Raw genomic sequence first — 60,948 nt, forward strand, 5'->3', positions numbered from 1 at the left:
GAGCACGGAGAGAGACGCCGTTCCGAACCATTCTCACATGTTGAGGGTCAGTTGGACACCTGAGGAAATCTCAGACTGAGTCAATAGGACCACTGCATATCAATAATTTTACTTTATCATTTCAGTCCGCATGTCTTTTAAGAACAATCATTTCAACTGGGTAACAGCCATACCGGGAAAGAATGAGGATGTCTTGCACTACATCATCAGGGTTTGAAGAGTGAGTGGTGTAGCATCTTTCCAGAAGCACTGCAAAGTTATAATCTCTCTCATCTGAAGACACTTCCACATGTAGAGCAGAGCCCATTGGTAGGATGACCCAGCCTGGTGAGTACCTTCTGTAAAATCTGGCATCTCTGTATAGATAGATGTAGGCTGTGGGTTTGGTACCTAACCCTGAAAGACCACTTTCACTGTAAAGAAAGAATGACAGTTTGATTATCCACTGATTGTAAAATTAACATGGTGTTGTAGTCAAGGATGACAGCAGAGGACTCACTTCTGTTGAGGTCTGATTACAGAGTTCAGGCTGGCATTTGTTTCCAAGGGGTAAGCACAGGAGAAATGAATAATCTCAGGTATATCTGAGGAATAATTGCTTGCAGCAAAGAAAAACAAGGAGTTGGAGTAGATGGCGTGGGTCCTGTTGGTCTGAAAGAAAAGGATGAATTTATGATTGATAATCCAGTTATGTGCATGAGACTTTCTCATCCTTCCAGTTTTCTAACCAAGACAGCAGCTATTCACTCTACTGGAAACTCTACTCAGGTTTTACAAGCATGTCCATCAAATACCCTTTGCTTTTAGTATTATTCCTGCACTTCTTATGTATTGGTCTAACTTCTATTAGCAGCCATACTGGGTATGTCAGATCAACACATTCAAGTCTGTAATTGCTGTTTGTCTCAGGCACATCAGACTTATTTTCTAAAATGATCTTAATGATCTTTGCCTATGCTCACTTAAGACACTTTGTGGTGCTTTGGTTACACAACACTTGGATGCAGAAAAAAAAAGGTTCAGGGCTTCACATGGCTGATACTTTTCATGATGGTTTCATAGTATTCCTGATCAAAGCCACCGTCATCATTACATGCCGCTGACAATGGTTTTACTTCATTCTTAGCTGGATTTCCATTTAACATGGCCTACTGTGACAGTGCTGGAGACTAAGGTGAAACAGTTTTCACAGAGTTATCAGTTTGAAACTCCTAATAACTGCATTAATAACTGTGAAATATTTTAAAAACAAACACAAATAATGAACACACTAATGCTGTTACATTTAATTGTGTGTCCTTTCCAGTTAACATTACAATAATTGAAGAGCCAACAAAGTGAGAGATTAAAAGAGGACACAAGTATTAAAAAATTACATGAATTTAAAAGTAATCAGTTTTCACCGTGAGTACTGTTCCGCAGTAGTCTGCCCGACGCGACACTTCGTACCACACCAAACCTTCACGCACTCTGTATCTGGAACAGTAAGATGTATCGATGCGACCAGAGAGTGGATCCAAACCAGATGACACAAGGCTGTTTATCTGGACACCAACTTGGAGACTATTGCGGGAGCAAACAAGTTGAGAGGTCTGGAGGATTGCATCACCTTAAGTAGTGGAAAGTTACAAACAAAAAACGACACAAGAAAAAAGAAAGAATGTGAAATCGCTGAGACGAAAGAAACTGCAAATAAAGGACAAAGCCTCAAAATCTGATCAGTGAGCTTTGCTGTATGATGTGAAAACAATTCAGATTTGTAATAAGACTTTACGTAGCATGCCATCAACTTAGATGTTTAGTGGAACATTTCAAGTTTGGATAAACATTTACTGTCACAAATTACACCATCATTCTGTTCATAATGACAGCCATGGAGCCTAAATATTTGATCTGTACATGTCTATAATGATAATTAATTTCCTGCAGTAAAAACAATGACATCATTACCTTTACAGACAACACTTGCATCTTTAAAATGATGACAGTTGTGAGAACCAACCCCTCGATGTGCACAGTCAGTTATTGACGACTCATTTCCTGAGCACTGAACTTCATCCAACCAGATTGGTCCACTGCCCTCCCCAAAATGGGCCCTTTGTGGTGCCGACATAGCCCTGCCACAACCCAGCTGTCGACAGACCACCTCAGCATGAGCGAGTTCCCAGATGTTATCACACACCGTCCCCCACTGACCATGATGGAAGATCTCCACTCTGCCAGAGCAACGACTGGTAGAATTGACCAGTCTCACTGGAACTACTGGCTCACCTTAAGGTTAAAATTACATAAATATCAGCACAAATCAATTTGAAAACAATACAAGAGTACCTTAAATAAAACAATGCATTTACCTTCACAAATGACACCAGCATCCTCTTGGTGATGACAGTAATAGGAATCAAACCTTCGATGTGAACAGTCAGTTATTGATGACTCATTTCCTGAACAGCGAATGTAGTCCAACCAGATTGGTCCACTGCCATGTCCAAAAACGGCATTACCTAGTGCATGCATAGCCCTGCCACAACCCAGCTGTCGACAGACTACATGAGCTTCAGTCAATCCCCAGTAGCGATCACACACCGTCCCCCACAGGCCATTATGGAAGATCTCCACTCTGCCAGAGCATTGACTTGTAGAGCCGGTGAGTCTCACTGCAGAACTTGGTGGTGCTGGACTGGATGTGATGTTGCCAAGTTCTCCTTAATGTCAAACAAAAATGTCCGTGAAGCTAAAGGCCACTTAAAAGATGACTTAAAAATTGTGTAAGTTTATATTAAATATGCCTACAAATGCCTTTAAGACTCATAAGGTTACAGCTTGTATCTTGTATGTTGATGTTGTACACTAATGAAAACATTAGCTACCAGTTTATGGGTGTTTAGCCAGCAACTGTTTCTTTAAAAATATGGATAAAACTGGACGGATACCTTCACAGATGACACTAGCATCCTCATCATGATCACAGTCGTGGGATCCGAACCCTTCATGTGCACATTCTGTTATGGACGACTCATTTCCTGAACATTGAACGTCATCCAACCAGATTGGTCCACTGCCATGTCCAAAATAGGCCCATCTTAGTGCCCACATAGCCCTGCCACAACCTAGCTGTTGACAGACCACCTGAGCATTGTTGAGTGACCAGATATCATCACACACCGTCCCCCACTGGCCGTTATGGAAGATTTCCACTCTGCCAGAGCAACGACTGGGAGAGTTGACCAGTCTCACTGTAGAACTTGGTGGTGTTGGACTGGTTGTAATGTTCCCAGGTTCTCCTTAATGTCAAACAAAAAATCTCTGTCAGTCTAGATTCCAGTTGAAAGGTGATAATATTTTTGTTTATATTAAATATGCCTATAAACATCTCTAAAACTAATTAAGTTACACCTTGTATCTTGTATGTTGATGTTGTACACTAATGAAAACATCAGGAACCAATTTATGGGTGTTTAGACTGTAACTGTTATTTTAACATATGGTTGAAACTGAGTGGATACCTTCACAGCAACGACTTGTAGAGTTGACCAGTCTCGCTGTAGAACTTGATGATGTTGGACCAAGTGTGGTTTCAGAAGCTACGGCCCCAATTTCTGGTTAAAATGACATAAAAATCAACATGAATTCATCTGGAAACAATATGAGTGTACCTAGAAAAGAAAATGTATTTACCTTGACAGACGACACCAGCATCCTCCCCATGATGACAGTCGTGGGATCCGAACCCTTCATGTGCACAGTCTGTTATGGATGACTCATTTCCGGAGCACTGAACGTCATCCATCCAGATTGGTCCACTGCCATGCCCAAAATAGGCCTGACTTGGTGCCCTCAAAGCCCCACCACATCCCAGCTGTCGACAGATCACCTCAGCATTGTTTGGCCCCCAGATGTCATCACACACTGTCCCCCACAGGCCGTTATAAAAGATCTCCACTCTGCCAGAGCAACGACTGGTGGAGTTGATCAGTCTCACTGTAGAACTTGGTGATGTTGGACTAGATGTGATGTCGCCAAGTTCTCCTTAATGCCAAACAAAAAATCTCTGTCACCCTAGATTCTACTTGAAAGATGATTTTAATAGTGTTTCTGTTTATATTAAATATGCCTATGAATGCCTCTAAAACTCAGTAAGTTGCACCTTGTCCTGTATGTTGATGTTGTACACTAATGAAAACACCAGGAACCAATTCATGGGTGTTTAGACAGCAATTGTTATTTAAAAATATGGATGAAACAGAACGGATACCTTCACAGACGACACCAGCATCCTCCCCATGATGACAGTCGTGGGATCCGAGCAATCCATGTGTGCAATCTGTGATGAACGACTCATTTCCTGAGCACTGAACTTCATCCAACCAGATTGGTCCACTGCCCTCCCCAAAATAGGCCTCGATTGGTGCCCACACAGCCCCACCACAACCCAGCTGTTGACAAACGACCTCAGCATTATCGAGTCCCCATATATCATCACACACTGTCCCCCACTGGCGGTTATAAAAGATCTCCACTCTGCCAGAGCAACGACTGGTGGAGTTGACCAGTCTCACTGTAGAACTTGGTGATGTTGATGTGATGTTGCCAAGTTCTCCTTAATGTCAAACAAAAAATCTCTGTCAGTCTAGATGCCAACTGAAAGAAAGTACGGCCCCAATTTCTGATCAGAACGATATAACAATCAACATGAAATCATTTGGAAGCAATCTTACCACATTTAAAGTAGAAAAAGACATTTACCTTCACACATGACACCAGCATCTTCTCCGTGACCACAGTCATGAGATCCAAGCCCTCCATGAGCACAGTCTGTTATTGAGAACTCATTTCCTGAACATCGAACATTGTCCAACCAGATTGGTCCACTGCCCTGTCCATAATAGGCCTCGATTGGTGCCCAAGTAGCCTCACCACAACCCAGCTGTTGACAAACCACCTGAGCATTGTCGAGTCCCCACATGTCGTCACACACCGTACCCCACTGGCCATTATGGAAGATCTCCACCCTGCCAGAGCAACGACTTGTAGAGTTGACCAGTCTCACTGTAGAATTTGGTGATGTTGGACCGTGTCCAGTTCGTGAAACTCCAACCCAAATTTCTAGTTAAAGTGACATAAAAATCAACATGAATTCATTTGGAAACAATATGAGTGTACCTAGAATAGAAAAATGCATTTACCTTGACAGATGACACCAGCATCCTCATCATGATGACAGTTGTGGGATCCAAACCCTCCATGAACACAGTCAGTTATTGATGACTCATTTCCTGAACATTGAACTTCATCCAACCAGATTGGTCCACTGCCATGCCCAAAATAGGCCTCGATTGGTGCCCACACAGCCCCACCACATCCCAGCTGTCGACAAACCACCTGAGCATTGTCAGGTCCCCACAGATCATCACACACTGTCCCCCACTGGCCGTTATAAAAGATCTCCACTCTGCCAGAGCAACGACTTGTAGAGTTGACCAGTCTCACTGTAGAACTTGATGATGCTGGACCAGATGTGGTTTCAGAAACCATGGCCTCAATTTCTGATCAGAATGACATAATATTTAACATGAATCCATTTGGCAGCAATCTTACCACACCTAAAATACAAAAGACATTTACCTTCACATATAACACCAGCATCTTCTCTATGACCACAGTCATGAGATCCAAACCCTCCATGAGCACAGTCTGTTACTGAAAACTCATTTCCTGAACATCGAACATTGTCCAACCAGATTGGTCCACTGCCATGTCCAAAATAGGCCTCAGTTGGTGCCCAAGTAGCCTCACCACAACCCAGCTGTTGACAAACCACCTGAGCATTGTCGAGTCCCCACATATCATCACACACCGTCCCCCACTGGCCACGATGGAAGATCTCCACCCTGCCAGAGCAAGGACTTGTAGAGTTGACCAGTCTCACTGCAGAACTTGATGATGTTGGACCAGGTGTGGTTTCAGAAACTACCGCCCCAATTTCTGATTAAAATGACATAAAAATCAACATGAATTCGTCTGGAAACAATATGATTGTACCTAGAATAGAAAAATGCATTTACCTTCACACATGACACCAGCATCCTCCCCATGATAACAGTTGTGGGCTCCAAACCCTCCATGAACACAATCGGTTATTGATGACTCATTTCCTGCACATTGAACATTGTCCAACCAGATTGGTCCACTGCCCTGTCCAAAATAGGCCCATCTTAGTGCCCGCATAGCCCTGCCACAACCCAGCTGTTGACAAACCACCTGAGCATTGTTGAGTGACCAGAGGTCATCACACACCGTCCCCCACTGGCCATTATGGAAGATTTCCACTCTGCCAGAGCAACGACTTGTAGAGCCGACAAGTCTCACTGTAGAACTTGAGGATGTTGGAGCAAGTATGGTTTGGGAAACTGTGGAAATGATTAAAATGAACATTACATGTAAAAGTCATAAATAATTAGAAGAGATGCAGTCAGAGACATTATTTTGCCTTTATATATAGGATTAAGAATAAGATTTGATCTCAGCTCCCACATTAACAGTATCCAGAGATCAATAATCCCATATCTTATAGGACATCCAACATCATTTCCCAAACAGTGAATCACTAGCACAACTGGAGCTTCTCTTCCTTTAAGGCTCTGTTGGAAATGGCAGAGGATACAAGACCCTAACTCATGACTCCTCTGCCATGGCGCTGAATCTGAGAAGTTGAATCATGATCCATGGTTCCTCTGGTTTGTCCTACTTGTTTTTCACCTTGTCAGATGTAACTGTCAGCACTATTACCAACACTGTACACTGTTGATTCAAAGTACAGTACAGATTGTTTATCATAGAATAAGAGCTGTCCTACACACGGTCAACACATTTTAGTCATAGATTTCATTTCAAGTTCATTAATGTGTTGTTCCTGGTAGCTGCATCAAACTAAATGTTAATCACTAAACATGGCCAAGCAATATATTAAATAAATGGAATTATAGACAGATGTATTCCTGCCTTAAAGATAATGTGATACTGTGATACTGATAAGGCTAATAACTTACATGTTCACACAGTTGCAATATTATCGGCCAGCTTTCTTTTCTGGCCTTTGTTTCAGAAGCTGCTTTGCTTTAGCCTGTATTATCTATATATAATTCCTCCGAGCTCAAAGGAACATATGATTCCTGTATAATCTGCAAAGGTAACCATCCAACTATTCCACACACATTTCTGATATTGAAAAAAAAAAAATCAATGCTTATCTGCAGTTTAGAGCATCTGTGCCCTCTACTAAAGCTGCATTTACTTGCAACTCTTGCACATGGTTACTGCTGGTATGAAAATCAAAAACAAAAACATGAGTGGTTAAAAATCTATTTTAAAATAAGTGAATGGACAAACAAAATGAAAAGGTTCCTACTAAAAATTTGGGTTTTTTACAGTAAGAAAACCAGTGTTGTATCTGCATCAATTCTGTATTTAATTTTAAGTGTCACATTTAAATCTTGCAACAGATCACAAATATAAAAAGACAAATATGTTAAATATGTTAAAGCTGCAATAGGCAGAACTGTAAAATTGAACTAGCTCAACACTCAACTGGGTTGGTCCTCTATGCAGTGACAGATAAACTCTATGGCCCGATTTCCCATTCAGGGCTTAAATAAAACCAGGACTAAACTAATCTGGTTTAAATTAATCCACACTAATCCAGTCACTTTCTGAAATTTTACTGAACTTCAGATGAACTAGTTCCAGACTACAGAGTCTCAGACCAAGTTAATCAAGGACAACTCAGATCATGTCTTGAAAGCCGAATCAGATTAACAATGTGCATGTTGCAAAGGTGAGGGTGCTGTGGTGAAATAACCTGTGGTGGAATATTCCAATATAAGTTCTAGCAGTGTTTGTGTGTGTGTGTGTGTGTGTGTGTGTGTGTGTGTGTGTGTGTGTGTGTGTGTGTGTGTGTGTGTGTGTGTGTGTGTGTGTGTGTGTGTGTGTGTGTGTGTGTGTGTGTGTGTGTGTGTGTGTGTGTGTGTGTGTGTGTGTGTGTGTGTGTGTAACTGAACCAACAGGATAATCCAACAACTTCGGGTAAGATTAATTTATATTATCTATGGTGGCCTGATTGCACTATTCACTCACTTTGAAATGTGTGTCTTCTCATGTGACACATGCACACACGCACGCACACATTCCTATATTGCCTCTTAAAGGTCCTGTGTAAAAACATTAAAATACATTTGTAGAAAACATAGACCAGATGACCTAGGAGACATGTTAATTGGGATGATTGAAAGCCAGCAACCGAATTAGATGTTAGAGGAGCCTGGGCAGAGTCAAGAAAATCAGCCCTCTACACCTGTAGCAGCAGCAGAAAGTATTTCCAACCCAGGCAGCAGGCCAAGTGGGAACAGGGTGACTATTCATGAGAAACCTGCTATGGAGTTCCATGAGCATTACAATATTTAAAAGAAGAACATGAACTCAAGATGAAAATCCATCATGTTGAGTTGTCTATCAAAGAGATGGAGAGAGACATGAAGCTGCAGCAGCAATATGTCAATGTTCTTTGTAACAATGCCTCTGTTAACTTTGGTATAATACACTTATTGTTAGTCGCTTGGGACAAAAGTGTCTTGCAAATACAAACACAGTGCCGTTTGCAGTGGAGTTTTCACTTGCGATAGTAAAACATTAAGCACCTGGGAATATTAGTAGTAGTTCCTGGGAGAGATTGTATCTGCACTGTCATTCTCAGCAGAAGTTCAGAATGAACTAGAGTGAGCTTTAATAATAAAACAGGTTTGAACAGACACATACTGTGACATACTGACATAGCTGCGTGGTGGTGCTCTAGCTTTTGGAAAAACAGTTTCTGAGAAGCTTCAAAAGTAGAATTGATTCAGAACCTGTAGCTGCACCAGCCCAAAACTAGTACCCAGTTCATACCGGTGGAGAGGGGGTATCTGTCTTTATAGTTTGGCCTCATAAAGGATTGGGTGTCTTAAACCTGCACTCTCTCTGTTTTACTCCCAACTTGACAGGTCACTCCCATGAGGTAATTTGGAAAAGACTGGTGCCTGAACCCCATAACTTGACAAAAGGAGCTCAGCAATGCAATGTCCTGGGCTGTCTCCTTTTGGTGGTGTCATAGACTTTATCCTGTGATTGCTTGGCTAATGACATCCAGCTATACTTTCATTCATCCGATCCAGGTGGAGGTACACGCTACTGATTGTCTTGGACAGGATGTCAAGGCATTACTTAAAGCTCAACCTGGACAAGACTAATCTTAAATGATGCCACAATCAAACAGCAAAGAATCAGGGAGTGACCTTGGGTGACAAACTCTGCTAACACCTAACCTGAACCCTAACCCTTTGACAATACAGTGTTCCTACTGAGTCCTTCTTTACATCTGGAGGATTTCGGTGTACTCATCAGGGACACAGTCTCTGTGTTCACTGATTATGGCTCCACAGTGGCGGAAAGAGCATCCACTGAAGTTGAGCAACAAGAGTCACTGAAAACCCCAACTTTTCAAACTGCATCTTAAGAACTCCAGTTAGAATTTATTAATTTCTTGGAACTAGAGACCAACTTTAAGGACAACTTTAAGACAGCTGTAACCAATTGTTTTACAGGGATACACTCCCTCTTTTTGAAGGTATCCAGCTAACTCCCACACCTTTGTGGTATGAATACACTTATTGTTTGTTGCTTGGGACAAAAGTGTCTCCTAAATTGAATGCAATGTGTACAATACAATATTCCCCTAAGGAAGTCAAGGTTTGAAAAATGCAGCAAATAAAGACGGTTCTATTCAGCCCAACCCATCAGCTGCTGATATTTGATGCTAAAGTGGTTCAGACTCACTTTCAGTGGGATCTGATGCAAGATTAGAAGAAACACATCCATCCAACAACTGATGTATTTGCCCCATATTAATATAATGGCACATTTCATAACTGGAACTGGACACACATTTGAGAATCTATTTAAAATTATCCCCACATCCTAACAGCGACTTGCCAAATGGACTCACTATTGCTCTCAACCCCTATGGTGTTTGTAAAATACTTCAAATTTATATAGTACCGCCACTTTAGACAATCTTGGAATGAAGAGGACAGAAGACGTTGTACAGGACGTCACAGTGGGAAAGAGCACAAAGACAGGTTTATTCAATATTATACATTGCTGGATTTTTTCCACAATATCACAAATCTCTCAAAGTTGAAATTCACCAAATTGTTCTCTTCAGCCGACCTGACCTATGATTGATATGCATGCATGATTTGCACTTATCGGCCATTACTACATGAATATATTTATATCAGTATCTGAATATCTGACACAGTCCGGACTGAAGTGGTGTTCCATTTTCACATGTTGGTATGTCCAAACACCAATGCAGCTAGTTCCTCGTGTAATGCTCTTATATTTTGCTCTTAATAATAGACTGATTTGACTGAAATAGAAGCAGAAAGACACACAAACCTACTTAGCCCAAAATGTTGACATGTCACTTTACCTGCATATCTTGTAACGGTCTGCAAAACCAGGAGTAGCAGAATACCTCGAGTCATCCTGATCATGTGCCACAACCAGGAAATACGACTGAAAAGGACAAAAGCAATGTTATGATGATTACAACCTATGTTTATTCATGTGATCTCATTAAAAAATGGAGGCATATTGTGCAAGACAGTTATGAATAAAGCAGAAGAAATGATAACAGTAGACAACAAATTATAGGTAGTCACAGAGGTTCACACAAACAAATTAGAAATATATGCTTTTTTAGTACATTTTTTTCCTTCATGTTTTGGGTTAGGGCTGCATCGGGGCTCAGTGGTTAGCACTGTTGCCTTGCAGCTAGAAGATCTCTGGTTCACGTGTGGACCTGGGATCTTTCTGCATGGAGTTTGCATTTTCTCCCTGTGCATGTGTGGATTTTCTCTGGCTTCCTCCCACAGTTCAAAAACATACTGAGGTTAAATGGTCACTCTAAATTGTGTGTAGGTGTGAATGTGAGTGTGATAGTTTGTCTCTATATGTAGCCCTGCAATAGACTGGTGACCTGTCCAGGCTGTCCCCTGTCTTTGTCCTTAGTCAGCTCCAGGCTCCAGCCCCCTCCTTATTAGTTAACAGTAACTGTTCAACACCTTCAGATGCCTTAGAAAGACGATATTTTGAGAAAACTGCACAAAATTAGCGCACTACTGTACCAAATCTCAAATTCCAGGTGACAATGTCAACACAAATCCACAAAATTATGCTAAAGTACACATTATACACACTGATGAGTGTGTAAATTTCACAGCATTTAACAAATTGCATTAATTATTGCCTCCATCATCTTGTTCATCATCAATTTCTTACCTTTTCTACATGTGCTGCAGGTAGAAGTGCATGGAGGAAGACTGGCAGTGCTGTGACAGAGTTAGACTTTTAAACCGTTGCATGTTAAGGATCTGTGCTGCAAATCTCAGGGGTTTTTAACAGGACCTGTGCTGAAGATAATAGCTTGTTTTCATATCAAAGCCAGAGTCATTCTTTGTGAAAGTGATACTGTTTCTCATAAAGAATCAGTTATCATCCCGTTGATTGTCACGAGCTATGTGACCTAAAACGATCTGAGATATTGTATTTATGAGGTATTCTGTTGCAGCTTTTCAACAAAGTTTGGATGCATTGTTAGAGCAATTGTTACGAAAACATAACATGATATTCACGCTTTAATATGCAAAACAGCAACCTTCTGACATTGCATTTATTGTGTGTGATTGCATAAAGTTTCAGCCACACCAGTGCTTTTGCAGTATGTCTAGGTATATCTGTACAGAAAGTGTTACATGGGAGGTCAGAGAACCCAGGTGCAGGCACAGAAAATGGCAGACAGATGGTAATAGAAAAAGGGCTTATTACGAATCACAGCAAATATAAACTCCAATGCTGTAACACAGGGAAGTGGAGCCACAAAGGAAACTGACGTGCTGCTATAGAGCGGCAGCAGAAACTATACATCAAAGACAACTATGAAGGAACTAACCCAAACCTAGTATTACCAGGGCAGGAAAGCTAAGCAGGAGATAAAACAATCCCTACCAAGGCAGGAAAACTAAACACAAAACTCAGTACTGGCTTTGGCGATTTGGCAGAGGACTAACTGTTGGGGGAATAGTGGGGGTAAGGAGAGGTGACGAGGTAGGCAGAGGTGGTGTGCAGCTGGTGTGATGGCAGAGACAAGGCCGTGATGAAGTGTAAACTAAGTTACAAATCAAGGCCAGAGTCTATGACTTGACCGTGTTCAAACGTCTAAAAAGTTTCCTTAAGGATCTTCAAAAAATCACCAGGAGAAGTCAGCATTCGGAGGGCAGCAGGATTTATTTGTTGACAAAAATCTAGGAGTAATTCTTAGCAGTGATAACACACCAAGAAGAACTGAAGATACTGAGCTGTGCACCGCCTTTTATGCTGTGAGCGTTGGTCATTTTTCCACGCCTGTAGGGCGTATAATAGGAGTGACAGTTTTGACACCATTATACTTTTCTCAAACTACTGGTCAGATCGTAACGCCAGGTTATCATATTTCACCCTAGATCTCACTTTACACAAGACATGCACATTAAGGTATCATTAGTTCATCTTTTACAGAGAACATGCCCAGACATGTTCCGATTATTTTGCTCCACATCTTACCCTTATTATTTTGTGATAGATTTCATGTATATTATTTTAATATATGTTAAAAGTTATAATACCTTAAGTTTACAACCATTATGTTTTCAGTACATATGTTTTGCTTCTGGTCTTCAGTCTAATAGCATTTGCCATAGTTATATCATCCCTTATTTTTAGCACATCATACCCAAAAAATATTACACTACAGCAGGTGCTGTGGCTGGAGGGAGTGAAGCGAGTGTTTCCAGAAACACTGGACCTTGCTATTTTTCATGTATGTAGCTAGCTAACGTTAGCGAACAGCCACAGAAGTATGGTGGCGGGAGCGTTTGTGGAAGTTTTTTCTTATATTAATTAGAACCTGTGGTTCTGAAAACAGACTGTAAGTCAAATGATGTCACACATTCACTCAGACTTTACATGACATTAAAGTGTAACCAAACCCCCAGTCTCACACAGGTTTCCATGCACTGTTTGAAAACGACATCCTGCTTATTTAATGCTGTTTTTTTAATACATAAATTTGGTGTCAACGTCGTAGTAACACCAACATTGATGTGTTTCATAATAATATAGTCATGTCATTTAGTTTACAGCTGAAAAAACGTTTACATGTTAAGTTTTAAACTGTACACATAAGATTGTATCATAATTAATAATGAAGACTATCAAAGGAAAAAAACAGTTCAGTCAGTGTGGTTCTTGTAGGAGACAGTAAAGAATGAAGAGGAAGGGAACCACCAGCAGCTTTTCCCAGCTTAAAAGAAGAGAGGAGGAAGAGCATCCCAGAGAGGAGATGGAGGAGGAAGAGTTCAGAGAGAGAGAAAGAAATGAAGGCATGGAGAGCTCAGACAGCGAAAGGTAAATCAGACTATCTCTGGTCCAGCTGGTCCACATGCTATGAATATTGCTTTAGTATAATATATCTGAGTAAGAGGTACACCTGTCACAATAATTACCTTTTTGGACAAATTATTATCTGATGAAGTTAGTCTTTTAATTTTAAGGTCATAAGTAGACCCTTAATTCTTAAGAATATCCAAATATTGGTATTATAGTGTGGAAATAAAATGTATAAAACTACAAACCAAAAGCGATAAATACAATTATCTGGACTCTGACACTGTTCAGGATGAATTGATAATGTAATCATTATGGCAGGTCTAACATAAGCAGAGATCACACAAATGCAGATTTCCCAAAACAGTGCATAAGAGAGACATTGTCTAGTTTTAATCTAATTTGTTGCTAAATTTAAGAAATATTTTTAACATATCTAGCATTTGGTTTCTTCAAAGTGTGCATGATGAACTTTTATTTTAGTTCAAATATTTTTCCCCTTTCTGCTAGACATATCAGATCACACATTGTGATTAACAGCTAATAAGAACAACTCATGTTTAGAACTGCTAGACAAATACAAATGATATTTACTTATTTAGCATATTTATGTCAGGAGTATTTGCATCAGTTTGATAATTCCTGCTGGTTGGGAACACCTAAAAATGTCTGAAGATGTTTTTTTTTTTTTTTTTTTTATTAATTAACTGTTTTTATTGTGTCACAACAATGTTGTTTTTAAGCTAAAATACAATGAATGATCAAATAAATGTTTATGTTTTTTATATTTTTATATATATATATATATATATATATATATATATATATATATATATATATATATATATATATATATATATATATATATATATATATATATATATATATATATAAAAATAAATAAAAATATAAATATACACACACACGCTACCCTCTAAAACGTATATGCCGTCCCTTTGCCACCCCATTACCGTCAATATTTCTCTTGATCTGCCCTCTTTGAGTGAAATGTATCTGAAGATACTGGATGGATCTGCCAATCATATAAAATTACAAGGATTCATTAGCCGTGGATATGCATAAATTAGATATTCTTACACACCTATTGTTCATCATTTAAGTGATTACATTTTGGTGGTCAGAAGTCAAAGAACAACTTTATTGTCACTTCACCAAGCACTTTCTTTAGCCAAAACACACTAGCTTTTAGGGTATTTCTAAAATATCATGAAAATGTCTAATACAGCTTGTGCCCAGCAGGTCAATAATCAACTTCCCCATGACATAATGAGCTATAAAAACTCTTTTCCACCCATTTTCCTACAGCATAACTCAAGAACTGATGGTAAGATTGTGACCATATTTCACATCTGGTCGGTTTGTGAATTGGTGGCACTAATCTTATGTGCCTAACAATGAGCCGGAACAAACATGGACATTCACTGCCATGTCACTGGTTGGTAGTGCCAAAAAAATCACTTAGCAGTAATTCTAGATACAATGATGCATCTGAACAATGGAAAAAATCTGTAACTTGAGGATACTGTGTTATAGTGAGGCTCCATTCTAATTAGGTCCTGTGGTTCAGGTTGAAAGCCTATCTTAAACACTAAGGGTCGATTTTCCACCACACCCACCATTTATTAAAGGGGGCATTTAGGCAAGTATTTTGCCCTAATTTTGTTTGGCACACATCTGAAAACGGAAGCATCACTGCAGTGGCACGGTGCTGATAGTCAACCAAAGTACACCAAAGTTGCGGTATTTCTCCATTACTCAGATGAATTATTATATGGTAAGTTTTGAGAACAGTTGACTAGAGTTATGTTTGAACAAAACAAACTGCCCAAATCCAACATGTTGACAGTAGATGGAAGAGCTCAGACTGAGCTTCTGAGGAATGAATCCATCACCTTCTTTTCAATAAACAAGAGAAGAAAAATCCTTGTAAAAAATTGTATTTATGTGTACAAGGCATGAAGTAAAAAACTATATATTAAGCTATTGTGTCATAAAAGCATTCATAATGTGAGGGGATGTCTATAGTAGTTACATTCAGCTTGCATCAATGACATATTAAAGAAGAAGTAGATACTGCCTTAAAAGATGGTGCCCCACTCATTCCCATTAAAGTTGATCACTGGGCATATGCACTGGTAAAGCCTTTTAAACAGCTTCCTTTCGTTTTTGTCCCACATAGCATGCACTTCCAAGAATTGAAAGAATATAACAAAAAGGATGCAAAGACATATTGACAAGAAAGCAATATCTTGGCTTTGAAAATTCAACACAGACTTTTAACTAACTTTGACAATACAAAACAGCAGGCTTTTATGTGACAATCGTGTAGGATAATTCTAAATTTGGTCCCTCCCTTTGTAAAATCCAAACATAATTTTTCACAGCTTAGATGTTGTTATATGATGCTTCTGATGCACAAATCTGAACAAATATACTGTACAGAAGGGTTAATTTGCAGTGTTGACAACTTAAGTAGCCTTGTAACACTGGAAGAGCTGCAGGATAACAACAGGGTTAAAGATGTTGTCGCACAGGAGGAGTTACAGGGTGAAAGGCAGTGTAAAACAACATTCAATTCTATAATTTCTACAATTTCAAATGCTTTTATCCAAAGCGAAGTACATCTTATAGTAGATACAACACAACCAAGGATCTTGTCAGGAGAAAACAACCTGGATAAGTGCCATAAAGTAAGTTCCAGTGTGATAATAGGACCTTGGTGCCTACAGGGAATACAGGAGGTCATAGGAATTATTTGATCAACCTTGGTGTAGACCTGAATGAGAGAGTTCAGGTAGGAAGGAGCTGTTTTCATTGTAGTTTCAAATGTAAGTGTCAGAGTTTTGAATCTTATATGGGCATCAACAGGAAGCTTGTGACTCTGAACAGCAGGGGTGATGTGCTGTTTTTGGCTAGTTGAAAACCAGATCCGCTGCTGCTTTCTGGATCATCTGCAGAGGTTTGACCATGCCTGCCAGTAAGGAGTTACAGTAGTCTATGCGTGATGTTGCGAGAGACTGTACCAGGTGTTGTGATGCGATCTGGTCTTCCTGATCTTGTACATTCAGTTGCACTGGAAGAGCTATAAAATAAAACAGTGTTAAAAGACATAGTTGCATTGGTAAAAACTATGTTGAAAATGTTTTGCTGGAAGAGTTGATTTTTGTCATTTTGCAATTGTAGAATACATTTGCTGGAAACTAGGAAAGTGAGTGTTCAGTTATGAAAAATGAGACAAGATTTCACTTTGAATTGTCACTTGCAGAAATTCTCAGATGACATGACCATAGTAGATTGTGTGGCGAAAGGAAGGAAGGATGAATGCTGGAACCCGGTGGGTCAATTTGTACGATGGTGCATCGAGAACCACCTGCAGCTGAATGTGATGAAGACCAAAGAGATGGTGGTGGACTTCAGTCCGACGAGTCCCCACCCTCTCCTGTCTGCATCAATGGGATTGATGTGGAGATTGTCCAAACTCATAAGGACCTGGGAGTGAGTCTGGGCAACAAGCTGAAGTGGTCTACAAACACTAAGGCTGTGTGCAAGAATGGCCTGAACCGTCTCTACTTCCTTAGGAGGCTCAGGTCCTTCAATGTATGTAACTACATGCTCCTGATGTTATATCAGTCTATGGTGGCAAGCGCCATCTTCTTTGCTGTGGTGTGCTGGGGTGCAGGCATCAAGGTGACGGGTACCAACAGACTGAACATACAGATTAGGAAAGCCCAGTCTGTTGTTGGCTGTCAGTTGGTCACCCTGGAGGAGGTGGTGGAGCACAGATGCTGACCAAACTGCTGGCCATCATGGACAACACCTCCCACCCCCTCCATAAAACTGTGGACAATCTAAGGAGCAGGTTCAGCAACAGACTGATACAACCTCAATGCTCCAAGGAACGGTACAGGAGGTCATTCCTCCCTACAGCAATAACACTCTTCCAATGCATCTGCGTCTGGTCAGATCACAAAAGGACTGTATCACTTTACCTGCTGATTAAACCACTTTACTTACTGGACACTTTACTTTCTAAATGTCATTCATTATATCTGTAGACTCATTTGCATCTTCTTATGCCATTCGCACATTTCTGTATATACTGTCACTCTTGTATATTCTGTATTTCTCTTTATTTTATCTTCACTTTTTACCCTAATATTCTGTGCTGTCCTATTGCTTACTCCTTTATTGAATATCCATGCTACTATAGCAACTTAATTTCCCTCCGGGGATTAATAAAGTCATCCAAGTCTAAGAATTTATGTATTTCCTCCCACCAGTGGGTGGAACATTTGATAGCAATCCGCTATTAAACAACACGGAAGAAGCTACTAAACAAACATGGCGGGTGGAGAAGTTGGTGATAGCCGCAGCACCAGCGGTTTAACTCCTAACTCTGGACATGTAGGGGTCACTGAGCCTCAAAAATCACTTGAAGATGAAAACCTGAAGACTCTCGCATCTCAGGACACCCAAGACCTCAAAAGCGTCCTCGTCACCAGCGTTTTAAACCTGGAGAAGCTCGACGTTGACTTGTACAGGTAACCGGCTGAAGTGTGACACCGTGTTACGAATTCTCTAGTGTGTCGGACTAACTGGTGACACTAACGTCCACTAACCAGGAAGTAAACGTGGTCTGCTGTCTGGATAAGATAAGTTTATTTATGTAGCCCAGTTTGAAGAGTTTACAAAGTGCGTTACAGACAGGGAATAAAAGTATAGAAAGATATTCAGGAAGGAAATTGACCAACCGAGAGCCGGTGTTAAAGATTAACTGGTGTTCCGATTAACTGGTGATAGCGGCGTTTCTGAGACAGACGTTTCGTAGGCGTGGCTTTTCAGGACCCCTTACCTACTGACCAGGAAATAAACAATGGGACAACTTCGTCTATAAAATGAGATTTGTGCTGTTCTATCCATTTCTGTCTTGACAAAATATCTGGAAATAAGAGGCGTTCTCATTTTAAAGGTCATGCGCTGTCGGGCTACATGAAAGAAAAACTACCTCAACGCGATTGGGACCAGTGGAGCTGCGATCACTGATTCCTGTTATTACCTGTTCAAGCAGCAGACAGGAGACCAGGACACGGTGTGAACGTTATTTAACAAGAAGTTCACCAAACCGTGTGAAAACAGAATGCTGAAGTGTTGCAGTATAACATCAATATATTGAAACAGATTTGGCAGGTTTAGATCACATTATAGCGACACTGTCTTATTTAAATACACAGACGTCAAAATTTTACCAAAACAGTCCAGCAGTAGTTAACGTATTGAATTTGAAATGCAGCAATTTAGCAAAATTCAAGGGACATTCATGTTGAAACCAGCAGCAGAACTTTGTTGTGTCGTACTACTCTAAACTGACATGTCATTGAGGAAAGACAGCAATTCCTTTTGGTAAAACTCATGTACTGGGGCTGTCTAATAACTCAGCTGGCTGAACAGGTGATCTATTAACAGGAAGGTGAACCCAATGCAGCGGCCTGGGTTCAACTCCAGCGCAGGGCTTTTTGCTGCAAGTTTTCTCCCTACATTTCTGTCTGTCTCTCTACTAACCTGTCAAATAAAGCCAAAAAAAGGCCAAAAAACCCCCAAAAATGAACATTTATTCACAGCTATTGGTAGTCATATAAGTGTAAAGGTGCTCAGTGTAGAGGTGGTTTTTAGTCTGAGAGGGAATCTGCAGATGGAACTTAGCATGGAACAGTTCAGCAAGATGATCTTATTTGGTCTGTTTTTATTCATTCTTATTTTATTGTTTCACATGTCTTGAGTTGTGAGATCTTGTTTGAAACAGCAGCTAGCTATATAGTTCAGGAGTGTGCTCATTAAGGTTTTGTAGCATAAATATCCTCGTTCTATTATTGTTCTATGTCTTTAGAAATAAAAATACCTTTAATTTTGTATTCTATAAAATCAATGCACTGAATTTATAATGCATTGATTCCCTGGAATACAATGTTGATTAACTTGCAATGTCCCAGTAAAATAAATAAATCCTGAATAACGGGGGGGGAAATAGATGAAGCATATCGACGTCCTGAAGGCAGGAATGTGAAATCTCTCGTTAGAATGTGGTCAGATGGTTTAATATAATGGCATTGTTTTACTTAAAATGTGTTTAAAAGTAGAACAACTCAGGTACAACTGGTTTATCGCAGTAATCTTTAAAAACGGTAGTAGTACTTCTCTTGCTGTTTCTGTCTGACCGTCGGACTGAAGCCACAGACTGTCACCAGTTAATCTGGTGCAGATCGTCACATTCCACTGCAGCGAAGCGATGTTTTCACTCAGTTAGGTGGAAGTCCTCATTAAACCGAGTATTTTACTGGTAGACTGAACAGCCGTGAGTCCAAACAGAGCAGTAACGACAAGGTTAAAGCTGACAAGAACATTTCGGAACAGTTTATTGACGTCTGTGTGTTTTGAACAGGCATCGGTACAGTCACCTATGCTATGGATTGCCGTTGCAACAGCTGCCTCGCTCACTGAATATCACCAGTTGATCGGAACACCAGTTAATCTTGAACACCGGTCAATCAGTAAAAGATTCTCAACATAAATTAGTACAACTACACCAGATATAATAATAAAATGCCACATCCAAGTAAGGGAAGGAAAAAGTGGAATAATGTAATGAAAATAGTAAAAGAAAATTGGAGGTATAAACACACAGGCTACAAATAATAACAATAGTGAATAAGTAAATAAACAAAGCGTAGAAGAGAATACAATGACAGTTGGACAGTAAATTTACTAAGAATATAAAAATAGAAACAAACCATTATAGAATTATGGTATCATTGTACTGACATAGAATACTGGCAGCTTTGGAGCACATTGTACCTGTAATGAGTGGCTGTAGCTGCATCATTTAAACCCTCCAAAACAGAATAAATAACAGAATACATTGTTTAAGTTTAAATGCACCAGTGTAGCAAGATTGCAATGCAGCTTTATGTCATGTTATGGTAGCCACTAAACTATGACGTGTTGCTAAGGAAAGACAATTGTAAAAACATTCAGTGACAAATTTAATGAATCCAATGGAATTTCATGGCTGTGTTCTGTTTGGATAATCAGTGCTAATTAACCTGTTCTGGTAACGTGGTCATCCAACATTTTACTAAAGCACTTCATGGTGGTTTTTCCTTAAATTTGTCAGCAGTCTGCAACATGTAATGCACCGAAGGTGTTCGACTGTGGAGGAATAATGAACACAAACTGTTTGTAATCAACATGTGCAGTTGGTGCACTTAACAATAAATATTTAACTTCTCAGTATGTTCAAAATTGTTCACCGACCTGTTCTGTCTGTAATGTAAGACATACTGACAACATCTTCTATTACCAGTTCACTCATTTATATCAATAAACGTAGGCTGAATCTCTGAAACTGCACATATTATCTATCGTAACAGTAGTAATTGTGGCTGTATTTGACTGTTTTACCCTTAGTGAGGTGTACCTATTAAAACAGCAGCTGACTGTTCGTTTGAGTGGTTTCTCTAACTTTCCCCAGAGGGACGCACCACTGGGTGCCTCGTACTCAGCGTTTGTTTGGAGGTCAAATAATCGGCCAGGCCCTTGTGGCTGCTGCCAAATCTGTCAGTGACAATTTCTATGCCCACTCACTCCACTGCTACTTTGTACGAGCAGGTAAGACGAACCGATCGCACGAGTGAAGAAACATATTACTCTCATAATCACTTAAATTAATGCATTTACATGGAGACTTCTTTTAGTAGGAGAAGAACATGTGTGACTAATGATGTTAACAGCATCTTTGTTCCATGTGCTGTAGGCGCAACAGTAAACAGCCAGAGAGGCAGCATTTCAAACAGTTTTCTTGATCAGATTTTAATTTAACACATAATAAGTCACCTCCAAATGCCCATTCTGAGCCAGAAAAAAACCTAAATTTATTGATGCTTGTTTTTATTGTACAGTAGGCTATTCATGAAATCCATTATTACTGTTTCTGTGATTCCTACCGTCTTCTATAAATTGCAAGTTACTGTTTTGGGTGTTTTTCAGGGGATCCTAAGGTCCCGGTGCTGTACCAGGTTGACCGCACCAGAGACGGTCGTAGCTTCACAGTGCGCTCTGTGAAGGCCGTCCAGCACGGACAGCCTATACTGATCTGCCAAGCATCCTTCCAAAAGCTGCAGCCCAGCCCCCTGGAGCACCAGTTCACCATGCCGTCAGTCCCTCCGCCTGAAGACCTCCTCACTGTAGAGGAGCTTATTCGCCTTCATCTCAGGTAGAATGACATTTAATTTAGATAGTGACATGTTCGTGTTATTTGTCAGGACATTAGACTAACACAAAAACACAGAGCAGTCGCACGGTACATGCTTTCCGAATTACCTGTTATGGTAGAAAAACAGTAGAAGAAATTTTAGTTTTTTTCTATAGAGCATGCAAAGTTTCTTACATTTCTGTTATCAACCCATTAAAATGGAAGAGAATTCAGTTTCATTTATGGTGCTCAAACCAATGACAGCAGTGGTTTAGCTTTCTACAAACAGTGCCCCAGTTAAGTATACTGTTCACATTTTCTTTGGAATTGTGTTTTTTTGACAGTAGTTCACTCAAAAATTAAAAGACCGAAGTGAAGAGTCAAAGGTCCTAACTCTTTGTATGAGACGACATGAAGAATGTAAATCCTGTCTGTGCTTCAGTGCTATTTTGTGGCTTTGACTTGAGTGTAGTTTCAGTTAAACTGACTCCAGTTATAATCCAAGTGTGTAGTCAGAGTAGGTCTACAAATGAACACAAAACAAAGACCATACTGTACATATCCTGAAAAAAATATAAACACAGCATGTAGCATTCCATCCACTGTTTTTAACATATGGCAACATATGGCTGAATAATAGAAATTACGTTTTTCACTTTTTGTCCAAGTCAGAAAAGAAAACCATTTGCATGCTGCCTTTATATTTTTGCTCTGCGTACATCTGCTGTCTGGAGGAGTTCCATTAACATCAAACATGGTTATTTATGCTATATTGTACAGTTATATTTGCAGTAAGTGTCCCTTAAGTACCTTGCAGAATAGGGTCCTCAACAAGCCAGATATAATCAATGGTGGTCTTTATAAATATGTGTTGTATTGCAGTAAACCAGACCTGGCAGAGGACGCGAAGAAAGGCCTCAACAAACTGTTGGCGAATGAGGTTCCCATTGAGATAAAACCAGTCAGCCCAGCACACTTTTACAGATTTACGCCTTCAGAACCGAGGAGGCTGTTCTGGGGCCGAGCTCGAGGATATATAGGTGAGAAGCACTTATCCTAACAAATGCACATGCAGCATGCAGAATAGCAGTGATATAATACAATGTGTGATTAAGGAGCTTGAATTATAAACTAAGCTCGCTATTGGCTGCTTTCTTGAGATTAAATAATGGTTAGAAGATATTGAAAGACTCTGCTTTTGGCAAATCCTGAAGATGAGTTATGTAAGCAAAACATTACATTTCTTGATGCATTTTATTTGTGTGTTTTTGTAGGTGAAGGCAACATGAAGCTGCACTGCTGCGTTGCTGCTTACGTGTCAGACTTTGCGCTGCTGGGCACAGCGATGCAGCCTTATCCCAACTACAGGGCCCAGTTTGCTGCCTCCCTGGACCACGCCATGTGGTTTCACAGCACGTTTTGCAGTGACGAGTGGATGCTGTACGAGTGTGAGAGCTCATGGGCAGGTCAGTATGTTGCTCACGTCTCGTGTGCTGTACTCGGTTTATTCACAAATCTGAATCAGAAATGCTTTATTGATCCCCGAGGAGAAATTGCTTGCGTTACAGCTGCTCCATTTAAAATCTTAGAAATAGAAATGGTACAAAATATTTAAAAAGCAGTGGAAACGTGTCCTGAAAATATAAACATAAGTGGAGACAGTATAAGCATATAAAATTTAAGCATACATTTGTAATTAATAGTGTGGTATTGCACAGAGATATGCAGGTATTATACTGAGTACTGCTTGCACAATTAGGCTTGCTTCCACTGCATGACCTTTCCATAACCTGAATCTTGAAGCTTTGTGTTCCACTGTATTACAAAACTGCATGTTTCCCAGAGTCTGTATATTTTAGCTGAACACCACATAGCAACACTGGACTTGGCGTTTCTTTTCTTTGATGCGCTACTTTATTACTGAATGCGACAAGGCAAATTGTGGGGCAGACAACAGGGAAAAAAGTGAAGAAGTGGCACTCTTGTTGATTTTCTTTTCCATTTACACGACTTCACTGTCAGCTGTCTACAAGGACTTCCAGGCCACAGCCAGTTGTGCTCTGTCTTTTCTCTGTACTGCAAATTAAACCTCCCATTGATTAATTTTCAGATAACTGAGAAGTGATGGTGAAGATACTAAGGGGAGGACAATTTTTCACATTTATTTTTTTCCAAGGAAAGTATCGCACTGCAGCATTTGGTCGCACTTCCTCACTACTGAGTGGAAAGACTGGTTCACAACTCCAAATGTGGAACACTGCAGCCAACCATAAATGTTGGGTATTTTGTAGTCTTGGAGAGCCATAACTGCCTGGACCCCATTATCATCCTTTTATAGGAGAAGAATGTTCTGGCGTGTTTGTATTTTTTCAAACCAATCATTTCTCTATTGGTCGGCGATAAGCCCGGGATGCAGCAACAGTGTCCCCTCAAAATACTGGTGGTAAAATTGTTTTGGCGGCACATTAGCAAGCAGGGAAGGAAGAAAGCACTGTCATTAAAGTGGCTAAATCACAGAAAAAAACTTGCAGGCCAGCCTTACTGCATGATCTGTGGCAAGACTTGAAAATTGTATTCTCAGAGTTTGTTGTCATGGCAGTCTACAGTCCTTGTGTCAGACTAAGTATTTTGAATCAAACTCTGGCTCGTATTTTAAATGAAGAGCCAGACAGTGATTATAAGGGTGACCAGGATGAGACCATTACTTGCATTCGAATGGCTCAACATTTGGTTAATTTTTTTTTTTGATTTTTATTTTTAGCAAATCGCCGTCATTAGGATGACCCTTTAGAAATACTTGAGAAATCTCATAAAGCATAATTAGCTTTTTTTATGTAGCACCCTGTTGAGGAAAAAATCTAGAACGGTTGCTGACATGTTTTTTAATGTAGATAAACTTCACAAGATAAACACGATTTCCAGTTTCACAGGATAACGTGATACACTTGTGTGTCTTCCAGGCTTTAGTTTCTTTCGGCTGCAGTTTCTGGGTCAGTGTTTCATTGTTCAGCAGTTTGTTATTCAGAGCAGGTTTCATCTCTACAGACTTCAAGAGTCAGCAAATAGCCAGTTACTGTGTAGTTACAATGAGCATGTGCATTAGTTGTGTGGGGTGGCCAGTCTTTACATTCTGTGCAGTGAAGGCAATATCAGACCTTATGACAAAATGGCTACAATCAGTATTTGCCTATGATGAACATACATGTGCTACATACGTGAAAAAAGAAAAAGAAATTATATATGTAATTACACAGTGCCATGGTTGCTGATGTACGTGTATATAGATGCTTTGACAGAGGCTTGCTTTTCATTTTAATGCAGTTACTTTGCAAATATTGTTTATAAAGTAACTTTTCTGTTTCTGCTTTTGTGCATGTATCTATCAAGAAATATTGCCATTTTTTCTTTGTATTTTTACCGATTTACAAGTTTACCAACTGAGTTTTATCTGAGTGATAGTGTTTGCATTTATTACTTTTTTGAAAGCTGCACTTACCGTAAGTTTCCTGTCAAAAGCAGGACTGAGATGAAACCTTTTATGCATTTCCACTTTAAGCCTGACATGTCGTGTGTGTTTTGTCCGACAGGGAGCAGCAGAGGGCTGGTACAAGGCCGAATATGGAGGAGAGATGGAGTTCTGGCTGCCTCATGTTCCCAGGAAGGTCTCCTGAGAGTGAAACCAGTCCCAGAGTCCAGCAAACTGTAGCAACATTGTATTAGCCACTCACAGAACCAATAGAAATGATCTACTAGAGCCACCTTCAAGATGACTTCACGGTTCACCGCACTGTAATCTAATTACATTAAACACGAAACTGCTAATTTAATGAGTTCATAGTATTTTTGTTAAGAAAAATACGAAACTGATTTTAATTTTAGTCAATAAAGATTAAATTGTTCATGATGAATGCAACCTTGTCATTTGTTGAGGAGATGTGGTTAAAATAGTGTCACACATGAAACTGAATCCATTACTTTGCTTATTTATTCATACCTTGCCCACGAAGCTCTGTATTGTTCAAACCTTGAAAGAAATATACAGTCAATGCTGATATTAATGGTGGGAAAACTCCTGGCTACTAAGCTTAATTGTAAAAATAGGTGACAAAAACAAAACAGAAAACACTGGATAATGACATTTTACATTAAAGTTCCACAAAGTAGATACTTAAATGGCTGTCATGCAACTATCAGTGGCTGGTTTTCAAATGGAAAGTTACGATCTGCCTGTTGAAGACACTTAAGTAGGTGAAATTAATGAAATATTGATTAAATGATGCACTCACTTTGAAAAACATATAAAAATACAATACTTTACAGATACATTCAGTGAAATAATCCTTATTCTTTGTGAAATTTAAACACAAAGACAATACAAAAGCAACTTTTAATCTTGCACATGTAACTGGACTCCTATGCACAGCAGCTTTCAGAGTCCAACGCCTGAGTCCACATTTTCATTCTGACGTGAATATAGCAATAAACTAGAACTTTTGCTTGCCATATTTGCAACACATCAAATTCTACTGATATTAGAGGCCTCAAAAGATGGTAAAATGTTGACAAAAGACTATTCTCAATAGTATTCATGGGTGCAACCCTATATATAGCTGTACACGCCCACATGAGCTTTCTGGGGCCCCAATATCACCCTTGTTTGAAAATCCCCAACATTTATTTATTCATTTAGTTTTCCATTTTCAAAGACTAGTGTTTTAAAAAAGGAGCCATTCAATCATTTGGATCTGCTGGGATTAAAGCTCTCACCAAATTTCATGAGATATAGGACCCTTAACATGCTTTTCAAACATTTATTTATTTTGAGGGTGTAATTACAAAAAAAAAAAAAAAAAAAAAAAAAAAAAAAAAAATCCAGGTCTGAAAACATATGCAATTATGCAATTCTGAAAAATTCAGCCAAAATATTTTACAGAATTTCATTTTGGTTCCCAATTATATAAGTCAACTCTGAACAAAGTTTGAAAAGAATTGGACTGACTTGCACATAACGAGTTTGGCACAGTTGTATATTATGGCTGAATTTGAGGGCCTGCGGTCTTCTCTTAAACTTCAACAAATTAAATAATAGTCTGAGGACATCTTAAAGGAGAATTATCGCTGCATGCACAGTACAGAATACCGTGTGAGGTTTTAATAGCGGTGTTTTTGGTCACTTTTGTTGTGAATAATTCTGCCGGAAGTGTGCAGCCTTCGGTGTCTCAGGCCTTCAGTGCCTCACACCAAGTTGTGCCCCAACTTTTAGTAAAGTCCCGTTAAATACCTGCCGTGATGCCTCGGGTGTATGTCGGCAAGCTTAGCTATCACGTTCGAGAGAAAGACATTCAGAGATTTTTTAGCGGTTATGGCAAATTGTTAGAGATAGACCTGAAAAATGGGTAAGATCGTCTCATCTTTCGTAGCAGCATGCTAACTAGCTTCGTGCTAACCTAACGTTAGTCCTGAGCCGGGCCCTAGAGACGCCCTGCCTTTGCCTTTTATTGTGTATACAGTTTACAAACGGTTATTTTTTTTACTATATCCTATCATTATTGTCCAGTAAAGGCGCTGGCAGACGTAACGTTTGGCTAATTTTCAACATATTCTTCGCTCGCATTAGCATAGCTGTTCAGGTTGTGCCAGGGTTAAAAAACAAACAAACAGTGTTAGCAGCCAGCGAAGCACTCGGCATGCAAGGCTAAGTTATAACTTGCTACGATAAAATTAGTTAGATAAACCTTAATGTAGTCACACAGATCCATAACTTGCGGCATGTCAACACTAACTTTTGTCAATCACTTCATCAGTGGCGTCTCCAGACGTGTGGCCAGATGACCACAAAATCTTGGGGTGGCACCCAAAAACCAAAACAGAAACTTCGTTTCAAGAGTTTTATCATGCTGTTGTAGTACAGAGTCCAGCTGAAAACCATGGTTTCATGCACAAAATAGCAGAAATCACATTCCTATATACACTGTGATTTATTATTTTACAATAAATGTTAGAATTAACTGATGTAGATTAAAACTTCCATTATGAATTCAACTTGAAAATGTCCATTCTGGTTGTTTTTTGAGAATACACAGATACGCATATTAACTGCTGCAAATATGTTGTGAAACCGCCAAGTCTCCCTACTAAATAGTAAATATATCAGACCATTGTGGTGAAATGATATCCAGCTGTGTTCAAGCTTAGACTCATAGTGTAACTAATGATTTAACTGCAATGTCTAACAGTGATTCTGTGTGACAGCTCCCCTGTCTGAGGTGCCAAACAGTGTAAAATACCCACAGTGTTAGATCCTGATCAATCTTGTATCCATGTGAGGGATTATTTGTAATTTTTCACAATTAATGAAGTCACATAGAGCTGCTATGTTCATCTAATGCTGCTTTAACTTGCACATAGGCAATGTTGGTGCATTCAGTGAACCTTTGATATTGAATTTTCACTGAAGGAAACATTAGATCTGGGGTGGTCATTGAGATGTTATGATCACAAAACTTGAGAATAAGAAAAAAATCTTGTAAATATTTTCAATAAAATGGGTAACGATCTTCCAAAAAAATCCTAAAAATATCTAAAGTGATTGCGTATATATCAGTAAAACTTCTATTTTCTTTAAGAACATTCACAAAAAAAAATTTGTGAATGTTCTTAAGAAACATTTTTAACATTTCTTTTTTTCCAATAAAAATGTTCAAAGATTTCCCAAAATGTTAAAATGTGGACATCAGAAGTTTCATTGTGAAAATACATTTTTTTTCTCCACATTTTCAAACTTTAAACTGGGTCAATTTTGACCCGCAGGACAACAACAGGGTTAAGGGATGATTAAAGTATTCTATCTGTTTAGGATGCTCATTATAAATGAGGCCTCCATACCTTAGTGTTTAAATTAAGGTTGAATGAATGAATATGGTAAGGTTGGAGACAGCTGGTCTTCAAAGCAGGAAAGGATGTAAGAAATAGCATTTGCCACAGTTTCAGACACTTTCATTATAAAGCTGCTTACAAAAAAGATCTTAATGCATAATGAAAGGAATTGCCATTTCCTTCTTTGGCTCCTGCACGTGTTTTCCTTGTAGGTATGGCTTTGTGGAGTTTGAGGACATGCGGGATGCTGATGATGCTGTGTATGAACTGAATGGAAAGGAGCTGTGTGGGGAGCGCGTCGTCATTGAGCATGCCCGTGGACCGAGGAGGGATGGATACGGCTATGGAGGGCGGAGTAAGTTCAGCACATCTAATTGCAAAACATTGTTTAAATACGGGGTTCTGATCAGTCTCTGTTAACTAACATGATGATATTTACTTTCACTGTCTCTTGATACAATCAGTACTTGTTCCAATAAAGCTGGCAGTACTCGTGTGACTTGTCACACCACAAAATGCTTATTTGACACGTGTTCCCATTAGCGCTCAAGTCCATTCTGCCTGATGGCAGGTAGACACAAAGCTTTCAACAGTAAAAGAGATGTTTGTAAAATACCATGAGTAACATTGATTAAAGCCAAGGTAAGACTTGTGAAGCTTCGATGTATACAATTTGAAGTCAACATTAACAAAGTGCTTGATGTTTCAATTTGAAAGAGTCCACTGCGGGCTGAGTCCGAGTCCAATGAGGGTAAAGATGACTGCCTGACCCGTTTGGCCTGGGCTTTCCCCTTACAATGTGTGTGTGACCTTTGCCCTTTGACCATTGGTTGACATAACCGGAAGCCATGATGACAGCATCCTTTTCCAATAGACCAGGGTGATGGTGAGGAATCCTGTTGGTTTTACTGTTGCAAGACATTTTGCAGAAGACCAACCCAACCCATGTTTCAGCCCTTGCTTTGGCTCCCAGTACTCTTTAGTACAATAAAGAGCTTTTGGTAGGTGTCATCTTTGTCTTAAGTTACAAATGGATAGAGTAAAAACTGAAGAGTATTGTTTTGCTAGTCAGACTACAAAGCAGGAAGTGAGGAAAAACCTACATGTAGTTCAGGTTACAGTAATTAACATGACTTAGTGTAAAGCAAAGTTTGATGTAAAGAATTTTGGAACTACTGCTATGTTTAACAACAAAAACAGCACATTTTCATGCATATTGAGACATAGAATCACCTATAAGATAGTAACAATTTCTCCACCAACATTGAAAATAGCCCATTTAATCATCAAGTGTTAGATTTTGTACAGTGAATGTCATAACCATACATCATGTCTCTGGTTGCTTGCTACTTTTAGCAAAATGACTTCTTTGTAAGTTTTAGTCTAGCTGTGGTCAAAGGAAAAGGCAGTTGTTGCTGTACTTGAAAGAAATCACAAATAAACACAGGTAAATGACAGGAACTGCTGTCTCATCCTTAATTAAGCGGTTTTTAATCCTGGTCCATAGCGTGAAGAGTGCCGCAGGTTTCCTAATTGTTGTCTTTTTACAGGCTAAATTTAAGTGATCCCTAAGTGCACAGCAATATTAAAACTCAGCAGGACCCTGGGCCCACAGGATCAGGATTAAACACCACTGGCATCTTTAATTCCTTGTATTCCCTTTGAGAACTGGCAAAGCTTGATAGTTGTTAGTGTATTATAGGTAAAGGTAGAGGCTTAGGCACAATAAAAAAAACACAGAGATGTCCAGTGTCAGTGATTTTGTAGATCATTTATTCCAGTTCGGAGTCCTCACCTTTTGTTAAAATAATGTGGCTAAAAGTTAAATGGTAATTTCCTTGTCTTTTTTGAAGGTAGCAGCTACAGCAGCTGGAATCGCTCCGGCAGAGATAAGTACGGGCCACCTGTACGCACTGAGCACCGCCTCATTGTGGAGAACCTGTCCAGCAGGTGCAGCTGGCAGGACCTTAAGGTGGGACGTGATCTCTGATAGTTCAGTTTACTGGGTTAGCAGGTATGTTGAGCCTAAGATCAGAGCTTTCAGCATCAAGAAGGTGCCTATCTTTAAACCTGGCTAGATCACCATGATAACTTATGCTGCGGTGCTAGCCTGAGCAGGAATTCCCTTTAGCTGCTTGATGATTCTCTATGAGCGGTACGATTCTCAGCTGAAGGAATATGTTTTATTTGCACACCTGTTGATCTCTACGTTACCAATCCCACAGAATTAAGCCGTGCAGTTCCAGTCTGGCACACTGTATTTGCTGCTCTGCAATGGAAATCCTACATGTATTCAGCTGGTGATGCAGAAATCGCATAAATACATTAGAATGTTTGGTCCTGATTTGCTGCCAAGTCCTGTTGACACTGTAGCTGATGGATCGCATATTATAAAATGGATAATTCTTTTATTTTTATTGCAGCAAATATTCAATCAAAAATATTAATTTCACTTTGATTTGGCCAAAAATTTAAGTCATATCCCGCATTGTGGCACAGCGTCAGACCTAAATGCACTCTAATACAATAATATGTTTAAAAATATGAAGTTTGACAGCTCTAATGTGCAGCTGTCAGTTAGGAATAATCAGCTGCATTGATCGATAAAATAAATATATTCACAGGCAATTAACAGTTTTTGACCAGCATTCCTCTCTTGCATCATTTGCAGTAGCAACGTTTTTACTGTCTTAAATATTTACATTCCTCGTGACACGCACAGAGTCTGAAGCAGAAAGCCTGACTTAGCAAAGAAAGTTGATAACCGCCTTTGTGATGCCTGATATCTCCGACTGGAGCTTTGTCATTTCTGTAGTTTTACATAGTAAAGTCCTCAGTCCATCACTGAGCATCAATTCAAGTGTAGTTGGAGGTTCTACAGTGTTTATATAGTGTGTGTATTCTTTAACTTCATAATAACTATTTTTAGAATAGAATAGAATATTTTTATTGTCAATTTCTCTATGTATCCAGGACATACAGAGGAACCGAAAAGTTCGTTTCTCTCTCGCCATATATTTAAAAAAACTATCCAGATACAGTATAAATAAAATAAATAATATATCTAAAAATCAACCTATGTACCCTGGCAGTAGTGCAAGATAATGACAGCTTATTGAGGTGATAGTAGTGCAATATGGAAGCAGCTTGTTGAGATGTACAGTCGTGGAAATGATTCAGTACATGAACTGATATTATTTCAAATCCAATAGTAGATGTTATTTTAATAGTGACTTGCATTTTGGCAAATAGACTAATGTTGCAGAACTCAAACAGGACCTATTTGATATTGTTGTCAGAATCAGAATGAGTTTTTTTGCCAAGTAGATTTTTACATACAAGGAATTTGATGGGGTGTTTTGGTGTATTTGGTGAAACAATGATGAGAAAAAAATAATTTCAGAAGAAAAAGAAACTTTTTTAAAAGTGTTCAAGTCAATAGACAGTAATTGTTAAAAGACATGAACAGGAAGTGTAGCACATTGGAGGGATGGTAAGAAGAGTAAAAAAGTAAGGTTAAGTATTTAAAGTGTGCAGGAATGTGCAAATTTTTGGCCTGAAAATGTAGAAAATTACATACAGTGTTAACAGCTTGTGATGTGATTCGAAGGAAAATAATAATCCTATTTACAAAACTGTGTGTTTTGTGACTCATTGAGTCCACGTCTATGGTGGAGGCTGTAGGGAGAAATGTTTTTGGTGGCACATTTGTGTCTTTACAGGACTTTATGCGGCAAGCAGGTGAAGTAACCTACGCTGATGCTCATAAAGGACGAGCCAACGAGGGCGTCATCGAATTTCGATCCCGTTCAGACATGAAACGAGCTTTGGAAAAACTAGACGGCACTGATATTAATGGAAGGAAGATCCGTCTGGTGGAAGACAAACCTCGACACCGGCGCTCATATTCTGGCAGCAGATCCAGGTAAGCAAGCATTCAGATGTAACCATGTGTTTAACCCTCCTGTTGTCCTCATTTACGGGCACCAAAAAATACTGTTTCTTTGTCTGAAAAAAAATCCAAAAATTCAGCAAAAAAATTCCCCAAATTTCTGAAAATTTGCAAAACCTTCAGGAAGAAAATTCCAAGAATTCCTTAAAGGTTTTATTTTGAAAAATCCCCCAAATTTGGCAAGAAAATTCTTGTAAATATTTTCAAAAAATGAATAAAAATCTTCAAAAATGTCGTAAAAATGATCTAAAGTGATTACATATATCTCAGTAAAACTTCTAATATTTAAGAACATTCACAAAAAAATCTACCAAAATCCAGCGAAATTCGCTTAATTTTGGTTGATTTTTATGTGAATATTCTTAAACATTTTTAACATTTCTTTTTTCCACCAAAAAATGTGTAAAAATTTCCCAAAAATGTTTCAAATGTGGACATCAGAAGTTTCACTGTGAAAATATATTTTTTCCCCACATTTTCAAACTTTAAAACGGGTCAATTTGACCCGCAGGACAACATGAGGGTTAATGTGTGTTTATTTTCTTTACTCAGTAAGTACTCTTCTTTTTGAACCTACAGGTCTCGGAGCAGACGGCGCTCTCACAGCCGAAGAAGTAGAAGCTCTCACAGTCGGTCCAGATCTCACTCACAGTCAGTGCTGCTTACACTTTAAGTCATAATTCAGCTGCTTTAAGTTGTAACACTCAAAGTGACATTTAAACTAGCATCATCCCCTAATCTTCAAATGACAGCATGCTTTCATCAGGTGTATTTTAAACACATTTATCTCATGTCTCCTCAGCTCACATTTTAGTTCCATGTCTTTTTTATTTTGACTGCTACTTGCACTGCTTTAGATTAGATTTTTTAGCAGCAGGCACGTGTAAATCTTCAGAAAATATTATGCATAGCCTTGCCATTTGGCTGCTATCTTGGTAACACCCTGAGGCAGTTATTTCAGGATAACAATACCAGGTCTCTATCTAAAAGAAATGGGAGAGAGTAATAACTACAATCTCAATGATCACTGAGATGTGAAAACTGCAGCTTTAGAATCACCAGTCAAATGTGATTAATGTTTAAAAATTTGTTAATTTTTGACAAAGATAAGGTTTAAAAATCAAATTTCCTCACAAGTTAGTATTTTTCTGTACACATGTGCAGTTTTATGACAGCACTTGCATTAGTTTAACAACACGATTGACTGGATGTTTACCGCTTTTACTGTTACAAAGCAGTCGGTTGGGTTTTTGGGTGGACAGAGTGGGACATGTGTCCTACGACTGTCATTTTTGGTATTACAAAATTTCCCCCAAAGATTTCTATTCAAGAATTTATACGTACCAGATGGGTCTCTTATAAACATCTGAGGGCTTGAGGTCCAATTTGTGCATCATGATGTCGTCGTCTTCAGGTCGGCTGGTTGGTCAAAATGCTCTCATCCAACCAAATTCTCACTGTTCTCACACAAGGGAAAAGTACTACATCAGTAGCATTTCTGAAATAGCCCATTACTTTTTGCAGTGTGAACACTCGTGCATTTTCTAAAGTTTGAACTCACCTAGGTTAATGGGAACTGCTAGGTCTCACTTGTATAATGTTAAGATTACTCTTACTGAATGTTCTCTGGGAACCAGCTTCAAATTAAATGACACCACATGAAAGCGGTCCTTAGTGTGGCCACATTTTGTTCAAATGGATGGCCAAAAATTCAGTTATGAACTTTGCAGATAGTTGTTTTTGTATATCACAGTCCGAATTATTTCATATGCTGCAAATACAAGCTATTTATGATTATTTTTTAATTTATTTTTGCTAACAAGATGAGCACATTTATGTAATATGGTAACATACAGGCTTTTTTCTCCCCACTTAAACAGTCGATTGCTTAAAGAGTAGGTACGTTTTCTGTTGACCAAGACCTGTTTTCGGTTGACCACAGCCTTAGTGTGATTTTTCAGTTTTTAATGAAGATGCTTTCATGCAAATTTTGTGTTGATGAAGCACCCAGCTGCTATTAATTTAAATTTTACTAAAGTCTCAAATCAGATCCAAGGAATAAAGATTAGACACCCGAAGTTTGTGATGATCAGAAATGCACTAACTCATATGATTAATAGGTTAAATGTGTAATTCTTGTTTTTCTTTTCTTGCAGTTCTCGATCTCGCAGCAAGCACCGCTCTCACTCCAGATCGAAAAGAAAGTCCCACTCCAAATCTCCAGAGAAGTCCCGGTCACACACTTGCAAATCTCAAAGTCCCTCCAAGAGCAAAAAGTCTCGCTCTCACTCAGACACTCGCAAGTCACGCTCAAAGAGCAGATCCAAAGTCAAAGCCGAACGTAAATCCCAGAGTCGTTCCAAGGAGAAATCTTCCATTAAGAAGTCTAGAAGCCACTCGCGCTCCCGTTCAAAGAGTAGAAATGAGAAACATGCCTCAAAATCACCTCTTGGCGAGAACTCCAAGTCCCCAGCGAAGCGCTCGGCCTCCCGCTCCAAGTCTCGCTCTCGATCCAGATCAGCCTCTCAAGACTGACTGGTTGCTTCACTATGTACTCAAGAAAAATGACAAGTTACATCCCAGAGCCGTTTGTTTGAGATGTTTACAGATGGTTTGGTATCTTTTGGCACAAATTTGGAGCTCATGAAATCTATATTTTCTTGGCAATCTTTTTTTGTTGATCTTTTCTGTAAAATGATTCTGAAACAACTACTAGGGGAGATCGCTGAAGCTGTTTTTGAGCTGTCTTCGAGTGATTTTCCTTGTTTTGTCGAAGTGTGTGATTTGAATTCAGCAGCTGACACGATGCAAAAGTGGCTTCATACTTTGATTACCTTTATGTGATAAGTTCAGACAGAAAGATGTAAAGGTCCAAACTAATATTAATATTTCCAACTAATAGATTCACATTTTGCATGTTCTGTGAAATAAAGTTTTTACCTGTTTGCCTTTTCAGAATCTCCAATCTTCCTCCAGTGGGAATGACAATTTGAAACGATCTGCAGCATTTGTTTGTAATGTCACATTGGAATAAAATAACAGACATTTTAAGTAGAGTCTACATTTATTCATGAATATTATTTCTGAAAGGGCACATAGAACTATCTTTTGTTTCACTTGTCTGATGAAATGAGGGGAGCATTGCTGTTGAATCCACTGATTGACTCAATAAAAACATTTTGGTACAAGACCTCAAAATTTGCATTTAACTGCACATACTAAATGAGGATATGACAAAAACTCTTATATATTGCATTACAGCACAATGTGATATACTGTATGTACTGTAAACCAGATATATTTCTGGGATTATGTGTAATTTGGTCAAAAAAACATTGATCAGTCTGTTATGTTGTGCTTCCTGTATGGAAGAAGAAATATCTGGGTCATGCAATTCTGAGGGAATTGGTCGACAATATTAAAAATATTTGAAATCGCAGCTAACTTAAAGGACAAACATAACAGATATGATTCCAATTGCATAAAATACTGAATAAAGAAATGTTAGCAAGCACCTACTTGTCTGCAAACTGCGCTTAATACTAGTTGTAATTTTTCTATTTATCAATCAAATGGTTAAACTATGAAAGTATTAATTATTTACTCTTCCACACTATTTGCACTACATATAAAACACTAACATTTGTACATTCTTTACATGGGACATTTGCATTTTATATTTTTTCTCATTGTTCACTTATTTACCTATATTTATGGTGGTGGGAACTGCACTCTTTTCTGCTGTTGCAACCAAATTCCCCCTAGGTGATTAATAAAGTTTTTCTATTCTATTCTATTCTATTCTATTCTATTCTAAAGCCTTTATTGTCATTGCACTATTCTATTCTATTCGTTTTGTTTCTTTGGAATTTCTCATTTTACTCAGAGATACTGTAAAACGCGGTGAAAAGAAGTGATCAAACTCTATTGTACTCTATTTTGACAGTATGCTTTGTTGCTAGGTGGTTAGCGCCCATAGTTACCACTCTCCCCCAGCATGCACTGCTTCCAAGGGATCTTTGCGGTAAGTTGTTAACATTTATTAACATTAACTTGTAAGGTAGCATACATATGGGACTGAGTATCAGTGCTGAATAGTTACTATAGCTTTGTCTTTGATATAAAGTACTGAAAACAGCAACACTAACGACAGTTAGCTGGCTAGTAGCTACACTGCTAACAATAACGCTAGCCTCTGAATAGCATGTAAGCTAGCGAGCGTCTTAGCCATGTTTGCTAACAGCATCCTAGCATACGACAAAGGATGCTTAGCCTGTTATTTTGATGGACTGCTACTACTACTACTACTTTAATTATTTACGACAGTGTCAATTAAATCTGGTGAATAGACGTGTTAACTCCATCTGCAGCTAGCAACGCTCGTACTAATGTACGAGAAGGGCTTTTGAGACGGGGTCTAACTTGGATTGCAAACCTTTTTCCAGATATATGGATGAATATAAGAGCCTACTTTGGTGACTGAACCAAGAAAATAATGGAAAAAGAACAGTACAACACTGTGATCTTCAATGCTTCTAAAAAGGAGTTGTTTTCTACGAACAATGGATACAAAGCCGTGCAGAAGAGACTAAGAGCTCAATGGAAAATACAAAGGTAAATTGTTTGTGTAGTTAGTCTAACCTGTCTATGTGCTAAGTTATTGTCAGCTCTATTATTCTATTACTACTTTAGCGTGTTTAACGTATTTGATCGAGAGGTAAACAAATATGTACCTTATGATATGCAGTTTAAGGTACCATATGTTGTGATCAACTTGATATTAGCTTAATCTTTCAATATACATATAAAATGGAACAACATTGAGAAATATGTATATAGTTGAGTTAAAAGTAGAAGTTTTAAGTAGTGTGTTGTGGTAGCATACAAGTAAAAGTAAAACTACCTCACCATGGTACTGGAGTGCAGTAGTTGAGTAAATGTGCTTGGCTGCATTGCATTTATTGCTGCTTGGATTGGCTTAACTACAAATTGTTTCATAGTCGGGCAGTTTGAGACAACCTTAGTTGTAAAATACGTCGTCTCCCCTAGTATGAAGGAAGAACTGTCGTCGGAAAGGTTGAAGGGCGTCAAGCTATGGATAACTGCAGGACCAAGGGAGAAGTTCACAGCATCAGAGGTGATGTATTTGGAAAAAACATCTCTTTTGTCTGCTAATTTCTAATCAGTGTAATGATATACAAGGCTTGGGAGAGGTGAAGTGTCAAGCTTGCCAACCAGTGTGAAATAAACTTCTACTGTGGTGTGTTTAAATTTTAGCACAGAAGCTCGTTTTCACACTGTTGTCCTGTTTTATTTCAGCTGGAGGTGCTGAAGCACTACCTGGACGGAGGAGGGAATATCTTGGTCATGCTTGGTGAAGGAGGAGAAATGAAATATGACACTAACATTAATTTTCTCCTGGAGGAGTTTGGAATAATGGTCAACAATGGTACATGTTGAAATTAGCTGGAATGACAGTTAACTTCATCTGTACAGATATTCTTATTTAAATAGTTTTTAACTGTGACGTGCATAATTTCTTCCTCTCCGTTAATATTACAGATGCTGTTGTGAGGAATGTATATTACAAATACTTCCATCCAAAGGAAGCGCTTGTGTCCAATGGTGTATTGAACAGGTTTGTCATTACATTATATGCTGTTTTTCTCATACAAACACACACTGATAATTCAATAACAGTTACATTCACATTTATAATGTATACACTGCCATATTTTTTGCAGTAAATAAACTATGCTTCTACAAACTGGTTCATTATTGCACTTTTCTGCGTCATTCTTGTTTAGAGAAATCAGCCGTGCTGCTGGTAAAGTGGTCACAGGAATCATTGAAGATGAAAATGTTGGAAACAATTCACAGTAAATTATATGCTTCTATATCCCGATTTCTGCATAAAGTATTTAATTTAAAACTAGGCTTTGACAGCTGGTTTCAAACTCAAGCTTTGTGTCTTTATTTGTGCAGGGCTCTCACATTTGTTTACCCGTATGGTGCCACGCTGAGTGTGATGAAGCCTGCCGCCGCTGTTCTTTCAACCGGTTCGGTCTGCTTTCCCCTCAACAGGCCTGTCCTGGCCTTCTATCAGGGCAAGGTCAGAGGCACAGTGCAGTTTTCTTACTCATTCCCTGACCATATAATGTTTGTGAATGTGCATTCGTGATGTGGAGCTGCTGACAGATGTCTCATGTCTTATAAAGGAGTCCGGCAAACTGGTTGTTCTGGGTTCCTGCCACATGTTCAGTGACCAATACATAGACAAAGAGGAGAACAGTAAAATCATGGTGAGTCCAGTTCACAATTATAGACTTTTTTTGGCAATTAATATATCAGAATGGTGCAAGGGTGCTAATTCTGAGCCTTTAGAATTTGAGCCCACTTTTATCTGCCTCATTTTCTTTCAGGATGTTGTGCTCCAGTGGCTAATGACTGATACTATCCAGCTAAATCAGATTGATGCAGAAGACCCGGAGGTGAGGAAGTATCATGTACATGACAAGAGAGTGGCACCGCTAATTGTCTTTTAAATTCAACGCTCTTTCTCCATCTTGTTTGTACCCTTAGATCACAGATTACACCATGTTGCCAGATACAGGGTGCTTGTCAGAACAGCTCAGAGTGTGCTTACAAGAGGGTGATGAAAACCCCCGGGACTTCACTTCTCTCTTTGATATGTCTTTGTTCAATCTATCTACTGACGCTTTACCCCAAGTCATCAGGTGACAATGCAAAATAAACTTCATTTCCTCTTCAATCACTGCTGTTTCTTTGATAGCTAAACAGTTTTTTCCCCTTTCAGTGCTTACAAGCAGCTTAACGTCAAAGACGAGCCTCTCCAGCTGATCACACCACAGTTTGAAACCCTTCTGCCTCAGCTTCAACCTGCTGTAAGTTTCAGTCCTGTCCGAGCTGCTGTTTTTACAGATATAGAATTTGAAATAAAGCTATTTTCTTAAAGCCCCACAAGTTTAAACCTAGAAGTGGCCGTTGTCTTGCCTTTTAGGTCTTTCCACCTGCTTTAAATGATTTGCCTCCACCCATGCTGGACCTGTTTGATCTAGACGAAACATTTTCATCTGAGAAAGTGCGGCTAGCACAGCTCACCAATAAATGTAAGTTCAACACGCTGCTACACGATCGTTAACTGGTTCAGACTTAATAGAAAAAAAGTGTACGCTGTGATTTTAAACTGCTTCCATTCACAGGTACAGATGATGATCTTGAGTTTTACGTGCGCAAATGTGGTGAAATTCTTGGGGTGACTGCCAAGTTGGATAAAGACCATAGGGACGCCAAGCACATCTTGGAGCACATTTTCTTCCAGGTTGTTGAATTCAAGAAGCTCAATCAGGTGAGTGCCATTCAGGTTTCTTGCAGCTAACTTTATTTTACACTGAAGGCCTTGTCTAAAGAGTTTTTTCCCCTCCTCTTGCAGGAGCATGATATCGACACTGAAGCACCATTCACCCCACAGTGACTGGATTCCAACAACGTTTTGAATGTTTTCAGCTCCGTCTTTAATAAATGCTGCGTAGGGATGGAGCAGATTTGTGTACATAGTCATGAAGGAGAGAGGGCTGTTACAGTGGTGGTGGGAAACAAAGTTATAATTTTCTATTGTATTTCATTGTGCAAATCACATTACAAGAATATACTAAAGCAAATAAAGTTATTCATTCCTTTATTAAAATATTCAATTATTTAAAAAAAAGAAAAAAAAAAGCATTTTGTAATTATGCACATGGAGCCTTCTGCATTAGTCGTCTACATGGATCCTGTAAAAACAGAAATAGTGTATGAGCTAGAACACGGATTTGCAGATTTTAATAGAGTATAAAATTATTTTTAAAAGAAAACTGATGATCTTTACATTTTTCAGGGAGAAACTTCAGCTCGTGAATGTTGGGATTTTGGACTCCATGTTTGCTCCTGAATGCTGCCCTCCATGTTGATTCTGGGGCTGTTGCTCTCTGATTTGATCACAGACACATCCCATGACATTTGTGAGGCTGTGAGATCACTGTATGATTGATCAAAATAAGCAGCCTTCTGCTGCTTTTGAAGAAGCATTTGGGGAGTTGAGGACATTCCCTGCAAAGGTACCACTAGGTGACAACTGGCAGCCTTCTGAGTGTTCAAACTATTCAGTGAAAACCCCTGACTGGGAGAAATGGGGTCTGATGACAGGCAGAGAGAAGCGAAGATGGACACTCTGGAGTCAGATCCATCAGCTACTGTATCATTTGACACTCTTGATATGGACAGTTGCTCCAGTGACAAAGCAGACAGCAAACTCTGTTCCCCGAAAAACTTTCTGTCAAGCTCCGATGGAGATGAGCACTCAAAGCTTTTCATATCTAGAAAGTACAATGTTAGGCACTGCTTAGAATCGACTTATCTGAACAGACATGAATAAATCATTTTCAGAATAAGAGCAATTTTCTTACCTTTAATGACAAAGGCTTTCTCCATTGTTTCCAGTGTCCGTCACTGTCAGCTGAGCTGCTGGTGGATTTTAAACTGTTGGAGCTGCTTGTTAATTGACACAGCTGGAGTCTGAGCAGGTAATCAGCCTTGAAGAGGAAGAGACACCTTTTAGTCAGGATTACTTCAGAGGAAAAGAGTTACTTTTACATTTTATTGTCAGTTTTCAAACCACTTCATTAGAGGCAAATAAATAAAATTTGGGCTACAATAGTGACTTTCCATTTAATCAGACTTTAAAGGTCATTGAATAGTATAAAAATACCTATCACAATTTCCCACAGCCCAAGGTGTCAGCCCAAATATACTTAATTTGTGTAGAATCAAATGAAAGTTTGAAGCAGAGAATATTTAATGTTTTTAAATGATAATTGCATAAGTTATTTACCAGTTATCAAACTGCTGCAAAATAATTCTCTGTCAATTAAGTGACCAATTAATATCAACTATACTAAGATTATATATTTTTTTATTGTGGTAAATTTAGCAGTTTTTTATGCTCCTTATTTTCTGTAATAATTTGAGGGAGATGCCATGACCTCTCAGAATCAACTTTTGTTGTTTATGTTGTATCATTGCTTTTTTCCTACTTTTTAGGCACTGCATTTCTTACATTATGCCATTTTGTTTTGTCTGAGTAATATCTGGCACAAGAATTTCCTTCAGGATTAACCCTTAGATGCACGAGTGATTGGACCCTACACTCTTCCATAAGTGGGTCAAAAATGACCCAGATAAGAATCAATGTGTTTTTATGTCATTTTGGTAAAAAAGAATCATTTGTATTATTGTTTGTATTATATTTTTGTCCACACAAGAATGATTTCATGTTTGAAATAAGTTTACTTTTCACTTCATAACAGATTTTGAACATTTTGATGACTGAAAAAGAAGAATATTACACAGAACAGCAATAGAAGAATGTCAACATCCATTTTGTTGACATTTTTCCACTCTTTTCCTCCAGCTTTTGCTGCTGTTCATCCCTCCAAGTCCAAGTTTGTGTACTTCATCACCTCTTGTATGATATTATCAGTGAAAAGAGCTTGAGGTAATAATACAAGCATTACAATTTCTGTAAAAGTAGAAAAGGTAACTTAAAAATGTAAATGGAATGATATAAAAACATGTTTTTTTTAAGAATAGCTGGAATATGAAAGGCTAAAAACTTTTCATTACAAAGATATTGCAGGAAAACAACCTCACCGGGTCATTTTTGACCCACTTTTGCATTTAAGGGTAAATAAAATTTCATCTTTTATACTGACAAGCTACATGATTTATGTTGTCATTCTATTGTAGAAATAAATGTTTCCTACTTTTTAGTGTGAACATTTTGAATTATATGTTTATTTTTAGACTCTTGCTTATATACTGCATATAATTATCAGTTATGAAAGTTGGAAAGAAACTTGGGTTGTGTCCAAAACTCTATCACTACACACTTATTTTATTTCAGTAATGTATCTTACTTATATCTAATCACTTTCCTTCTTTTTTGGCACTGCATTTCTTATGTCAGGGAAATATCTAGCACAAGAGTTTCTTTTGGGATTAATGAAGTTTTGTCTGATTTTAAACCTATTGTAGTAGAAAAAAACAGCTGAAGGGGTCACTCTTTTCAGATTTGGTTGATTTTCTATAGAATGAATCAGGGGTGTTTATTCATGACAATTTACAGGACTTAGTGGCTCACTATTGTAGAAATAAATGTTTCCAACTTTTAGACTCTATATAACTATATAGTAGGAAGGTTGAAAAAAAACTTGGGCTGTGTCTGAAATCAGTCAATACACACATTTTATTTCAGGAATGTATCATACTTTTAGCCTATTGGTTTTCTTCTTTTTGGGCACTGCATTTCTTATGTCATTTTGTTTTTCTGGACAATATGTGGCACAAGAATTTCCTTCGGGATTAATAAAGTTTGATTTTACTTTATTTTATCTTAGCTTTATAAAATGAAATAAATGTGTCCTACTTTTCAGTGTGTACATTTTAATTAGGACGAACCCTGCATTCAATGTTTTATTTACGCTGGAAGAAACTTGGGTTGTGCCTGGACACCAGTTGCCCTGCCTTCCTCCGCGCACATCTAATGCGCACCTACGTCACTAGCCTGCTTCTACGATAGAGAAGGGCGCGAGATAGAAATCAAGGAGCGCGGACTCTGCGGCCGCTCCGCTGCTGCTGCTCTCAGGCTGTAAACCAGCTCAACACAGCCGCGCTGAGCCTCCATCTCCACCTCGGGCCACAGGAAAGGCACTGAAAACGCCGAATACAACGATATTACACGGAATATTCTCGCACATGACGAGCAGCGGCGGCAGAAAAACTCACCGTCTGAACGTAAACAACAGAAACAGAGGGAAATGTCTTGGTGGCCGCGCGGGTAAGACGTTGGTTTTTGCTCTCTGAACTAACTTTAGCATTAGCATGACTTCTTTTTTAATCATATGCGGAGGGTTTAACATTTAAATATACAGTGTTAAAGGCGCTCCTTTGGATCAAGTTTGCTGTTTTGGCCTAGACTTATCATTTTGTGCCGCCCTTTTTTCCGGACAGCCAGACACACCAATTAAATACGTAAACTTTCTCTGTCCGTCGATTATGCTAGTTATTGACCAACTAGTCCCAGACAGTTAAGCAGAAAAAATGAACCCGATAGTCTAGTTGTCTTCAGTATACCACCAGGGTGGGTCAGGCCTTCTCTGTCAGCTGGATTCATGCACATCACAGCTGTTTGTTTCCCAGTGAGGATGGAGAGGAGGCCCTGCATCAAGACACTGATTCTGATGTGGCAGAGCAGAGGGACGGTGGAAAACTGAAAGTGAAGTGGACACAAGAGGAGGTGATTGTTGTGACTCTTCCCATTGATCCAAAATGTGTTTTTCAGTTGTCATAAACGTGCTAATTGCATTCATTGTTGCAGGATGACTTGCTCAAGGCACTGGTTCAAAAACTTGGACCCAATGACTGGAAGTACATAGCCAGCAACATACCAGTGAGCTTTATCAACTTTTCTTTTCATTGTCTGTTTTATTATCAACACAAATCAGCATTTTGAAGCTTCTCTTGTCTTGTTTAGAGTCACACTGAACACCAGTGTCAGCACCGTTGGTTTAAGGTTTTGGATCCAGAATTGGTTAAAGGTCCCTGGACCAAAGAGGAGGATGAGAAGGTTGGTAGTTAGTAGTTCATGGAGTTAAGATCTGACTCAAAAAAAGACAGTGTGATTGGTGAAAATTAGTTGCGTTCAAATGCATTTTTATCTCCTCCAGGTCATAGAGCTTGTGAACCTCTACGGCAACAAACAGTGGGCCATGGTAGCCAAGCATCTCAAAGGCAGACTGGGGAAGCAGTGCAGAGAGCGCTGGCACAACCACCTCAATCCCAACGTTAAGAAGTCATCGTGGACAGCTGAGGAGGACCTCATCATCTACAAGGCTCACTGCCTGCTTGGAAACCGCTGGGCCGAGATTGCAAAGCTGCTCCCCGGAAGGTAAATAGTAAAGCTGTGCCAATATTAGGGAAAAACCGACAGTATCTGTTTATTCTGCAATATATATTGGGGTGGTTTTGTAGGGGATTGCATCTACATTGAAATAAAATAATGTCTCATGGTGTAACGCTGGCAAAGACATTTGAAATACAGTGGTTTGGATGGTATTCAGATCTTTGCCCTCATACAGACCTTTGAGGTGCTGCTTAAAATTACCAAAGCAAATAAATTATGTTAACAATTAAAAGACACTCCTGACAGAGTACATATTTTTGATCAGCATCATCCTGTCTGTAGCTAAAACCTTTTTCATTCAACTGATGGCTTGTCTTCTTGAAACCACATCTTCCTTTTGAGTGTTTACCTCCTGCTCTTGTGAATAACAAAATAAGAAGAACTCGGTGTATCCAGGAAGCTTAAATCACAGTAAACAATGAGAGTCTTCTCTTGTACATTAGTCATGGAAAATGAAGCAGCAAAAAACAGTTGTGACTTGATATGTTTGAGTTTATCTGCCTTTACTTGACATGACAGTTCCAGTGATGTGACTAATGTGCACGTCGATGCTGAAATTATATATTGTGCAGCTCTAGTAAATAACTTCTATCTGTGCTATGATTACCCCAGAAGATGATTTTAAGATTGTAGACGTGGTTTTCAATGTGGAAAATAAAGCCTTGCCTTCTTTGGAGAGTTCATGTCATAATATTTATTCACAGGACGGACAACGCAGTGAAGAATCACTGGAATTCAACCATCAAACGCAAGTTAGAGATGGGCTTCTACGCCGGGGAGGTCTTTAGGCCAAATGAACTTGAGGAGCTGTTGGCTCGTGTTAATAAAGACATGCAGGTGGGCGGTATTTCCTTGCAGTTCTCCTTTAAGATACATGCACAGTGTTGAACTTTATGAACTAATGAAAATTCTGTTTTCTGATTACACAGATGTCCAGCTGCTCTCAAGACGGTTTAGACAAGGATGTAGAGCAGAAACCCCATCCTTCGGTAAGTGAGCATTCTCATGTATTTGAAAAATATCCCAAGTTGGAAGTCAGACTTCGTGTAAATAGGTCTTTCTGTAGACTATCTATATATACTACACACCTGCATTTGCCAATTGCTATTTTTATATATGTCTTTTTTCTACAACAGTTGCAGGAAATGTTGGTTGCTGATAAAGCTGGTCCCACTGAAGCTGGGCCGTCAAAGCCTGTCTCCTCTCCAAAGGACAGTTTAAGCCTCAAGACTGAACCAGACACCTCAGGAGAAGTCAGCTGCACCAACTGGGTGGTGGACAGCTCAGGTTTTCTCTCTCCTACTGGCCCAGTGCTGAAGGAAGTGCTGGATATGGTGGATGGGGTAAATTAATATAAGTGTCATTATGTCTCATTTTAAAATCCTTTTCAGATCATTTGTGCTGCTGACATACTGTTATTATATTATTTTGTCTATATTATATGGTAATATACTAGACATCTGTGTTAAAATTATAGACATTTATGCTGTCCTTTAGTGCATTTCAGAGACTAGATGTACAGCTGACAAATCAAATGTCTTTTGTGCACTAAGGACTTCGATGGCTGGTGCAACCTTGCAGCCTTCGACCTGCCAGAGGACAATCCCAGCCCAGAACGCCACCAGTTTCGTCTGGAGGGCAGCGCCTTGCAAGAGCTGAGTAAAGGCAGCAAAGGGGAACTCATCCCCATCTCTCCAGGTGGGGTTACGCCTCCCTCCATACTGAACCGCAGAAGCCGGAGACGCATCGCCTTGTCTCCAGACGGCAATAATTCCATGACACCGAAGAGCACGCCTGTCAAAATCTTGCCCTTTTCTCCATCTCAGGTAAGCCGTCAGAGTTAATACTGTGGTGCTGCTCCTGATGTCACCTTAAAGTCCTCTGCTGATGACTGTATTTTTTTTCCTCAGTTCCTCAACATGTGGACCAAGCAGGACACTCATGACCTGGAGAACCCGTCCCTCACTTCCACACCAGTATGCAGCCAGAAAGCCATTGTTACCACACCGCTACAGCGGGACAAGACCCCCCTCACTCAGAAGGAAAACTCTGTGTAAGTGATCTTTAATGATGTGTTCTCATCGCTCGTTCTATGGGTATGCATCGGGTTTACAATTGGCAAAATACCCTTATTCTTTCCTCTTTTTAAATTATTATACATTGAAAGACATTTAAAGAATATACAGATAACTTTAGCTTATGAACAGTAATTCAGTAACTGCTAAAATATAAAGTTCTCTGGTTAATGTAAGACTAATGGGGACTTTTCTTGATCAGTTCTGTAATCTTCCGGTTAATCTCCTCTAATGTCAACACTTTGGTCATCTTCATAGTTCACAGTCTAAACCTTCTTTATTTGTGGTACATTGCTCATGAAATACAGTGGGCTACACCTGTTCATTTAATTAATCAGAAACATAAAATTAACAGTAGATTTATTACTTCTGAAAAATCTAGTGTTTCTGTCTTGTCTGTCCACAAAATGTGTCTTTGAGTAGCTTTTTGGAGATTGCAAGTATTTAAAGGTAGACCTAGTGAAAGTCTAAAAGGAATTGTAAAGGCTTTTGATTTGATAGGTCCATTTTATCAAACAGTTCTATTAAACTCCATCCCACTTTTGAACACAGATCTGAGAATCGGTTCACAATTGCCTCTTAGTTTCCATCATCTGTTACCCTGTAGATTTGTTACACCTAACCACAAGTCTGAGCTCTGTACGTCTCCACGCACTCCAACACCATTCAAAAATGCCATGGAGAAGTACGGTCCTCTGCAACCTCTGGTGGGTGTCTTTCTATGTTGACAACAATACGCTTTCTTGTTTGTTTTATTTCTTTTTTCAAGCTGCATTAACTGTATCTTTTGCCATGTCATCTTAGCCTCAGACTCCGAATCTTGAAGATGACATAAACGAGGTCATCCTAAGAGATGCAGGGATCAACTTGGTCGTTGTACGTTCAACGCCACCTGAGCAAAGGCGCAAAACCATGGTAACTACCAGTCTGCTTTAATACTTTACACCTATGTGAGTTCTTTAAAGACCTGTTAAAGATAAAACGCAACATTTATAAATGTCCTATACTTGGTAGAAAAGACAGCATTGAAGCTGGTTGTGAAAAAAACACAGTCACACTGACATTTCTGCTGACTGTGCTGAACAGCATGGCATATTTTACAGCCTTGAAATAGATAGAATGTAGTTATTTAACAGTTCTGTTTTGGTGGGTTTTAATTAATCATCTGGGCATTTCCTAGAGGAGATTGTTGACTGAGTTGTCAAACCACCTGGATACTCATCATGTTCTTCTATCTGTACATCTCAGTATATTTACAAGTCTGTGTCAGTAAAGGATTTACCCAGACCACTGAAAGAATTACTGATTGAGACATGAAGAAGTGAGCAGGACCCCAGGTTACCGTGATTTAAAGCCTGTATTCACTTTCTATAATGTGCGTGCTGGGTTTTCAAATTTTAGACAGATTCTTTAACCAGTGGTCGGCCGTGTTGAAAGTCAGTAGTTAGTTACATGTTGAAAAATGAATGAAATACACTACCAGTCAAAAGTTTGGACACACCTTCTCATTTAATGGTTTTTCTTTAGTTTCATGACTGTTTACATTGTAGATTGTCACTGAAGGCATCAAAACTATGAATGAAAGATGGAGTTAAAAAAAAGCAGTGTTTTGTTCAAAGCAGTTGCACTTCCTTAGGTGTGTCTTCTACAGACAAATTAGAATTTGTGTACATGTTCTTGAACAAACCGTCATCTGAACATGTGACTCTTTCCCTGCTTACTTTCTCATTATGCAGTTGTGACCCTGTAATGCACACAACACACTTGCACAGTTCTAGAAGTGTTAGCATGCACCTGAGATGTTACTGAAAATTTGTTCGAACAATTTGATTTATTTATTTACTAAAAATATTGCAGAAGACAAAGGTTGCGTCGCTACTGTCAGAAAAATTTGAGACTGATGCTGAACACTGCTAACTTTAAAAATTCTAATACATGCTTCAGATCATATATACGCTACGAGTAAAAAGTTTGGACACGCCTTCTCATTTAATGTTTTTTTTCTTTCTTTTCATGACTATTTACATAGTAGATTCATGCTGAAGGCATCAAAACTATGAATGAACACATATGGAATAATGTAGTAAACAAAAAAAGTGAAATAAGTCAAAACATGTTTTATATTTTAGATTTGTCAAAATAGCCACACTTCGCATTGACTACTGCTTTGCACACTCTCGGCATGTCAGTAGTCCCATTTTTAGCTCCATCCTGCTTTCTGAATTCACACCTTGGAGCTACGTATCACTGTTCAGTGTTCCTCTGCAGCTTCACAAAGCAGCCTTGTTCAGTCACAACCCCCATCTAGATATTTCTAGGCTCCTGCTGCCACCATCATATCAGAATGCTTTGTGCTAACATGTCTTCGTTTGTGTGCTACTTCACCAACAGCCCAAAGATTTGTTGTGCTGTTTTAGACAGAAAGTGTACCTCATTGTTGACATTCCTGATCAAACTATTTACTCAGAACTCCTTGTTTTTGTTTTCCCAGCATCGTCCTCCTATGAAGAAAGTGCGTAAATCACTGGCTCTAGATGTCATAGACTGCCAAGTGATGCCCGCATCTAAACGCAAATCTGTCAAAACTGAAGCCAAGCACACCATCAAGGTAAAGTGTGTGTATCAGTGTGTCATTAGCTTGTCCGTAGATTTGGCACGTCCTAATTCTTGGCTTTTTCTCCTCTTATTTTCACCAAACAGGAAGAACCTGTGATAGTTTCTGTCAGTTCCTCTTCGTTTTGCAGTAAGCGGCATGAAAATATTTTGGATCAGGGCTTTCTTTTGGGACCCAGCGACAGTGCGATATTTTCTAGCACAGCTCCTCCAGTTCCAGTAAGTTTCTGCCCTTTTGAAAGGAATGATTACGGTCATTAATGAGTATTTTACATAAGCTGTGATCTAACTCTGTCTTTACAGATGTCAAAAGAATGGGAGACGGTTGTTTGTGGGCAAACTAAAGACCAGCTTATAATGACGGAGAAAGCAAGACGCTATCTTCGCTCACTGAAGTCCCACGCTCCCAACCGGGCTCTGATTTTGTCCTGACATGTATCAAGTTTACACCAACATGTTACACATACAGAACTTAATGTTGTTGTTTTTCCCTAAATTTTTGCTGGGGTAATTTGTGGTGAAGAAAAGGACATGTCATGTGTCGGGGTTAGTACAGTGTCTGACCAAGTAATTAGCAATCAAACCATTGACATAATATAGCTCTGCCACTCATTTCAGAGATAATGGTGCTTCTAGATTTAGACTCACTCCGACAAGTTTGTGACATTTCACTGATTTATAGTTGTTTCAGTGTGTTTGAACAATGAATGTAAGAAAGAAAAATCAACGTTAGATACCTTTGCTGTCACTGAAAAGACATGGTTTTACATTACATAATGTATCTGTAATTTAACAGTGTTTTAAAATTGTGAACTGTACAAACACTCAGGTTGCACCTCCTTCATTTATCACTTATCTTAATATGAAGTAGTCTGATCAGTAATATGCTGAGAGCTAATTGTCTTGTTGTAGTATCTGTTTAGCATGTGTATAGATTTACAATATACATCTCAGTACACATTCGAAGTTAGGTTCCTGCACAGGGAAATGAGGCATTCGCTGACAATACAATAGTGACAAAAATCAATAATTCATCAAAGTGACTTACTTAAGATCAAAAAAAATTACGATTACAACTGGGAAGTTGTTTTATTCTGCAGTAGCCTTGTAGCTGAGAATTTGTGGATGCATGACATCAACACTGACTTTTGATGGCAGGGGTATTGTGTAATTTGGCACTGTTTGTAAATATTTTGTGTTGTATGCTTTTACTCTATCATACAACATTTTGCCATGGAAGTCAATAAATCTCAAAATGTCTAATGCATATTTGCTTTCTGAATGTGTCTAATTGTTTAACAAGGTCAGTTGACTCAGATGCACATTTAATAAAGTTAAGTTGAATGACTTCATTAGTTTTAGACGGCTGATTGTGATTTAACAAGTTGCTTTGGATGTAGAAATAACAAAATTGCACACATCAACTGCGTCTTGCTGATTCTGTCATGAGAAGTAAGGGAATAAGTATTAATATTATAATAATATGCAGATTAGTACATGTATTACAGGATTTAAGTTACCCTGTCTTTAATTAACATCCAAATTAACATTTTAATTCATTGTAAAATCACTTCCATTGTGTACTTGCGTGTAAGTAAACACGTAATCAAAACGACTATTCAAATAACATCAAAGATTATATATATTTTTGTCATTTTCAGCAACTCTGTTTTTAAAAATCATGTTCTTTTTCTTTGACTCACTCACTGTAGCTAGAAAGAAAGATTGTTTAAGATTGTTTTCAAATTCACATCACAAACAAAAAGTAATATTTGTCATCAATGAACTACTACATATTTTGGTACAGAGCTTTAATATTTTTTTGGCTTGTGAAAAGTTTCAGTAAATCGATTTAATTGGTAATTTAAAGCCATTTGAACGGAAAGAACAGAAAAACGAACTGGTTATGATGTGAGGCACAGAGCAGTTAAAATAATGCAGGGACACAAGAATATAAATGCTTGGCAGACGATCACTTTCTGGCACAAAATCCGAAAATGCTATTATTGTTATTATTATTATTATTATTATTATTATTATTATTATTATTAGTAGTAGTAGTAGTAGTAGTAGTATTGTTAGTATTGCTAGTATTGTTGTTGTGTTAACGCTATCATGAATATTATTTTAATAATAATATTTACATATCCGGGTCTGAAGAGTGACGTGTCGTCCCCCGTTGTCGTTTTTGGAACGTAACCCGGATGTTATCCCTCTGTGACAGCTCGCGCTTGGACACCCCGGAAGTTATCGTCGGTTTTGGTGACGCTGCATTAGACTGCGAGACATGGACCGGTCCAGTAAGTCAATGTAGTCCCTAAATATGGAATTTAACGTTATCTACGTGTTTGTAATGTTTCATTTATGTTGTGTATGCTTTTACTTAATTGCAAGCTTTAGAACTGGTGTAAAATTGTCGCCTGGCTCTTGCAGCGACCTGCTTCCTACTGACGTTAGCTTGTTAGCCTGGTAGCTAAACCTGCAATGAATGAGTTCATATCCCCAGAAGACACAGTGCGTTAATGTAGCAGTCTCATTGCTTCCTAACTCGGGTGGTCACACCTTTCGACCATGCCGGGAGCCTAACTGGTGTCGGTTGTGTTGTCCACAGAGCTGTTCGGAGTGTTTCTCCTCAGCCTGGCTCTTGGTGGAGCTCAGGCTCTCACACCAGCGTACTACCTCTCTCTGTCTGATGTGGCCCGACTGCAGAACCTGCTGAGCCAACAGTTCACCGACCTGGAGTCCGCTTACTATTCGGTTGTGGGTCTCACCAAGCTTGGAGCAACTGTTCCCGATCACAAGGTGGGAAAATCGCTCTTGCAAATTCTGATACAGGCTCCTGAATTGTACCACTCCAATTATCTGCATACAGCTTTGGAAACAATAACTTGATCACCTGTTTTCTTTACAAATTCTACACAACAGGCCTTCAGCATCGATGATGTTGTTATAGTGGGTAAATAATTACAGCCTCTTTAAAACGCCTCATTATAGTTCAATACACTTCATGAATTATATTTAAAATTAGGGCGTATTGGAGCTTTAATCATTTCAAAATTCACACTAGCTGGCCAAAAACATTTTTAATAAACATTTTAAACATTTTCATAAGCCCCTCAAGCGCATTATGTTTAGCATAAACTGGTATATGTGAAGTCAATATGTAATCCAAACTAAATTATCACTCAAAAAGGCCCAAAAGATGAGAACTGCTAGATGATGAAAAGAGAGCCATTTTGGTGTCCAATGAAGAGGAATATGGCAAGGAAGCTGTTGCTACCTGGCTTGGAATCAGCAAAACAGCTCTCTGTTAAGAAGAAAGCACAATATGGCTGCACCAAGGAGCAGAAAACTGTGTCCAGAGTGGTTGAATATTTGTTTCCAAAGCTGTATACATTACATGGAATGCCTTCATTCCTCTTTAGCTTGAAAATGTTTTTTTGTTTTTGTTCGTAGGAAGTATGCCAGTTCCTGAAATCCCAGCTTGACCCCACAAGTGTCGACTCTCTCTTCTTTGCTGCTGAGACCAGTCAAGCTATTTCAGGATGTGAGGTATAAAACTTGCTCTTGCCTTGACTTTCTGAAGTGTCTTACTGCCATTTTACCAATTAGAGTAGATAAGTGAAAGTGGGGCCTGACATTATAATTAAAAGACAATAATGAAAGCTTTGCTTCTGATTTTATACTAGGAGAACAAATGATCCTGTATATGACTGTTGTACGATAACACTGGAATGCGAACCATAAACAGTTTTAGCTATATTTGTTACTTATTTAGGTACTACTAAGCTCACTTTTTTTTGCATATAGTGATGTCTGGTTCCTTTATGATGTGTGTCTGTCCTTATATGTGTATTCTGTTCTGTCACAGTTCATGTCTTGTATTGGTCTTGAGAGAAATGCCAGATTAATTCTGCTGTATACCTTGTGTGTAGAGCTGAGATGACAATTAAGTTAACTTGGTATGACTTGACTGTTTATACAATATTTTTCGTTCACCTCTTAGATCCCTGTATCCAACGAAACCCGTGACATCCTTCTGGCTGCAGTCAGTGAGGATTCGACAATGGCTCAGATTCATCGGGCTGTAAGTGCGCTAAGCTCTCTGGGACTCCCTCTAACTTCGCAGGAAGCTGTAGGCGCCCTGACAGCTCGCATCAACAAGGAGGAAAATGTCATGGCGTAAGTGTTAGAGCGTTGGTCAGGTTGTGTTAATACCATCCTGCATGAAGAGTCCCGCAGTTTTTGTTGGCAAGTGATTCGAACAGTTTCATTTACAACAAATTATGTATGTTTGGTTTGGACAGAATCACCTTAGCCCTGCAAACAGCATCCCGCCTGTCCCAACAGGCTGAACTTGGAGGATTACTGGAGGAAATTGAGGTGAGCTTTCTAGCTTCCACCAGGTGGTGTTGTGTCACTCTTTTGTGGCTGAGTTACAAACAATAGGCCCTAATTTTTAACAATTTAATTTATCTTGATACATTTATTTATTATTATCTAGCAGGAATAAATTATTTCTGGTTTTTCCCTTTTAGGATCTGACAGCCCGCTTGGATGATCTTGGCGGCATGTACCTTCAGTTTGAAGAGGGACTTGAGGCAACCGCAATGTTTGTGACTGCTGCTTATTCCCTGTCAGATCATGTGGACATGGAGCCCCCTCTCAAGGAGGTATGATTTCTGCTAGTCACGTGTTACTCCAGCTGAAGTCATATCTGCTTTCCTTGGAATGTGGTGAAAGATATGTTCTCTCCACAGGACCAGGTCATCCAGCTGGTGAATTCTATCTTCAGCAAGAAATCCTGGGACTCTCTGGGTGAGGCCTTCAGTGTGGCAAGCGCCGCCGCCGCCCTGTCCAGCAACCGCTTCCATGTGCCAGTTGTTGTCAGCGCTCAGGGCCCAGCCACGGTGTCCCACAGCCAGCCAACACTGCAGGTATTGACACTGGATCTCATACAGCTACAATCTTCAGGTTGGTTTTTAATCACCTCATAGTGACGCTGTCTCTCTGTCTGATTCACAGCTCCTTGTTACTGATGTCATGTCTCAACCTCTGGCCTCTGCCAACGTCTTAGTGGAGTCTGCGTATGCTGTTGACTCCAAGAGCATCATTCTCAGCCAAGCACCGTTCACACTTAATGAGTACGTAAAATAGAAGAGATAAGTGTTAGCTTTGCAGTATTCTCTCAGGGATTTATACCCGTCACCACATATTGCCTCATTCCAGCCCACAAAACTTTCTTAGTATTCATAGGTTAAATGGTAATGCAAGTAATTACAGCATATAAATGTAATATTGATTGATTTCAGTGGCTGTAGGTTGTGTTTAACTGAGAAAAGTAGCTTCTTTACAAGACAAACCTTCTCATTTATTCATTGTTTCTCAGTAGATTGTGCACTGTTACCACATTTTGTTTTTAGTATGGACATTAACCACATTATTGTATTTTTTCTGCTTTCCAGTGGCGTCTTTGAACTGAACTTCATGTCCAGCCAGCCAGCCAGTGGATATTACCAGTTTAGTGTTGCAGTGACAGGGGACAGCCGACTGGTTGCCAATCACGTTGAGGCAAGTTTTTAGTTTCTATGCTCAGATTGAATAGGCTCTGTACATTTAAGAATAGTAACCATTGGTCTGCAGGCTACATAGTTGTTTTTATTCAAATTAAAGGGATGCTATACACCACTGTTACACATTTTGTAGTCTTCCATGGTACTGCTCAGCTTGTGTAAACACATGTATTTATTGTCTGTTGGACTAGTTCATTCATACACACAGGTGCCTGTACCTGATCTGAATGGATAGTGGAGTGAACAGGCAGATCCGTGAGGCTTAATAACATATAAATATGCGTATAAAGCACAATATTTCAGTCTCCAGGGAGCCATTTAAGTGTTTTTTTTAAAAACTAAAACAAAGGTTGACAGAAGTTCAAACCCAGCCTCCTTTCATCAGCTCCTTGCAGCTGACCAATACCAATCTATGGTGGATGTGGCTTTAAAAAATTACAGAATTTGCCAGATGCTCCTAATTTAACACTGCACATGTTAAGAGCAAGTGAGTACTGAAACTTTTTGACCATCTGACAAGCAATTTCAGTATTTTTTGCCTCTGCTGTACTAATTTGGATCATTCTTGTGCTATTTAGTGTCTTGCAAGTCCCATGACTTTATTGAAGTGCGAAACTAAATCACCGGAGGTCCCCTTGACATCTATTTGACTATGACAAAAGTGATGCAAATGATGTCCCCATGTAGCCTCACTATGTTGTGACTCTGCTTTGTGTTCTGAACATCTCCACCTACAGCTTAAAGTCAAAGTGTCCACCGAGGTGGCTGTTACCAACATGGACCTTTCTGTGGTGGATAAAGACCAGAGCATCGGCACAAAGACCACTAGGTTAAAAAACTAATTTGTATAGCCAGCATTTTATTTACCCTGAGCAGGAAAAGAAAAATACTAAATGCCCCTCCTTTATTTACTGACACAGGGTGGATTATCCTTCCAAAGCCAAGACCTCCTTTACAGCAGACAGCCACATCAACTTTGCCATGTCCTTCCAGCTGGTTGACATCAACACTGGAGTGGAGCTCACCCCTCACCAGGTATGTAATCAGGGTGGTACATAAACGCATGTCTACAGCAGTGGACTGTTGGTAAAAAGATGAGCTCTTATCCTTGTTTGGCATTAAGACTTTTTGACTGTCTCTGTCACAGACCTTTGTTCGACTGCACAATCAGAAAACTGGCCAAGAGGTGGTTTTCGTGGCTGAACCCGATGACAAGAATCTGAATGTGTACAAGTTTGAGTTGGACACGACCAAGCAGAAATCAGAGTTTGACTCTATTTCTGGCACCTATTCCCTTTACCTCATTGTCGGAGACGCTACCTTAGAGAATCCCATCTTGTGGAATGTGGTGAGTGTCAGTCCAGGCTTTGTGGTAGTAATAATTATTGATGTAAAAAGTGCTTGGCAAGCTTGGTGAGAAGTTCATGCTGAAGTTTGGTTTTATTCTCTGTAAAGGCTGATGTTATCCTGAAGTTTGTGGATGAGGAAGCCCCAGCTACTATTCAGTCCAAGACTCTTTATGTACCAAAACCAGAGATCCAGGTAATACTTATGTTGTCTTTCCAACTGATTTACTACATAATGATGCACAATCAAGTAGCATGTGGCAGCTGTCAGTTCAATAGTCTAAAGCTCTTCGTATGTCTGCAGCACCTGTTCAGGGCACCAGAGAAGAAGCCTCCCACTGTGGTTTCCAACACCTTCACTGCACTCATCCTGTCTCCCTTCCTTCTGTTGCTCATTCTGGTAACATTGCACAATTTGTACCATACATGAAAATAAAAATAATTTTGAAATCCTTTTCTTATTTAAAGGCACACTTAGAAACTAGCAGCATTCAGCTGTGTTATTGTTGTTGTATAGGGAGTGTTTTTTTCCCCCTCCTAGAAAACCTCTTCAGTAGGAAGCCTTCATACACAGTAAATGAGATTCTAGTCCAGCTTGTTTTAATTTGAAATCACAAAAGCTATGGCGTATTTTGTTTCCCTGGCATTTTCAGTGCTGAGTAATGGTTATTGTTGCAGTGGATCAGTGCATTGTGTGTTAGGTGGTAAACAATTTTTCAGCTCTATTGTTTGCAGCTCATGCAGGGGACGAAAATCACATTGTGTTTTATTCCCCCTCACCTCTCTAGTGGTTTAAGCTCGGAGCCAACATCTCCAACTTCAGCTTCTCTCCAAGCACCATTCTGTTCCATGCCGGACACGCAGGTTAGTCCTGATCTTAAAAATATCACATAAACAATCACAGATATGATTGTTTTACAGCCTCTGCATCTGCTATTCCTCTGCTGCTGTTCAAGATGAGAGGTGAATTGCGCTAATGATGACCGTGGGCGACATTGTGCATAATCAGAATAAATTTTTAGTTATGCATTATTCATGAAATTCCACACTTTAAATCTAGATTCAGAAAAATCTCTCCAAACACTTGTAAGTGCTCCATGAAACATCCAGGAGCATGAAGTCAGTTTTGTGTGTCATAAATCACGTTTCCATTTTGGTTGAGTGAAAAATTAAAAAATTGTAGAAAATTGGTAAAAGAATATGTTAATTTCATTCAGTATTGTTATGTGAATACTAGATGTTGGTTCACTGAGATAAGCTGGTGGTTCTAATTGTCCAGTTGAGTGGCATCAAATCACTGCAGAAGAAGAGGATGCAACAAGATGACACAATTAAATGTTCCAGTCACATAAAGAATAAAATAGGAAATAAAGGCTAAAAATGTATAAAATATAATGTGATATAACAGCTTTTCCTCCCCGGTCTCTCCCAACTTAAATTTGTCAAATTCAAAGTAAAGTTTCACTTTATTAATTTCTCCCATTATTGTGGCTATTGTAGCTTGATAAGTCAAGCTAACTTTGCACTGTCCACTTGCGTTATAGAGATTTTGAAAAAATGGAGAAGCAGTATGTGAACACCTTATATCAGGGCAAGCAGCAGCTTTACAAAAGAAAAAAAAAAATTTGAATCATCATCTTTTTTTTTTTTTTCAAGTCTGGCTGAGATTTAACATGGCCGGCAGATTAAAATACACCAGACTGAGTCTTTATTAAGCGATTCAGCACTTTATAGATGTTAAACAAAATCCCCCAACAACTGCAGACAACATGTACAAATTGTAAATGCACAGAACATTATGAAGGGATTGAAGTTCAAGCTTACATTCATTATTACTGTCTTTGATATCACAAGTGTTTGCTTATATTCCTATGAAAACTACACTGCAGGTCCATTACTCTGTAGTCACATCAAAGAAAAACGGACCACAACCTCAGTATACTGTGCCAATGAAACACTCCATATGAGTGACAGCTAGAAATAAATTGGTCCTGCATGGATGTGTGAAGAAATGGAGAAAACCTGCTTACTTTGCAGCTATGATACCAGCTCACCACCCCTTGTTTTGCTGAACTGAATGATTTTTAAGATAAATGGCCATTGATTCACCGATGGGGTTTGTGTGGATGTTGATGTTTAAGCCTGCGTGGTTGTTTCATTTCAGCCATGCTGGGCCTGATGTACGTCTACTGGACCCATCTGAACATGTTCCAGACTCTGAAGTACCTGGCAATCATTGGCGGTGTAACTTTCCTTGCCGGGAACCGCATGCTGGCCCAGAAAGCAGTGAAGAGGTATGTTTTCAGATATGTGCTGCCAGAAGTGGCTCCTAGAGAGTCCTTAAGCCCTAGAAGAAAGCCGAGGCCCTTTCAGGCGTCAAGGACTCTGGTGCTCTGAGGCCTCTTGGTAGTTCTTACCTCCCAAACCTGAGGGGGAAGAAAAAAAATCTGTATCTGTAGTTTCCTAGTGGGGCTCCAGAGGCATATTTCATTATCAGGCTCTATGAAAGGAGAAGGGCTCGGACCAGGAGAGAATCGTGATAGCAAGATCTGCAGGAGTGACGATCTGAGTGGGCAATTTCTTCACCATCACTGTTCAGAGCCCTCAAGGGCCAGAGTGAGCAATTTGTAGCCTGTGTCACTGACTCAAGAGGTTCCTTTGTAATTGTTCTCTTTTACTTCTTGCTCTTCCGACAGCCCATTTAACCCATCTAAGCAAGTAGATTATTGCAATTTCCTGATTTCGCCATTGTCATTCTCCCAATGAGGACTTTATTTTCCGCTTCTTTCCCTGCTAGTTTCTGTCCCCTTGAAGCTACCTGTCTCTTTTTAACCCTTCTGTCCACACCTCGCTGTCTCTTTACTCCTCTTTCAGGATTGCTGCAGAGCAAAGTAGTAGGTTGGCAAAGTATAGGAGTCTACGATAAAGCCCCCCCCATTTGTAACAAATGAGTCGGTTCTGCTTCCGTTCTAAAGTAAGGGGATCCTCATAGATTGCATCCATAGTGCATTTCCATAACGTCTGGCAGCGTGCATGACTGTGTGGTGCTCACTCATTCTAACTCCGAGTGTTTTTGCTGCCCTTGCTTCCCCTGGTTTGCCTCTTCACTCACCCCACCATGATCATTACAGCTACAGCCATGGCAGCCTGTTGGTCGTCCTTCCATTGTGGTCCAACAATAACCATAAAGCTTTTTGTCATGAGCCAAGTTTTGCATTGTTCACATCATGAGAATTTCTCCGTGTTCTTGCCGGATTCCATTGTGGTTTTGTAGAAGGGTGCACATCGGAATGCATGATCCACCCCGTGTGACGTGAATCAAGAGACCTTTTCATTCATCTCATGTCTGTAGTAGCTAACGATCATTTCTTTTCTTTCTCCCACAGAATTGAGAAAAAATAAGGACAAGAAAATTAAAAGATGACACTGACGAGACTCATTTTTTTTGTTTCCAAGGAGTCGTTCAACGAAATCAGACTTTACAAAAGAATCCAATTGACAGTTTTAACATGCAGTTTGTCTGTGTTGCCAAATGGAAGAAACTGAGACGTCACAGTGTCTCTGAGAGACTGGACAAACACTCACTGGCAGATTCTCCTACAGAAGACTGTAGAGCTACTGATCATTGCACTTCATCTTCCTGTGAGATTTGTTTTCTTTTCGCCCAACATGCCAGTGCTTTCTAGGTGGGCGTTTTGTTTGTGGTTTTGTGATGAAATTTGGGTTTTGTCTTTTTTTTTGTACATTCCTCTGTTGTCACTCGGTGCCCATTTTATCTTGTAACAAAAGCTCACATTTGACAACTGAAAATAAACCACTGGCAGTAGCACTGACACTTGGATCATTACTGGCTATAACAGTGTGTTAGTCTCCTATTTGATACAGACTTGATTTCCCTGAGAAAAATTGGGAATAATACAATACGGGCAATTTGAGGATATGATGTTTTTGTAATGAAGAGGAGGAAATAAAGAAGTTGAGGTGGGACTAAGATCCTTTGTCATTTTTTTGTAGAGAAAGAACAAGAACACAGTGTTGTTTGTTAGTGTGCCATTATGCAAGCTTTGAAAAACACTATTTACCCTTAATCTGGCTTATCCAATGTGACTCTCATTGCAATAGAACTCTTTTTTCATTTATTTCAGATCACAGAGAGCACGAATCAAAACTTCAATTAAGTAATTGGCTGATTGGAATCCTGTCAGACAACAGCTTTAAAGCACATCAACAAGATACAACAATCTCATGAATCATATTCTGGAATTGTTGTTTTTCCTGAGAGGCTATGCTGAAATATCCAAATTAAATTGAAATTTTCTGGGGTGCCCGTATAGCTCAACGCGTTGAGCAGGCGACCCATGTACTGGGGCTGGTCCCCGACGCAGCTGGCCCGGGTTCGATTCCTGCTCGTGGACCTTTGCTGCATGTCTTCCCCTGACTCTTCTCCCCTGTTTCCTGTCTCTCTCTCACTGCGCCTATTTAATAAAGCTGACAAAAAGGCCAAAAAAAATGACTTTAAAAAAAAAAAAAAAAATTTTAAATATTCTGTATTGTGCCTTCCATATAAACATATGGCCTATGCTTATAACATCATACACTTTGGAAGCCATATATATATATACACTACCAGTCAAAGGTGGTTCAATGGTTTTTAATAATTTTATACTTTGTAGATTAATAATGAAGACATCAAAACTATAAAAGGCTACA

At 39.2% G+C, this 60,948-nt stretch overlaps 6 protein-coding genes across 7 annotated transcripts in view; 5 read left to right on the forward strand and 1 right to left on the reverse strand.

Moving 5' to 3' along the window:
- LOC111562650 (deleted in malignant brain tumors 1 protein) overlaps window positions 1–11,624 on the reverse strand; it is a 15,121-nt gene extending 3,497 nt beyond the window's left edge. Inside the window, exons 1-16 of the mRNA XM_035943964.2 lie at window positions 11,377–11,624; window positions 10,526–10,611; window positions 6,066–6,410; window positions 5,626–5,985; window positions 5,187–5,546; window positions 4,747–5,106; window positions 4,256–4,600; window positions 3,679–4,029; window positions 3,507–3,599; window positions 2,934–3,284; window positions 2,355–2,705; window positions 1,951–2,271; window positions 1,404–1,609; window positions 500–651; window positions 174–413; window positions 1–59 (exon numbers count right to left, since the gene is read on the reverse strand). The exon at window positions 1–59 is cut by the window's left edge and continues 95 nt beyond it. Coding sequence (XP_035799857.1) covers window positions 1–59; window positions 174–413; window positions 500–651; window positions 1,404–1,609; window positions 1,951–2,271; window positions 2,355–2,705; window positions 2,934–3,284; window positions 3,507–3,599; window positions 3,679–4,029; window positions 4,256–4,600; window positions 4,747–5,106; window positions 5,187–5,546; window positions 5,626–5,985; window positions 6,066–6,410; window positions 10,526–10,589 — 3,958 coding nt within the window. The 5' untranslated portion in view covers window positions 10,590–10,611; window positions 11,377–11,624. The remainder of the gene's footprint in view (window positions 60–173; window positions 414–499; window positions 652–1,403; window positions 1,610–1,950; window positions 2,272–2,354; window positions 2,706–2,933; window positions 3,285–3,506; window positions 3,600–3,678; window positions 4,030–4,255; window positions 4,601–4,746; window positions 5,107–5,186; window positions 5,547–5,625; window positions 5,986–6,065; window positions 6,411–10,525; window positions 10,612–11,376) is intronic.
- A 6,217-nt stretch (window positions 11,625–17,841) lies between these two features.
- On the forward strand, window positions 17,842–25,688 carry acot8 (acyl-CoA thioesterase 8). Its single transcript, XM_023261325.3, has 6 exons — window positions 17,842–18,080; window positions 21,065–21,201; window positions 21,580–21,805; window positions 22,667–22,824; window positions 23,059–23,250; window positions 25,372–25,688. Exons 1-6 carry the CDS (start codon window positions 17,881–17,883, stop codon window positions 25,488–25,490), a joined length of 1,032 nt encoding a protein of 343 aa, XP_023117093.2. The 5' UTR covers window positions 17,842–17,880; the 3' UTR covers window positions 25,491–25,688.
- A 1,141-nt stretch (window positions 25,689–26,829) lies between these two features.
- Window positions 26,830–35,802, forward strand: LOC111562661 (serine/arginine-rich splicing factor 6-like). Its single transcript, XM_023261318.3, has 6 exons — window positions 26,830–27,180; window positions 28,873–29,015; window positions 30,514–30,632; window positions 32,383–32,585; window positions 33,192–33,263; window positions 34,769–35,802. The coding sequence occupies exons 1-6, from the start codon at window positions 27,074–27,076 to the stop codon at window positions 35,145–35,147; spliced, it is 1,023 nt and encodes a 340-aa protein (XP_023117086.1). The 5' UTR covers window positions 26,830–27,073; the 3' UTR covers window positions 35,148–35,802.
- Window positions 35,803–36,541: 739 nt separating this feature from the next.
- ift52 (intraflagellar transport 52 homolog (Chlamydomonas)) lies at window positions 36,542–41,062 on the forward strand. Its single transcript, XM_023261323.3, has 14 exons — window positions 36,542–36,636; window positions 37,058–37,226; window positions 37,662–37,749; window positions 37,932–38,061; window positions 38,175–38,250; window positions 38,420–38,491; window positions 38,598–38,724; window positions 38,831–38,914; window positions 39,035–39,103; window positions 39,195–39,349; window positions 39,430–39,517; window positions 39,634–39,742; window positions 39,836–39,981; window positions 40,066–41,062. The coding sequence occupies exons 2-14, from the start codon at window positions 37,108–37,110 to the stop codon at window positions 40,105–40,107; spliced, it is 1,305 nt and encodes a 434-aa protein (XP_023117091.1). The 5' UTR covers window positions 36,542–36,636; window positions 37,058–37,107; the 3' UTR covers window positions 40,108–41,062.
- A 2,184-nt stretch (window positions 41,063–43,246) lies between these two features.
- mybl2b (v-myb avian myeloblastosis viral oncogene homolog-like 2b) lies at window positions 43,247–50,586 on the forward strand. The gene is made up of 15 exons (XM_023261326.3): window positions 43,247–43,506; window positions 43,869–43,965; window positions 44,047–44,118; window positions 44,203–44,295; window positions 44,396–44,616; window positions 45,336–45,468; window positions 45,561–45,620; window positions 45,768–45,974; window positions 46,185–46,457; window positions 46,542–46,684; window positions 47,314–47,413; window positions 47,511–47,621; window positions 49,198–49,314; window positions 49,407–49,538; window positions 49,623–50,586. The coding sequence occupies exons 1-15, from the start codon at window positions 43,487–43,489 to the stop codon at window positions 49,749–49,751; spliced, it is 1,908 nt and encodes a 635-aa protein (XP_023117094.1). The 5' UTR covers window positions 43,247–43,486; the 3' UTR covers window positions 49,752–50,586.
- Window positions 50,587–51,506: 920 nt separating this feature from the next.
- On the forward strand, window positions 51,507–60,225 carry rpn2 (ribophorin II). 2 transcript variants are annotated; one of them, XM_023261315.3, is made up of 18 exons: window positions 51,507–51,619; window positions 51,931–52,121; window positions 52,776–52,871; window positions 53,326–53,501; window positions 53,627–53,702; window positions 53,858–53,992; window positions 54,080–54,256; window positions 54,345–54,463; window positions 54,785–54,890; window positions 55,630–55,721; window positions 55,813–55,927; window positions 56,040–56,240; window positions 56,348–56,434; window positions 56,543–56,638; window positions 57,027–57,102; window positions 58,403–58,532; window positions 59,113–59,212; window positions 59,625–60,225. In XM_023261315.3, the coding sequence occupies exons 1-17, from the start codon at window positions 51,607–51,609 to the stop codon at window positions 59,162–59,164; spliced, it is 1,938 nt and encodes a 645-aa protein (XP_023117083.1). In that variant the 5' UTR covers window positions 51,507–51,606; the 3' UTR covers window positions 59,165–59,212; window positions 59,625–60,225. The 2 variants fall into 2 exon arrangements, with proteins under 2 accessions (XP_023117083.1, XP_023117084.1); XM_023261316.3 differs by lacking the exon at window positions 59,113–59,212.
- The last annotated feature ends 723 nt before the right edge of the window (window positions 60,226–60,948 follow it).

Source organism: Amphiprion ocellaris, chromosome 5 (genome assembly GCF_022539595.1).
Source record: "Amphiprion ocellaris isolate individual 3 ecotype Okinawa chromosome 5, ASM2253959v1, whole genome shotgun sequence".
In the NCBI taxonomy this organism is placed as follows: domain Eukaryota; kingdom Metazoa; phylum Chordata; class Actinopteri; family Pomacentridae; genus Amphiprion; species Amphiprion ocellaris.

Coding starts and splice junctions, on each gene's coding strand:
- LOC111562661 (XM_023261318.3), top strand. CDS start 27,074: ATGCCTCGGGTGTATGTCGGCAAGCTTAGCTATCACGTTCGAGAGAAA. Junction 27,181..28,872: donor GAGATAGACCTGAAAAATGG/GTAAGATCGTCT, acceptor TTTTCCTTGTAG/GTATGGCTTTGTGGAGTTTG. Junction 32,586..33,191: donor TATTCTGGCAGCAGATCCAG/GTAAGCAAGCAT, acceptor TTGAACCTACAG/GTCTCGGAGCAGACGGCGCT.
- mybl2b (XM_023261326.3), top strand. CDS start 43,487: ATGTCTTGGTGGCCGCGCGG. Junction 45,621..45,767: donor AGCAGAAACCCCATCCTTCG/GTAAGTGAGCAT, acceptor TTTCTACAACAG/TTGCAGGAAATGTTGGTTGC. Junction 49,539..49,622: donor GCACAGCTCCTCCAGTTCCA/GTAAGTTTCTGC, acceptor CTGTCTTTACAG/ATGTCAAAAGAATGGGAGAC.
- rpn2 (XM_023261315.3), top strand. Junction 54,891..55,629: donor TGGTTGCCAATCACGTTGAG/GCAAGTTTTTAG, acceptor CTCCACCTACAG/CTTAAAGTCAAAGTGTCCAC. Junction 55,722..55,812: donor ATCGGCACAAAGACCACTAG/GTTAAAAAACTA, acceptor TTACTGACACAG/GGTGGATTATCCTTCCAAAG.
- acot8 (XM_023261325.3), top strand. CDS start 17,881: ATGGCGGGTGGAGAAGTTGGTGATAGCCGCAGCACCAGCGGTTTAACT. Junction 18,081..21,064: donor CTCGACGTTGACTTGTACAG/GTAACCGGCTGA, acceptor AACTTTCCCCAG/AGGGACGCACCACTGGGTGC. Junction 23,251..25,371: donor GTGTGAGAGCTCATGGGCAG/GTCAGTATGTTG, acceptor TTTGTCCGACAG/GGAGCAGCAGAGGGCTGGTA.
- ift52 (XM_023261323.3), top strand. CDS start 37,108: ATGGAAAAAGAACAGTACAACACTGTGATCTTCAATGCTTCTAAAAAG. Junction 38,492..38,597: donor AATGTTGGAAACAATTCACA/GTAAATTATATG, acceptor TTATTTGTGCAG/GGCTCTCACATTTGTTTACC. Junction 39,350..39,429: donor GCTTTACCCCAAGTCATCAG/GTGACAATGCAA, acceptor TTCCCCTTTCAG/TGCTTACAAGCAGCTTAACG.